Here is a 72,089-nt window from a genome sequence, read left to right as displayed (position 1 = left end):
ATCGGACCTTTCACAAGGAAATTTTGTACTGTAATTTTGAGTAAAACTTTGGTGGAATTCACCTCCGGAGTAGAATTAGCATTCAGGATTCTAGTTTGGTTTCACAAGTGCGAAAAATTTGTCATTAGCCTTATTTTTTCACTGGAATCAGCATTCAAATTACGATTTTTTTTACCGTGTGAAAGGGCAGTCTGAAAGACATCAGGGCCCGTATACTGAAGTCAGGTTGAACTTAAACTCAGGTTTAAAGTTGTAGTTTAAATATGGATAGCCAATTTTCACATAAATCACTAACAGTAGAGATATATTATTTCAGCTCATTTGGCTCTAAAATCATTCATAATTGTCTAGGAAGTATAAAAAGATGATTATCTTCACCAACTATGAATCAGGAAAGAGCACAGTAAACATAAAAACATACAACTTAATAAAAATTTTGAAAATTTTGGCTTCCCATAATTTTAGCACAGAGTTAAACCATGGTCTAAGTTAAACCTGACTTCAGAATACGGGCCCCAGGCCTTTAATGTTTATATTTTCAGGTCAAGGCCAAATTTTCCCCAGGGCATATTTCTACATTACAGCACAAATGAGGAAACATCAAAAAGGGCACAAAAATATCCAGGGCCAATTTTGTGACCTTGGTTCGAATCAACCCATGAGCCTATTGAACATAAGGGTAATGCTTTTGATATGTTGGATAATTTCTAAACACAGGAAATTCATATCAACTCTTTAAAGTGTTAATAATTCCTGTTTTTACTCGTGATTTGAATCCCACACTTGGAAGCCGTGACCTTAAATGCCCTTATAAGCTGAAGCACCTCCTGGCTAAAGAGCTCTCATCCCTTTCAACGAGTGGAATTCTTTTATTCCTCGACAATGTTCCGACCTCGTCCTCAATTTGGAAGCAGTTTAATGCAGTTTATTGTTGAATTAAAGGAGAGGAAGAGAGGGTTTTTTTAGTAGATAAAATGAAAAAAAGACTTGTTCTCAAAAGAGTGCTCGTGAATAGGGAATCAAAGCCATGATCCGTTCTACAGCTTACTCCAGGGGCCCGTTTCATAAAGGACTTGCAACTGTTGTAGCTGTGCCATAATGGCTTCTACCATGGCAACAGGGCTCGGCAGCCAATTATAATCAAGGTTTCCACGGTAGTTGCCACAATGGCAAAGTTACAACGGGGCCCGTTTCATAAAGGACTTGCAACTGTTGTAGCTGTGCCATTACGGTAAGAATGGCTTCTACCATGGCAACAGGGCTCGGCAGCCAATTATAATCAAGGTTTCCACGGTAGTTGCCACAATGGCAAAGTTACAACGGGGCCCGTTTCATAAAGGACTTGCAACTGTTGTAGCTGTGCCATAATGGCTTCTACCATGGCAACAGGGCTCGGCAGCCAATTATAATCAAGGTTTCCACGGTAGTTGCCACAATGGCAAAGTTACAACTGGGGCCCGTTTCATAAAGGACTTGCAACTGTTGTAGCTGTTCCATAATGGCTTCTACCATGGCAACAGGGCTCGGCAGCCAATTATAATCAAGGTTTCCACGGTAGTTGCCATAATGGCAAAGTTACAACTGGGGCCCGTTTCATAAAGGATTTGCAACTGTTGTAACTTTGCCATTATGACAACTACCATGGAAACCTTGATTTTGATTGGCTGCTAAGCCCTGTTACCACGGTAGTTGCCATTATGGCAAAGTTACAACAGTTGTTAGTCCTTCATGAAACGGGGCCCCTTGTTGGAAAAGGCTAGTTTGGCCTATTCCCTGTGAAATCTTCCTGCATGAAAGAAGTAGCATGTTCATATGGATATTGATACAAAACAGCATGGTCCTGGGAAGCTGGGGTGCTGCGTGTGTTATCCACCATCGGCAGAACCCCATGGAAAGGAGCTTAATGCTAAAATGTATAAATTTGACCAAAATCATCGTCATTTTGGAGCAAAAAACCTTTTTGCTTGTCAAATTTGTTTCCAAACCATCAACCCATCTTCAAAAAATATTCTGAGGTCCCTGTTTTCATATATTCTTGGGTACACAATCGTAATAAATTTAGAAATAGAATATCCAATATGCACAGCCTTTAGTATTTTAGGAAAATGCATTCACCTGGTTGACCAATCAGGGTGTCTGGATATGATGTCAGTTGTGTGGTATTGACCAATAGAAGTCCCTTTGTAGAAATATGCATTTAACAGTTGACCAATCAGGATGCCTGGATATGATGTCAATTATATGGTACTGACCAGTTGAAGTCCATCTGTTCAGTAGAAATATGTATTCACCTGTTGACCAAGCAGGATGCCTTGATATGATGTCACTCATCTGGTATTGACCAACAGAACTCCCTCTGTAGAAATATGCATTCATCAGTTGACCAATCAGAATGCTGGATGTGTTGTCAATCTGACCATTTGGAGGCTCTTGTAGAAATATGCATTCATCAGTTGACCAATCAGAATGCTGGATGTGTTGTCAATCTGACCGTTTGGAGGCTCTTGTAGAAATATGCATTCATCAGTTGACCAATCAGATTGCTAAATATGATGTCAAACTAACCAGTAGGAGGCTCTTGTAGAAATATGCATTCATCAGTTGACCAATCAGATTGCTGGATATGATGTAAATCTAACCAGTAGGAGGCACTTGTAGAAATATGCATTCATCCGTTGACCAATCAGGATGCTGGATGTTATGTCAATCATCTGGTATTGACCAATAGGAGCCACTGCAGGGCTTTCAAATATCACCTGCAATGCCCTCCCTATTGGACTGCACCAGAGATTGACGTTTGGTTGAGTAGATGATGATGTCTCATTTTCTGTCGCTTTTTTGTTGACCTCGGGCTCCAATGACCTCAATTTATCAGTTTCACTTTCCAGATCCCTGTAGTGCAGTTTTGTGATTGTTGCTCATATGAAAGAACAGTTATGGTTGGCTGCCTGTCAGTGTTTTGAACTAAAGACAGATACAATGGTGACCTTGAATGGCGATTGCCATCCCTATTTCTCATGTAGAAAATTGATTTTTCTATAGAATGTCAGATTATTTGTTTTCATTTTCGATTGAGCAGTGTTAGGAAAAAAAGTCAGTAGCCAAAATAGAAAGTTCACGTTAATAGAATTCATAGTTTATAGAACTATAGCATTTTATTTTATTTGTAATGTGAAGACATGCACGTTTTCACTAACATTTTTTTAATTCAAAGTATGTGTGTTCTCGAAGGTCAGAGATAAACGACTGAATATTTGTTCATTCTCAAATGTAGGCCTATGCCATTCTAGCGTTTGAAATATGATGATTGCAAATCAATTTGAAATATGATGATTGCAAAAATAGAACCAATTGATCATTGAATTCAATTCTAAACAATTTAATTCGCTCCCTGAGTGTATGTCTGTGTCTGTTCCCCTCTCTTTCTCATTCTCTCTTTGTCCATCCTCTTCTCTCTCTCTCTCTTCCTCTTTTTCCCACTCTCTATTCCTCTCTCTTTATATTTTGACCCAAAGAACCATTTTCAAATATCACTGTTCAGGAAGAATCAGACCAAAATAAATTGGAAAATTAATGATCCTTGCTTCCTGTGTGACACAAACAACAGAATAGCCAGCAAGGGCTATTTATTGTACTGGTACTTTACATGAAAAAGAGTCACCAATTAGCTTTTTCCCCGACTCTTACGGTAGCACACACTTTTTGCATCATTTCATTTGCCCATATGTTACAGAGCAACACCTCTGCATAGTAATTTGGGATCCATGTTTTTTTTCCTTTTAACATGGTATAGAATTTCCTACAATCCATCAAAGAACATAAGGATCTTTTCTTTGAATAAACCATGCAAATTTGTAACTGGTGCATTAAAGACACTTTTACTGTGAATATTGACAACTATGGAAACTATATTAATAATAATAATACTTAGACTTAAATATCTCGCCAAATCCACTCTGTAGAGTGCTCGAGGCGCTTTTTGGGAAATTATAAAAGAAATTAAGAAGAATTGAACAGAAATGTTTTGAGGTAATGTTTGAAAGTTTCAGAAGTCAAGCACTGTTTGATGTTTTGAGGGAGGCTATTCCATAACTCAGAGGATGAGTAAACAAATGATCTTTTACCCCAGGTTTTGGAAACAAGAGAATTGGAAAAGGAGAAATGAAGACCAATGCGACCTGCCAACCAGTACGTTTTAGGCGCGTTAAGTACATTTTTGCATCCAAATTACGGCAGTACGTTTTTTCTTACAAAATCGTTGCAACAGTTGCAAGTCCTTTATGAAACAAGCCCCTGGTTTGAAAAGGCTAGTTTGGCCTATTCCCTTCGAAATCTTCCTGCAAAATTTATTGAGAAAAATCATCTCTATATGTCTCTATTTCATAAAACGTACACAACTATGGTTATTCGATCAATGTAATTTCAGGTAACTTTGTTGTTGTTTTTTTCATCTGCAAGAGCAGTGCACATTTTAGCTTGCATGCAGCTTTTTTTCTGAAAAAAAAAGTTTTTTATCACAGCTAGAATACAGTTTTTCATTCCCAGAGGTGGGCAGGTCTGACCATATCATATGTATAAAAAAATGCATGTTTGGTGTCCCCTCTGATTTCATTTTTGGGGGCCACCTAGTCCCCCCCCCCTTTTGTTTCAAATATGGAAACATTAATTCATTTTGTTACTTTTTTCACCCCCCCCCCATAATAATTTGCATGATATCCTAAGTCCAACTGGTGACTTAAAAAACCTGGCAACCATTTTTATTACTAGCCTGCTGGTATTTTTTAATACATGTAGATGGGTTTGTCAGCGTTTTTGAAAGAAAAAGGGCCCCTCCGTCTTTCTTGAAAAAAAGGGCAGGATGCTAAACATTGTAGGGGTTTTTGGTGCCAAATTTGGTTAAAAGGCACTCATGAAGTCTGCGCTATCAATGTATGTGCAACAATTGCTGGGAGAGTTTCATAGCGCTGCAACGATGAACCCACCGGTAATGAGGTGTTTTTCAAACCGGTCATGGATGAAATATGAGGAACGATAGATTACAGTCTTCTTTTGAGATCAATGGCGGGTTTATGTCTCCCATACAACCTCCCATGGTGCATGACAAGCGATACAATGTGATATTCTTGGAAACGATATCATTCATATTTTTATATGTTTTAGCCTTGTCCTGTTTTTCACTGCACTGCATGAATAGTCGCTGTCTGTGTATAATGAAGGAAGAAAGAACAAGACCTCAAACCTATAAGTATTAAGTGCAATATTGACAGATTTTTTTTCAAGTGAGGCGAAGGTTACAAGATTTCAATCCCATGACTTTATCTTTAGAAAATACAATGGTTACAGATATATGTGTTGTAAATTAATACAGTTTTTGAATGACTTACAGTGGTAGTGTTTTGCATGGTTAATTTATGTAATCTTAAAATTGTTGTTTAGATGTGTTAATCTAAAAAAAGGGCAAGAGTGCGTGAAATATTCCTCCCCCCCCCCTCTGAAAAAGAATTATACTTATTCTAAGCCAATTACAAGTTGGAGGCATAAATGCAATTGCTCACAACCTATCAGTCACTTCTACTATAACTTGCTCATTGGTAGCGAATTTCAAAGAATAGCAATAGGCCAATTTTCTTTATGTTAAAATGCATTTGATTTAATGAATTGATGTTCATGTGTGCTTGTCGGGCGTGGTACAAGTAGTAGAATGGAGATAAAGCATTAGCAAGTATAATAAGAAGATTTTTTCCTCAGTTTTATGCACTCTTTTACAAAAGCCAACTAGCTCTGAATTTCTAAATAAATCAGTGTTTGTACCTGTGTCCTTTTCAAAGTCAAAGGGGCGTTAACTCCAACCCATCAATAACAGGTTAACGCCTTTTTAACTCCCAATGCCCGCATCGCGTGAGATAAAACTCCGAGAGGAGGAAAATTGATTGCTGAGATTCCGTCATCCAGAACATATTCCTGGCTCCAAAATTCCTTTGAACGTCACTCAACCGCATATGATTGCTGTGCTATTTGCAGGTGCAGAATCTATAGGGGATATTTGCACAAGATACCCCACTTCACTATTTGATTCCTTTATAGTGCATGGAACACTACATGGTTTGCATAGAGTAAGGCAAGACTAGCACCTAGGGTATTCAGCAGGCTGTTAGTGATTTTCATGTTTCATAGGTTCTTTTCAAAAATTGATATTTAGCCTGTCTTTAGTGGCCCAAGGTCATCCATGTGAAATTCTATTTGGAGCTTATATACTTTCCTTTCTATCAAGGTTTATGTATTTTGCTAGTAAAATTGATGACATGCAGTTCAATTGAACAGTTCTGTTGCGATGTCAGCGTGCTTGTTAGAATTATTTGTTCATCCCCAAGACATTTAGACACATGAGATGAGATAGTCATGTAGGTCTCGAAAATTATTGTCAGTTATATGAATATGTTTCAATGTGGAAAAAAATCTCAATCGTTTATGTTTGACACTTCAATAGAACTTCAGTATAGTCAAATTTCAAATATGTTGCAAGACACATTGCCTTTTTATTCACATTTATGCTGAAAATTCACTTTCCCATTTTTGATATTTCATAGAAGATTTCTCGAGGCACATTCATAAATTGCAGTTAAGCAACACTCTCTGTGTCTACACATCTATGTCTGAAGTTATTTCCTACCTCCAGATTGTTTTTTGAATGCTATGTCTATGAGTGATATGTTATGAAGCAGAGGGTGTCACAAGATGGTGTGTGTACATAATTGAGTTTCGTCAGAGGTGTATCAATCAGATACATCTGGGACCGACCTTTAATGTCACCATCTAAAAGACGTGAACAGGGCTTGAACCTCAAACCTCTGGATCAATTTGCAACTTCCCCCACATAGCTTGGACACAACGCCCAGTTAAATGTGACAAGACCTTTAGAAGGGTGCAACCTGGTGGGTGTTTTCATAAAGCTGTTTGTAAGTTAAGAGCGATTTTAAGAACGACTGGTGATCCTTTCATACGTGCTAAATAATCCTTAACATATATTGGTGAATATCATTTACCACAAGAAAGGATCATCAGTCGTTCTTGGGACTGATATATTTCATGTTTAAGGTGATTCATTCAACAATCGTGTCGCAACGGATCGTGTAGTGTGCGATGGGCTTTAGAGGGCGTCACTTGATGGTAGTATGTGAAAAGACCTAAATCTGAAGGGTAATAAGATGTTTGTAACTATAGTTTCTTTTCCCATCGTTTTGATTCCCAGAAGCAATCAGCCAAGACCTCAAGGTTATCCTAGCTATCCATGATTGAGTATCGTTTATCAAATCATCTCCAGAATCAATATGAAACGCTCTATAGCAAAAAGTAGGTAGTTCCAACTGAACAGACCTGTCAGTCAAGTGTGTAGTTTTTATCAAATGGAAGCTAGATGGTAAAGTTAATTTTTTGTGTTTAAGTGAGGTTTAACTTAGACCATGGTCTAACTCTGTGCTAAAATTATGGGAAGCCAAAGGTGTCAAAATTTGTATGAAGTTGTATGTTTTCTTATGTTTACTGTGCTCTTTCCCGATTCATTGATGATGAAGACAATTATCTATTTATACTTAATAGACAATTATGAATGATTTGAGAGCCAAATGAGCTGAAATATGATATCTCTACTGTCGGTGATTTATCCATACTTAAACCACAACTTTAAACTTGAGTTTAAGGTAAACCCAAATTCAGAATGCAGGCCGATGTGTTCAATTACTGGATTTCCCTTCTGAGAGAGTCTAGTTTGAAACTTGTTTTGAAGTGTAATGGCATTATAGTTTAAATTGGTTATCAAATAGAATTCCTCCATTCTTGCAGAAATACAGGACATCTTTACTCAAAAGCAACTTGGCATTTTTAATTTGTGAAGTATGATACTTCATTCACATTTGATCTACGGCAGCCGTAGGCAAGTCAAAATCACCCGTTTTAACATTTTTGTACCAGCTACATAAAGGTAGTTTGAATAAAAATGAATAAAAAGGCTTTTTCAACTCGCAGTATGGCCACCGTAGAGCAAATGTGACCGAGGTATAAGTCACCCAATTTTGCAGGAATACAGGGATTATCTTTTGCAGATTTAAAGTATTTTTCATAAGGGCCCTAGAAGTTAAGTTAATGGTGACTCTGCCGTCAAATAGTAACTACCTGGGCAACAATACTTATCAATCAATCAATCAGAATCAAGGATTTCATGGAGGTTGCAAACAAATGCACAATTTCTACAAGTTTACTATCAGCCAATCAGATCGAAGGATTTCAGTAGCTTTTAACTGTTGTTGCAAATTTGTTATTATAACAAGTTTTATGAAATGGATCCCTGGCATTGCAAGTCACTCCATTTGGAGAAGGGTATGCAAATTTTGAGTATGTTTGTATCCAATGTAAAAGAAATACTTTTGAAAGGCGTAATGCAGATTTGATTCACCTTTGAAGCAAATGAGAGATTGAGTCAATCCAGACTTGTAGATTTAAAGGGAAAGTAGATTTAAATCTGACACTAAGATCTGTCTGATGTAAATTTCACTCCATTGAGGAAACGATTAATCACATTCAAATCTGCTTTGAAGCAAATAAGAATTTAGTTGACGAACCTATTACTCCAACTTTGCATAGTTAAATATGAATGTGCTTTCAAAAAAGTGTTCTGAAGGCAGGCATTAAATGGAGAAATTCACCCTGACAAAAAGTTTGTCATAAAATACTCGAAAATAATGAAAAAAAATATTGGTAAAGGTTTGAAGAAAATCCCATCAAAGATAAAGAAAGTTTTTAGAAATTGACATTTTTATATTTTTCAGGATTTACTTCCCCTTTAAGTGTCACGCAAAGTTGTTTGGATTGATTCAGCCCTCTTGATAATCAAGTCATCATTGAGTATATCAATAAAATATACTTGTATGTTCCACCCAGATAAAATCAAACAAATCATCTTTTCAGGTACTACTTCAAGGCTAAAGAGATTAAATCAATATTATCCTTGATCATGAAATGAAATAAACCTTATGGGAGATGTCCTTGGCTTGGTGTAGATGTACGGGTTGCAACCGCCCGAAATGAAAAGGAATTATTCAAAGAAAATCAGATCAGAATAAACCAATAGAAAGAGTTGTGCATGGGAATTTGGTTCCTTTATTATCCAGGTATAGTTTCCAATTCATGGATGGACTGATGCTGCTTCGAACCCCCACTAAGAATTTCCCTTTTAGTGAACCCAGGACCCCCCCCCCCCCCACTCCGTCTATTATCAGATGGTCTTATATTCTCAGTTCATCTGACGCAATCATGGCTAAACCCACTTGGTCTACTGTCTGGTCTAATTCTCAGGTCGTCTATTAAACACCATCATGGCTTAACCCACTTGGTTTACTATTAGATGGTCTAATATTCTTAGTTCATCTTACAGAATCATGGATAAGCCCACTTGGTGTACTATCTGGTCTAATTCTCAGATGGTCTAACACCATCATGGCTAAACCCACTTGGTCTACTATCTGATATAATTCTTAGATGGTCTAACACCATTATGGCTAAACCCACTTGATCTACTATCTGGTCTAATTCCCAGATGGTCTAACACCATCATGGCTAAACCCACTTGGTCTACTATCTGATATAATTCTTAGATGGTCTAACACCATCATGGCTAAACCCACTTGATCTACTATCTGGTCTAATTCCCAGATGGTCTAACACCATCATGGCTAAACCCACTTGGTATACTATCAGATGGTCTAATATTCTAGTTCATCTGATGCAATCATGGCTAAACCCACTTGGTCTACTATCTGGTCTAATTCTCAGATCGTCTAACACCATCATGGCTAAACCCACATGGTCTACTATCTGGTCTAATTCTCAGATCGTCTAACACCATCATGGCTAAACCCACTTGGTCTACTATCAGATGATCTAATATTCTTAGTTCATCTGATGCAATCATGGCTAAACCCACTTGGTATACTATCTGGTCTAATTCTCAGATCGTCTAACACTATCATGGCTAAACCCACATGTCTACTATCTGGTCTAATTCTCAGATCGTCTAACACCATCATGGCTAAACCCACTTGGTCTACTATCAGATGATCTAATATTCTTAGTTCATCTGATGCAATCATGGCTAAACCCATTTGGTCTACTATCTGGTCTAATTCTCAGATCGTCTAACACTATCATGGCTAAACCCACATGTCTACTATCTGGTATAATTCTCAGATCGTCTAACACCATCATGGCTAAACCCACTTGGTCTACTATCAGATGGTCTAAATCACTTCACATCCGCTCCTGAAAGAAATGAATATTTAGTCATCATGGACCTTTAAAACAAACATTTATAAAAATGTGTTTGATATTACATAAGATTTGGGGCAGCGAATGAAAAACTGAAAATTCTAATAACTTTCTTTTAATCATTGGTGGATTTTTCTCAAACCTTCACCAATGTTAAATTAGGCCTATTATTTTTTTTCTATTTTTACAAGATACCTTTCCTCAGGGGGGTGATATTCCCCTTTAATGTGCATGCATTACTCGATGTTGATAGTGTATTTTGAGAGATAAAGAGATGATATTTTATGGGGGGGTCAGCCTTGAGCTTACATGTATCTGATAATAAGGGTATCCAGGCATGCTATAAGTTACCCATCACTCAGTCTATGGTACATGTATATATCTCTCTCTCTCTCTCTTAAATAGGTCCATTTTAGCGCCAATTGTCGATATGATATTGTGTGTTTTACCCCCTGTAGCCTATCAGACTATCAATCGATTTGCTTGACTGTAAGCCGTAGAGTTACCCGCCATTTTGCCTTGCAGTCAATTCTCTATTGTAATTAGATTCAATGGCCCGTATTCTGAAGTCAGGTTTAACTTAGACCATGGTCTAACTCTGTGCTAAAATTATGGGGTGCCAAAAATGTCAAATTTTTATTAAGTTGTATGTTTTATTTATGTTAACTTTGCTCTTTCCTGATTCTTCAGTGGTGAAGATGATCATTTATTGATACTTCCTAGACAATTATGAATGATTTGGGGCCAAATGAGCTGAAATAAGATATCTCTATACTGATAGTGATTTATGTAACAACTGGCTATCCATAGTTAAACCACAACTGTAAACCTGAGTTTAAGTTAAACCCGACTTAAGAATACGGCCCAATGAATTTATCATGGTATGATATGATGATAGATCATACTCTATATGGTTAGTATTCTCGTCGTCGTATAACCCTAAAGTGCTTGCTGTTATGGTATTTTCTGAGAACATACTGTTCTAATTCTGTGTCAAAATATTTTTTTAAGTTGATTTTAATGAAGTACCAATCAGAATTAAAATATAACTAAATAAAGCAAGACCTTTCATACAAGTAAAGGTATTTCAACTGTCAATTGTAAATCTTGTAATGTTACCAAAAATAAAGAGAAATAAGTGTCAACTTTATTATTGAATCATCAACAAAAGCAACAAGAAGGAAAGTGATGTTAAATTTGTGCAATTGATACTTTTGGTGGATTGATATGATACTACATGAAATAATTACTAGATATGAATAGAAAAGTGAAATTGCTACGAATGCATTTGTAATTCAGCTATCAGAAATTTCTTTTTTTTTAGATGCAATGTTACGAATCACAAAAACTGCACTTTCATATTTCTTCTATTGTTATCTTGTGATGTGTGATGCATCAAAAAAATGATAATTCATATAATTCATGGTGCATGTCTTTGAAATGATACTCGCTATGAGAATAGTATAACTGCTTTTAAGTTTTAATATTCATATTAGTCTCTTTCTAAAAAAAATATTTTTAACCACAAACAGATAATATTCAATTTTCCCTAGTTGCAGAAAGAGTTTATTGTTGCCCTGAATCCTTGTCAGGGCAATTCATGTGGATGCCGTCCATTCTTCAATAGAAGTGACCCCTACCTCAGGCAATTTCCAGTTCCCATAACCTCTCCCTTAAAAAAAAATAATAGTGCTCTGCAAGTTGAAAAACTTAATGTTTCTTGGTATTATGGGAAGGTTGATATAAACTTGGCAACAGCAAAGAACTTGTTTTTAATTAGCTTAAGATTAGCTGTACAATAAATTTATTTTAAAAAAGAAATGCTATACATACATTTAGGAATCATTGGAAAAATGCCTAACTTAAATGTACAACAGGAATATGAGATATACATTCTTTTGTAAATCATCATTTTTCAATTACATGTAGGTTTGAAATAGCTTTGCAATAAATTGATGGACAAGTAAGCTATACTTCAGAATCATTTAAAATGCATTGTGGATATGTACAAGAGGAATATGAATTCAAAATCTATTTTTTACAATTTCATTATTTTTCAATTTTATAACTAGCTGTCCAATATATTGATAAATGCTTAATACTATTAGTAAAAATCATTAAAGAAATCATAATTAATAAACAACAGGGATATTACACACACGGTTTTCTATAAATACAGTGAATATTATTTCATAAAAGACTTGAATGAGGGTCAGATTTCCAAGTTTGTTGTAGATAAATTCGGTCAAGAATAAAAGTAACAACTTCAATACTTGTTAAAAAAAATTGAAATCACCTTCATCATTATCTAACATTTTTTAATGAATTACCTTAAACAGAAAGCATAACAATATTGAAAACCAAAAGTTTTAATCAATTGAGCATCACAGATTTGTGTGTTTGAACTTAAATTGATGAGAATATATTTCAATAGATTTTGAAACTGAAATGACCTTTTCAGTGGAAATTCTGAACAATATCACTCATAAGAAAACCCTGTTTCCAATGAAACAATTACATTATTATGATTCTTCTTTAAGGCTGAGGTTTGATTCTTTCACTGGTTCCATGACATTTGCTCCGGCGACAATTGCTCGGCTGTAAATTTCACAAACTAGTGGAATGGCAAACTTCAACCCTTGATTTAACACTATACCCTATCCTAAACCTAAACCTAACATAAAACCTTATTGGAACCCTAACCTTATTAACTCTATATCTTAATAGACAAAATGAATTGTTGCCGGAGCAAGTGTCATGTCTCCCCCTTTTACTATGTTTAATTAGCAATTAAGTTTTTCATACTTACCAAACCTGTTTCTCTAGATTCTCAACTTGAAAATAAAGTTTAATTATTTAGTTTTTTTAGTTTTAGTAAATAAATTGCAAATCGACGATGCAGCGCTCCGTCATTCATACCTATCAATTGTGCGAATGAAGCCAGCCAGTGGAGTACCTGTAACATTCAACCTATAGAACGTCAAATGAACCGATGAAAAGAGCGAAATCTGAACACATTCCTCTTCTCATAGTGCATGCATATTGATGGATCATCTCTCTCCAGTTCACATTTGTAGAATGGCCGCCGATCGATTTAGGGGTACAGTTTTAAAACTTTTTTGCACCAAGTGAGAAGCCAAAAATTTGTTAGGGTATCCTGAAAAGACCTATTCATGTGTGAAAGGCTTTTGATTTCATATCTCTCCTATTGTGGTGCTTCTACTGAATTTGTGGTTTGATGGAAATAATGGGAATAATTTGGATTTAAAGGTTATCTCTTGTCGCTAATAAGTTAGAAGTAGATAATTTAACAGATTGTGTACTGTGAAAAGTAGTTGTAATTTGAGGAATTTGATCAATTTTCTCACAGTAAACATACGTCTTTGTTATCAGGGGCGTGTTTCCTTATGATTTGTAAGATGGGAATTTCGGCCAATTTTTTATTTTATTGTATCTGTTTGCATGATTTTCTGAGTAACAAATCACATAAAATCAATATAACTTTGGGATCGTAGATGTAAATTATGTGGTGCAATGTTGTAGCAAATCTTTCCCAGCAACTATAAGCATTTGTTTAGTTTAATGGGTTTTCATGATTTTCTAATAATAAATGACAGATATTCAATATAACTTAGGAAAATTTGATCAATCTAGATATAAACTATTTGGTACAGTGTTTTAGCAACTCTCTCACAGCAATCCTAAGCATCATTGTCTTCTTTCTTGTACTGCATGTATGTCTTTGTAGTTACAGTTTTAGCTGCTTTCCACAATTTGTGTAGATAAAACAAATCCCTGAATATTTTATGGAAATCAGATACGAGTTAACAAAGCCATGGAATATCAAATAATTGCTTCATCCATATAATGCAGTTTACTTCATCAGTATTGTGCAATTTAAATTGAAAGTTGTAACAGCTTGGCTTTTCCTATTTTCATACAAATTTTGAATGTTTTGCTTCTTAAAGGTCAAGTCCACCCCAACAAAAAGCTGATTTGAATAAAAAGAGAAAAATCCAACAAGCAGAACGCTGAAAATTTCATCAAAATCGGATGTGAAATTAAGTAAAACTTTAAAATGTCATAACTTTCTTATTATATCCGATTTTTATGAAATTTTCAGTGTTATGTTTGTTTGATTTTTCTCTTATTATTCAAATCAACTTTGTGTTGGGGTGGACTTGTCCTTTAAAGTTTTAGTCCATCCATTGAATGAAATTGAATGATGAAGCATCCCTTTAAGCACCCCATTCCATGGATAATAATTGGTATAGCATCTTGGTGATGTAAAGGATCAAGAGGGGGGCGATTTGACCCCTCTTTTCATCCCATCCTTGGATGAGATTCATCTATTTTGCTCCTCGATGGCATTCTTTTCATTCAAATCAATGGACTTTTTACTTTGTGCAGTGATCTATTGAAATACATGTATCCCAGTCAGACTGACCTGAGGTAATGGTCAATTTGTCGCTTTGTGTACATTCCGTTTGGTCTCATCCGATATAGACTAATCCTAGTTTGGCTTCAACAAGTGATATTTAAAGGTCAAGTCCACCACAGGAAAATGTTGATTTGAATAAATAGAGAAAAATCAAACGAGCATAACACTGAAAATTTCATCAAAATCGGATGTAAAATAAGAAAGTGATGGCACTTTAAAGATTCGCTTATTTTTCATAAGACAGTGATATGCACAACTTTAATAGGGGCATGCAAATGAGAGAGTTGATGATGTCCTGCAAATTCCCCATTCCTGTTTTTGCAGGATTTGGCACTGAAGTCGAGAAACCCGACCGATTTGTAAGGGTTGATTGTAACAGGAAAGGGTACCCACTTTGGGGACAGAGGTATTTAAGCAAAAAGTTATAAGTTTCACAAGGAGACGTGTTTGAGGATTTTCCATTAAAAATTGTGATTGGAGCAATATTCCCTATACAGGATGACATAGCATTAACTGAATATCAATATTCTCTCCTATCTTATCTAATATTTCTAGCAAATGTTAGGATTTCAAAACACCACCCCCAGGCCTATCACAGTGGACATCACTGTGGTATTTCAACGGGTTTGAATTGTTCTGTACTTTTCTGATAAGAGACTGAAATGGAGACTATTCAATTTTAGCACTTGTCTAGCCCCCATTTATTTAATTATGATGGCAGTATGTGTGACTTTTACAGAGAAAGAACTACATATATGCTATATGTACATGTATGATGCATGCACTCCAGCATGTAAATGTATCAGTGGTACCTGTAACCATACAATTTAAAGTTATGGGGTTTTTTTGTATTATTTTATCTTTTTTGGAGGGGGGGTTAATTTTGCCCTCAAGCTTGTCAATCTGTTTAAAACAATTCGTTAGTACTAAATTATTCATCTACTATTGAAATGACCTATTTCTATTTTGTTTTTTTAAACACTCCTTTAGTTTTTAATAGCTTTCTTTCATGTGGGGCAAGTATGGTACCTGTTCAGGGCTCTGTTTTAAAGTGATATTTGAGACAAAATGGCCTCTTTAGACTTTAATACGTATGTCCCCAAAATCATAATTTGTACTATATTGCTTCTTTCTCGAAATCTCATTTATTTCTTTCTTTCTTTCTTTTTTTTTTGGGGGGGGGCAATGTCCCTCTTGAGCCTCGATCTAATTTGATTTGTAAGTACTATAAATTATTATCTAGTAGGTCTATTTATTGATAGAATTTTAAATGACCCATTTTTTGTTAATAAACTCCTTCAGCCTTTTTTCATTTTGGGCAAGTGTATTACACTCTACATGTTCAGTACCCATGGCCTCGCTGGGCTTACACGTTCCAGAAATCATAATGTCTGCTAAACTCCCAAAATCTCATCACTTCTTTTCAATCGAATCCTGTGTGTCATGGTCATATCACATATATAATAGACCCTGCATAGCAATAGAATTTTCCAATCTCATCACATCAATAGAGTCTCTCACCCTATTGTGTTGGGAATATGTTTTTCAACAAGCTACCCTTTGCATCAAGTATAGGGTGTATCATAAAAATCATTTTTTTTTATACAAAGAGTATGTAATACGAGCAAAGAATTTTCCAATCTCTGCTCATCAATATGAATCACTCACTTTATTGTGTTGGGTATATGTTTTTCAACAAGCCATTGTCATCTCAAGTATAGGGTGAATCATTAAAATCATCAAATTTTTCATAGTAAAGCTTAGTGCATTACATGTAATGTGAGCAAAGAATTTTCCAATCTGTACACATCAATGGAATCTCTCACGCTATTGTGTTGGGAATGTGTTTTACAACAAGCTTAAACATGACATCAAGTATAAGGCGTATCATGAAAATTGTATTTTTTGTATTCAAGTGCATTAAATTTTACATGTATGTAGCGTGCATCAAGTAGGGTTTATCATAAAAATTGTCAATTTTTATCTAAAGAACAGTATTAAATTTTACATAATGTGAGTACCATAGATGTATGAAATATTTTCATGATTTTTTTCTTCACCCTCTCAAATTCATTTAAAATGAATTTCCATCATTTCATAAGTTTATTTGAATGAGTGTTAACTCTTGGTGCCACCTGCAGCTATCCATAGTTACCATTGACTTGAATCAGTAGAAATTCTTGTTGCCTCCAGTAGCTTTCCATAGTTAGAATTGAAATTCTTAGAGACACCCAAGACAGCTTCCAATAATTATACTTTATTTGAATCAGTAGAAACTCTTTTTGCCACCTGCAGCTATCCATCGTTATAATTGACTTGAATCAGTCGACACTCTTGGTGCCTCCAGTAGCTATCCATAGTTACAATTGACTCCAATCAGTAGAAACTCTTGGGCCCGAATTCACTAAGGTGGTTTTTAAAATCCATGGGTTAAACCCATGGTCTATGCAGATTTCCTTTATAAATTATGCTTATAATTACCGCATATAAATGTCCATTGCTGATGTGTGTTTTTGTCACGTTAGTCCAAAAACGTAATGATTAACGAAACTGATTTCGTTTTCGGATTAACGAACATTCGGAACAACGAAGCTTATTTCGTTTTCAAATTTCAAATTATTGAACCTTCGGAATAATGCCACAAATGTTCGGATTAACAAACCCTTTTACGTTTTCATATTAACGAACATCGAGGTATAGGGGAATGGGCATTGAAATCCTGGTTACACTTCGGAATTCCCAAGGTTAGTAATTCCGAAACACGTAAATTGCCTATACCTCTATGTTTGTTAATCCGAAAACGTAAAAGGGTTCATTAATCCGAACATTTGTGGCGTTATTCCGAAGGTTCGATAATCCGGAAACGAAAAAAGGTTCGATGTTCCGAAGGTTTGTTAGTCCGAAAACGAAATAAGGTTCGTTGTTCCGAAGGTTCGTGAATCCGAAAACAAAATAAGGTTTGTTGTTCCGAAGGTTCGTTAGTCCGAATACGAAATAGGGTTTGTTAATCATTACGTTTTTGGAATAACGAACCTTCGAAATTACGAACCTCATTTCGTTTTTAGATTAACGAACCTTTGGAATTACGAACCTCACTTTGTTTTCGAACTAACAAATCTTCAGAATTGCGAACCTCATTTCGTTTTCAGACTTATGAACCTTCGGAATTACGAACCTTCGGATATACGAACATTCGAAATATCCGAACCTTGGGAATAACGAAGCTTCGGAATTACGAATGTATCGTATTTATGTATATATATATATATATTTGTTGCTTGTTGAATTTACATCAGCACTCCCAGTCAAAAAATCATTCCCAGGGCCCTAGTATTATCTACACTGTATGATTGCACTACACTCTCCAACCCAAAGAATATAAAGAAGAGTTTCAATTGAATGCCGGTCCACCCCTCTGATTAGTTTATCCCACACAAATAAATCTAATCAATACCCAAAAATATACAAAAGAAAAAAAAAGAAAATGTTAGTTTAAGCTGAGTTCGATTGCCACGTCAAAATTATGTGCTCCAGATTTTTTTCAGGCTGGCTGGCTATAAAAGTGCAAGTTAACCTACTAGCTGAATGCTGACCCCTAGGGCGCAATGGACTGTAACCAAATTACTATTGCTGTAATACAATAGTGGACTAGTCCATTGCTCCATGCGGGGGGAATCAGTTAGTTTTAACGGGGTAGTTATTATTTCAGTGATTATTTTGAAATTACAAGAGGCATTTTCAATAGATAAATCTGTGTAATCGACTGAAATTGACAGAGTATCTAGCCAAAATTTGGTATGGTAGTAATTCAAGATTCAGGATAATTTATTGTCATGCATAAGAATACACAAAATTCGCTTTTGGGCATAAAGTAACAAACATGAATACAATAAACAATGGCATAAATAATACATTTGACAAACAATCACAACTGTTAATGTATTGCACAACTGTACGAGAAGAAAAGAGAGAGAAGGAAAGGGGAAGAATGAGATCATAGAGGATAGAAGAGAAAAAATAGAAGATAAGAAAAGAAGAGCAGTCAGAGAGAAATAGGACAATACAATTGTACCATCATGTACATAAAAATCTACAAAATAGTACTCATAAATTATACTTGTTTGGGAAATATTTATTTTCTGCTTCTTGCTTTAGTAACTATACATTACATTTCAAGTTTTCAACCACATTTTTTATTTATATTCTAAATATTAAACTTGGTATCGTACTAGCCATGATCTTTACCAGTGTAATAATATTAATAAACATGAACTTTGTATGTTTTAGACAAAAGTCAAGGCACTGTCACTTATGACACTTAACATACCACCCCCCCCCCCCCACCCCCTATATGCACAGATTTGGGTTGAAATGATTTAAAGGTCGAGTCCACCCCAGAAAATGTTGATTTGAATAAAAGAGAAAAATCAAACTAGAACAAGACTGAAAATTTCATCAAAATTGGATCTGTAATTCAATTCAATTGATTTCCTTTTTAAAAAGCAACAATATACAGTGTATACAAATCAGTACAATGTGCAATATATCTCAATATTTGTATAGTGGGGGGTCACAAAAAACACAAATGATGGGGCTTATTAAAAATTAAAGTTAAACACTTTAACATTTTGCTTATTTTTCGCAAAACAGTGATATGCACAAATCAAACATGCAAAAGAGACAGACGATGATATCCCTCACTACTAGTATATATTTTGTTTTTTATTGTTTGATACTTTGAATAATATAATATTTCATTTTAAATTACAGATTTGACAATAAGGACCAACTTGACTGAACCATATGGTTTCAAAAAATGCTAACTCACATGTTCAGGGAGGGATTAATCATTGTTTCACTTGACAATGACGAGAAAATTAGAATATTTCATATAATGAAATACAAAGAAATAGTGAGTGTGTGTTGTTATCAATCTCCTCATTTACAGATCGACCAGGGCGTGCATATAACTGTTTTGTAAAATTAAGCAAAAATTTAAAATGTAATAAGTTTCTTTCTTTACATCTGACTTTGATGAAATTTACAGTGTTATGCTTTTGGGATTTTTCTCTTTTTATTAAAATCAACTTTTGTTTCGGGGGGGGGGGGACTTGTCCTTTAAATGAGGCAATTCATGCACTGGCAAAACAGATTGCATATAATGTGTGCATTGTATGTATCATTGTACTAAAAAAATATGTATTTGGCATGTTTAAACAAACAAGATGATGGTGTTTACCCTTATTACACTCACTGGTCTGTATTCTGAAGTAGGATATAACTTATACCCCTTTCATAAACCCAATTACAATGAAATAGGCAGCTAATAGCAGCATAATTTGGTCGTAAAATTGGAGGAGGACAAGAGTTATCCGCATTACTCTGATGCTGCTATTATCCGCATAATAGCAGCATCGGGACAATATTTTGAGTTTATGAACGCATTTCCAAATAATGCGGATAATTGCCATGGTGCGGTCACAAGGTCACCCCTTTCCAACAGAACCGCATCGGAGGGGGCGTGTCCAGTTGTCATGGCGATTATCCGCCTTTTTCAGGACGGGCGCTCGTAAAAATAATGCGGCTTATTTTCGGAGTTTATGAACGCAATTTTTATTGAATTATCCGCATTACTCTTAGGCGGCTAATTGGGGGATAGGTTTATGAAAAGGGTATTAGACCAGTCTCAGTCTGTGCTAAAATTATGGGGAACCTAAAATTAAAAAATTCTTTTTACACTGTATTTTTCTTATGTCTACTATTTTGCTTCATTTTGCCTTCATAATGAAGAAAATTACTTCAGTTAACTGATCATTTCCAGAACAATTTGAGTGTCAAATGAGTAAATAAAGTAGATTTGTACTGTTAGGGATCTGTGCCCCAATTGGCTATCCATAGTTAAACCAGAACCTTAAACCAGTGTTTAACTTTAACCTGAATTCAGAAATATGGGCCAATTAGTTTGTTAATTTAAGTCTGCATTGCAGTTGGAACAAACACGATGGATGGCATATGTTTCAAAGTCTGATTTGATTTCTAGATAATAGACGACTGTGTTTTTCTGTAGATTTGAAACCTCTTCGTCATTTTTTATGACTCATCTGGCAGGGATTTGAGAGCTTTTATTTCCACAAGTAGTGGATAGAGGAGAATGGGGGGTGGCCGTTGGCGGAATCAATAATATTTTGATAAAAAAATTGAATCTGATCCAGTATTCACTGATATATTGTGCATTTGTCCATAATCTACCTGTGGAAGCGCCTAGGTGTAGCAGTTCTGACTCTCGCCTTGTAATCAGAGGGTCGTGTGTTCGAATCCCACCATGGCCTAGCGCCCTTTGGCAAGGCGTTAATCCACACTTTGCCACTCTCCACCCAGGTGTTAAATGGGTACCCGGTAGGATGTGAAAGCCTATATGTAGTATGCCTAGCAATTGAGTCTTGGAACTCTTGTTGGAATGCTCCCCAGGGAGTGGAGAAGGTGCATAGATTGTATGCGGGCATGCAAGGATCCGATGACCGGGGTAATAATATGTCTGTAAAGTGCTTTTTAGAGACGTTTCCGGTGTATTAAGCGCTATATAAATGCAGAATATTATTATAATTACCTGGAAATTGATCTTGTTAGGCAGTATGACACATCTTCAGTGGATTGGGGTGCCTCTCAAATAATTTTCAGGTTATTATTTTCAATCACAACTCAATTGAAATCATTATCAGGACAGGACGAGGCTTTTGTTCAATCTAAAATTAAAAAAATGTTTGCAACATGCAAAAAATATATATTTTTAGGTACTACTTTTCACAAATTTATGCCTAAATCTACAACACTGGATAGGGTTTAAAGCCTAATGGTCAAGTCCGCCCCAGAAAAATATTGATTTGAATAAATAAAGTAAAATCAAACTAGCATAACGCTGAAAATTTCATCAAAATCAGAATTAAAATAAGAAAGTTGACATTTTTAAGTTTTCATTTATTTTTCACAAAACAGTGATATATATGCGTAACTCGCTGACATGCAAATGAGTCAGTAGATGATGTCCATAACTCACTATTTCTTTTGTTTTTATTGTTTAAATTATGATATATTTCATTTTTACAGATTTGACAATAAGGACCAACTTGACTGAACCATATAGTATTAAACAATGCTCATTCCACATGTTCAGAGATGAATTGTTGTTTCACTTGACAATGAGGAGAAAATTAGAATATTTCACATTTCATATAATAAAATACGAAAGAAATTGTGAGTGGATGATGTCATCAGTCCCCTCATTTGCATACCGATGAGGATGTGCATATAACTGTTTGATGAATATAAGCAAAAACTTTAAAATGCCATAACTTTCTTATCTTTCATCCAGATTTTGGTGAAATTTTCAGTGTTATGCTTGTTTGATTTTCCTCTTTTTATATTCAAATCAAATTTTTGTGGGGGTGGACTTGTCCTTTAACATTGGGATGAATGGGGATTTCCAAAGTTAGATTTTTTTAGTTTCCAGGGCTATTTGGAGCATTATGAGGGCTGAATCCCCACCCCACCTCCACGTAATATTTCCCTTTTCGCAAATCACTTTTATCCTTCATTCATGTAAAAAAAATCATCAAAATTTTCACCCAGCATAAACACTTTATATATTCCTAGAAATTATCTTCAAACTTTATATGACCTCACAGTTACTTTAAAAAGAAGCACTTTTATAATGTGATTCTTAAAGCTTTTATATTGTACCAAGGTCAAATTTATAACTGAGGAGACAAAATCACGGATTGAGTTTAAAGGGAAAGTTCACCCTGAAGAAAAATTTGTTGTAAAAATAGCAGAAAAAATAATAATAAATATTGGTGAAGGTTTGAGGAAAATCCATTAAAGAGTAAGAAAGTTATTAGAGTTAAAAATTTTGGATTTGTGACGTCATAAACGAGCAGCTGCCCCATGTGTTATGTAATATAAAATGTATGAATTTCAAATTTTGTATGGTTCCTGATGACTTAATTTTGTTTTCTTTTCATGATCTGGTGTGAAATCATTTGTCTATTGATATACAAAAGTTACAGTGAAAACCATTTTCAATTTTCTGAGAAAATGACATTTCATTGATTTTTTACCATTCGCTATGTAGGAATGCTGCTCGCATATGACGTCACAAATCAAATAATTGAAATTCTAATAACTTTTTAATTATTTAGTGACTTTTTCTCAAACCTTCGGCAATATTTTTTATTATTTTTTCTGCTATTTTTACAATAAACTTTATGTCAGGGGGAACTTCCCCTTTAACTCAACAGGGTGTTTATTTGATTTTGGTTAATTAGATTCAATGGTTGTCTGTGTTAAGAGTTGTTGTGATGCATTCCTCTCCCTCTTTGCTTAGGTGACCATGTGGGAAGCTATTTCCCCACCCACAATGAAGTGCACCGGTCCGTGGTAGATGCCTTTGTCCCGTGTCAAGGATAGCTGTGGGTGGAAGGTTCCATTAGACAATACGGGGGTCATGGTTGAGGGGTTATGGATAGCAAGTTATCTGATGGGGCTTTTTTTATTTTGTTATCAACTTGGGCGAAATAAAAATTACTGCTTTATTTAATTGTTAGCAGTGCATGAAGGCGGAAATATATTAGCCTACATGTTGCTTCATGTCTTCATGAAGCCACTGCTCCCAAAAACACCACAAGTTTGGATCTGACACAAAATGTTTTTATTAATACATGCACATGGTAAAAAAAATGAGCCAGTGGTACAAAGAGACTCACTTCTGTAATATAATGATATCTTTTTTATTGATAATGAATATATGGAATATATAATGGAAACATTTAAAATGTGTTTGCTTCATAATTGACATGACACAAAATCGTAATTAGAGGAGATATACCCCTGGGGGCCATTTCACGACAGGTGAACCTTTCTTACGCTCTTAACCATTGCCAAAGAACATATACCATTTTCCACAAGAGAGGATCACCAATCGTTCTTAAAGTTGTTCTTACGAACAGCTTTATGAAACACCCACCAGTTTCGAAGCATAAAAATCCAAATCACTCCAGCCAGTTATTTAAGTATCTAAACATGAAAAAAATTAACATCAATGGATTTCTATACAATATGCCTTTGAAAACTTTATGCAATACAATGATTTCATTCCAAAGGGTCTACTACAGGCAGAGCTGCTCTTACGTAATATCACAGCTGCTGTTCGTCCAACCCTGTCTCAATGCTCAAGGCTTGCCTGATGAGGCGATTATCGGGCGATACAGGGTTGATAGTGCTTGTCAATGAAATATCTTGGATCCTCTAACGTGGCTTTTTGAAATAGGTATTATATCGCAGTTCAGATCGGAGCAGTGTTCGTCTCCCAACCGAGGGTTTGACCTAATGACAACCATGCAGGCATCAAGTAACTAATTTATTTTAATCATCTATGTCTGAAATATCTTATTTTCAATGACTGCAGGCGTATACCCGCCAACACGATGTAAGCTAAAACTTTGAAAATAGGGTTCATTTCAAGCTAGGAGATCTATTGGCATTTCTTTCAATTTCATATATTTTCAATTAGAAATGCTCAAATTTAGTTAGGGATTAAACTTCTTACAGTGTATCTTGACTTTGAAAAAATATAATTATTTTTGGTACCATTCAGCTTGCACCCTAGGAAAGTTTTATTGAACTTCTATCAATCCCATTTCATGACGTCTTTGAAATCTGTGACTGTTCAGAGCTCATTAGGATTTGAGTCACACTTCCTAAATTACAACTAGAGAGGGAGACATTTCATTAAATTCTTTTGGGCCTTTGAGTTTTCCTTGTAATTACAAATAATTAGTACACATGCACAATGAGTGTTGTAAAAAGATATTTTCAGCTTCCTATGTATACAAATGTGTGTACATTTTTATGTGTCTGTCAAATTCAATTAAATATTTCTAGAACCTATAGCTACAGATTGTAGTCAAACTAGAACTGTTTGATAGCTATAGACCTACTGTGTAGTACTTGAACAGATTGAGACTTTTATAAAAAAAAAAAAAAAAAAAAAAAAGACAGGTGTGAGTTTTGACTTGTTCTTGATTCTCAAGCATTACAAGTTTACTATGCAAGATGTGTGGATTGAGACTCATTATTTTGCATGGAAATCCTCTACAGATGAGTTTCTGCACTGTCACCACTCCCTTGGGAACATTCCAACAAAAGTTCCAAGACTCAATTGCTAGGCATACAATATACATGTACACAATTATAGGCTCTCACATCCAACCAAGTACCCATTTAACACCTGGGTGGAGAGTGGCAAAGTGTGGATTAACACTTTGCCAATGGACGCTTTTGAGAGAGAAAGCGCTGTAGAGAGTAAAAAAAATGATTATTTAGTTCCTTATTCATTGGCACCCAATAGCTCTCAACTCCAGGTCCCTTTCACATAAAACTCTTGCCAGACTTGATTTTTGCCATAGCAAAAGTCTGGTGAAAACCATCTTTATTTGTTAGAGTTTCAAACTCAGTCAAAATGTCATTGCAAATTGGAAAACTCCAGCAGTTTTTTCATGCAGTAGTTTCCTAATTTTTGCTGTAAAAAACGCAGGCCTGCACCAGTTTTGTGCAACAGGGTCCAGCTGTTTAAAGTTGATTGGTGCATTTTTAGAATAGCACTGGATATCAATTCACCTTAACTGGTTGGATTCATACATGTATAATATCAATGTTCTTTGTCCTGTTTCCCTTATTACAGAAAGAGAAGTACCACACTCATCTAGCCGTGCTGTACTTGGACCAGGTCCTGAAGATGAAGGCTAGTCCAGACACAGTTCCTCGATTAGACCTGGACCTGGCTCGGTCCAAGCTGCGGCATTTACTCCAGGACTCTTCCATCTATCGGGTCCAGCTTATCCTGGGAAAGGTCAAGGAGACGGATATGTACGCTGAATGTGCAATACTCTATGGAAAGGTAAATACAAATAATACACGTCATCAAGGGCAGAAGTAACAAAGCACTATGTATAATGTTTATTGTCCAATATTCTATAGGTATGTACCATATGATATAAATATTACTCGTCAAGAACTTTATACCATGGTCACATTTACTCTACGGCGAGTCGAAAACAGCCGCTTTATTCATTTTTATACAACCACCTCTATGTAGCTCGTACATAAAATGTGAAAACGGCTGTTTTCGACTCGCCGTACAGCCACCATAGAGCAAATGTGACCAAGGTATTAGTAAGAATTATGCACACTATGTATACAGAATGTGCAATTCTGGTACTCGATGGAAAGGTATTTTATACAAATATTACACATCTTATCATGAAGCAGGTCCCAAATCATAATGATCATGATAGTAATCATGTTTTCACTATGATCATTACTATCATCACAATGTGTTTATTGTTATTATGCTCGTCTTTTCTGATCGTTCAGCTCGAGGAGCACGACAAAGCTCTTCGGATCCTGGTCCACAAACTCCAGGACTACGGAGCGGCAGAGAACTACTGCGTGGTTAATTCCAAGGACCAGGACCAGGCCTACAGGAGAAGACTGTTCCAGCTCCTACTCACTGTGTACCTGGACCCAATGGAAGGGTGAGTACTGGTAGCATCACCAAGGGCCTAATCCAAAGGCCTCATTTTCTGTTTTCTAGAACGCAGATTCTGTATTCTTCAGTGACATTTTCTACACAAAAGTGGGAGAAGAATGAAAATGCAAGTGTTTACATGTACATGCAGAAGTATACAGAGAGCTTAATATGTATGTAATATTTTGTGGCACAGTCAAAATATATGACAAAGCAATTGCATATGTAAATTGTAAAAGTCTTTTTTAAATTGTAAATAGTTTTATTTAACACACATAAGTATAACTTATTTATTATCCAGTGACACGTTTCAAACATATGATAGAGCAATCGTGAATGATGAAAATCTGCATTAAAAAATGTATGTTTAAATTTACACACACAAACTGTATACAACACAGAGCTTATATAGTTTTCTGTGACATGTTGATGTCAAATGATAAAGCATTGGTGTGAAATATTTTTTAAAAATAAATAGTCCTCCTGCATCACTCCTTTCCTTTAGCAAGTCACCTATCTCAATTTCCACACACTCCCCCCAGGTGTAGTAAATGGGTAACTGGTAGGAAGCAATTCCTGGCATGCTTGAGCACCTATTCAGGGTAGCTGTGGTAAAAACAGCTTGATACTGTAGTATGCAGCACTTAGAAGCATTGTATTCAGCAATTTATAAATGTTGTATATTATTGTTATCATGATTTTATCATTATTTTAACCGGTGTGTTGGCTGAGTTGGAGAGTATCCGTCACACAAACCGGGAGGTGAGGAGTTCATGCCCCGGTTGCATCCGACCAATAGGCATTAAAAGATGGGAGCTGCTGCTACCCTGTTTGGTGTTCAACACTGAAGGGATATAGGTGCTGCTTAGTGACCGTTGGGCCCATGATCTATTGCGCTGAAAATGAATTTTCTGAGTACTTCTATTTCAGATTTCTATTTCAAGCAATAAAATTTTCCATTTTATTTCTTTTCATTAATGCAGTAAAAAGGATTCTCTTCTGGCTCCTGCTATGAGTCTACTTAACAGTCCAGACGCAGATTTTGACACGGTCAGGGTAAGTTCACTCTTCATGATGATTTATATAGAGTTTTGGGAAATGCTTTAACCCTAACCAGGCCAGGGCTTTCTTGGCTGTTAGAAAACCGGGGGAGGGTTGAATCAACACCCCCTTGAGATCTTGGCTGCCAATCGCGTGAACGTCGTGAAAATTGACATGATGATAGTGTGAGATGTAATCTAGAAGGTTGTTTGGTTAATTTTTCCAAGGGACAAATAGTTCTTGCTAATTTTTGCCTAAAATCGTAGGGGAAGGCAGGGTAAGTGAGCATAGGAGCAAGTTGAGCCACCAGCCCCAGGCCAATAATGAATGAGTCAGACATAGTGGTGGTGTCATGTATTGATGACTTTCATAGCATAACCCCTAACCCCACCATATTGTTTTCAACTTTGAAACAAAAAGTAGTTTTTTAGAGGGAAAAATATGAATTTCAGCCAAAAAAGTAAAAAAGAGTGTGAAATAGATAACTGCTTTATACACACACACGTCTTTAAATATAGTAAAGACATGATAACAACATTGTTAGTCCAGGTATGGATCTTCATCCTTGTTATAGTGTTTTATATGATGGATGCATAATAAATGTGTGGATACAAAATTATCGCATTAAGTTCGGACTGGGGTAAGTTGAGCCAAACAGCATGGGGCAAGTTGAGCCATGGTAATTCTTATGGTAATGTAATTTAAAAAACAAACAAACCATAAAAATCGATTGAAATGCAGGCTGAAAGGAGCGAATTTACATGACTGCTCTTTTCCTTTTAAAGGACGTTAGTATTTATAGAGAATTAGCAATTGAAAAGACTTTAAACAAAAACTTGACATGCTGGTTTTCCCCCCATACATTTTGTACATATTTTTTGTGGCTCAACTTACCCCAGACGGTGGCACAACTTACCCCATATATGGGGCAAGTTGAGCCATTTGACATCGGTTTTTTTAAAGGTCACGATGACTTTCATTGTGGGGGTAGAAAGTTATATGTAGGTGAAAAACATTTCCCAAGGATCAAATTTAAAGGCAAGGTACTTGTTTCTACAATGGTACTAGTCATATCAATTCTAAAATGCAAAAAGTGTCACAACTTACCCCGCCTTCCCCTACTTATTGCTCTAATTCACTAAAAAACCTCCTAGAATGCTAATTTTTGGTTTGTTCTTTATATCATTGCTAACAATTACTATGTAAAAAAAATCCTGGTTTGAAAAGAAATTTCTTATGTATTTTATTGTTTTATGAATTTCTTATTTTATTTCTTTGTTTTTTTACCTTTTGTTTTTCATTATTTTGAGGCAAAATTTATAGCAGAACTTTTGAAGCATAATTATGCTAAAATCAATATCAGCTTAGAGGGCTTTGGGAAATGCTTTCAAAGCTTTATAGAACCTGTAGTTGCAGCGAACATTGATATTATGCGAAAGTCTTTCAATTAAATATGAACCAGGAGCCACCTTGAATCCTCATCAGATACTCACATCGTGGAGCTATTCCATAAAGCTGTTTGTAAGTTACGAGCAATTGTTGATCCTTTCTTTTAGTAAATGATGTTCACCATTCATTGGTGATTATGAAGTGCGGTTACAGAAAGGATCACAAGTCATTCTTAGAATTGTTACTTAAGGGGGGGCCATAATGTTACTTAACTTACCAACAGCTTTATGAAACTCCAACCTGGCCAGTATCCTAACCCATAATGCATCATTCAAAGCAGTGTAGTCTTGTCATATAAACTCAAATGGTAACACAATAAATCACTACCCATTACATTCATGCTGCAATAATTACGTTAGCAAGTACCTATAAACATGGACTTTTCTTGTCAAATACATTGACGAGATCCTGAGTTATTCATTGCATGATTTCCTCTGATTATATGTTAATATTTAACCCTAAAACTCCCGGGGTATTTTGATTCTTGTCATTCCCGGGGGGGGGCCATTATGGCCCCCCCTTAAGATCTCGGCCGCCGATTGCGCGAGCGACGCACGCTGCTAGTGTGCGATGTAATCTACAAGGCTGTATGGTAAAATTTTCCAAAATAATGAGATTTTATTTTATACGAATTAATTATGCTAATTTATGCATAAATCATACTTTTTGCTCTAATTCACTAAATAAAGCTCCTAGAATGCTAATTTTTGGTAAAAATTTTCTTTGTAGCATTCTTAACAATCGTAATTCAAAAAAACTTTGGTTTGGAAATAAATTTCTTATGTATTTTATTGTTTTATGAATTTCTTATGTATTTCTTTGTTTTTTTTACTTTTTGTTTTTTATTGTTTTTTCAATGGAAATTGTTCCAGGCATAATTCTGATCATAAACAAGGCAAAATTAATTAAGTTTAATCAGTAAAAGTAGAAATAATGATACACTTATGAATTTTGGCTAAATACACAATTGGCATTGGATTTGTACATGAAATCACGTTTATGAGCATTTTTGGGTTTGACATGCACTTGCATAATGTTGCGTAATGTCGTAACCGCGTACCCGGGCGTCACAACTTTGGTCTCAAAATTTGCGCGAGACTTGAATGTAAAAAGTCAGTGAGCTGCAAGGTGAAAAAATTTCTCGCAGCAGATATATCGCGAAAATTGTTGAGGAGGGGGCCATTATGGCCCCCCCGGAGAATTAGGGTTAAAGAGAGCACAATGCCCTTGTTGCAATTACCAAAATTTTTAGATTTTTGATTGTATGAAAACTTTTAAATTTTCTTAATATTGATTTCAGGTTCTTCAACTCTTACCCGAGACCTGGTCCGTTGGCCTCATCTCGCGCTTCCTCTCTGAGGCGATTCGCTCCAGCACGCACGGCAGCCGAATGTCTCGTGTGGAGCACACCCTGACCCGGAGCGAGAACCTACACCTACGAAGCGAGATCGTCCACAACAGCCGCTGCCTCATCCCGATGAACGAGGATCGGACGTGTCAAGTCTGCCAGAGGCCGTTCAGCGAGCCAACGTTTGTGCGGTATCCGAACGGGGTCATCACGCATACGCAGTGCGCGAGGAATAAAGCGGTGTGTCCGGTGACGGGAAGGCTGTTCAGTACGCGCAAGGAGTCGACGTGATGAAGGTTGACCCGATACAAGTGCTCTTTGAGACTGTGAACTCTGAATGTTCCTCTTTTAGGATAGATGGATTTTTTATTTACACAAATGGTTACTGAAAACTGTTTAAAGCTTTTGAATTTTCTGCATCTTATTCAGGGTTCCCATAGTCGTGGTAAATCCTGGAAAAATTTGTGGTCAGGGAATTCAGAAAATATGGGAAAGTCATGGAAATGTCATGGAATTGCATTTACCTCTTGGCTATGGCGGCTTTCTAGTTTGTTGTGTCTCGCAACTCTTATACACTGCTATTATAATTGGTGTTCATGATTTCCATTTTTCCAAGTTTGGTGACATCCCAAATTAGACATAATTCCCGGAATGTCACAGGCAGTCATGGAAAGCAGCAATTTAGTCGTGGAAAAGTCATGGAATTTTGTTTTCAAATTTCTGTGGGAACCCTGTTATTGACTCATATCAGAACCAATTTGTCAGTGAAAATTGCTGACAAAATGCTTGGGTCAGCAGATACTATTCAACACCTGGGCCCTGTTGTACAAAGAGTTACGATTGATCCGATTAATCACAACTATGGACGGCCAGCAGCGTCAACATCTATTATGCATGTTTGGTCAAAATATTTCTAGCTGTGATGTATATTCATGCATTCATTGTTTTCTTGAAAATTCCCTGCGCTTCTCTTTGCATAAAAAGGACATTGTGCAAAATTTTCGTAGAAAAAATTATGACACTGATGGATTTCCATAGAGTTACGATTGATCGGATCAATCGTAACTCTTTGTACAACAGGGCCCAGAGCTCAACACAAACTGCCAAAAGTACTGTACATCATCAACAACCGAAATGTCCTTTCTTAGCTCTATGTATAAATATGAATATTGGTATAGACTTATAGATAAAATTTACAAATTCAGATTCAGATATTTTTATTGTCCAATTGCAATCAAGTACAAATGGAAATTCAATTTGTTCGCACAAAATAATTTAGAATATTACATGATACACACAGAAGATTACACGATACATATATTAAACATTATACAAATTAACAAGCAAAGATAAGAGAAAGTAAGATAAAGCAGGGGTAACATAATTTCAAGTATTGCTATTAAATGCACGAATTGACACTGGAACAAAAGAATTTACGAAGCGTGAGGTTCTGCCTGGAAGGGATCTCAGACGTTTGCCTGACCTCATCAAATTATAATATTTATGAAGGGCATGTTTCTCATTGGTAAGGATCTCTTTGGCTTTTTCAAGGACTCTACCTTCATTCTCGTCTACAAAGCACCCCTTTTCTTTCAATGTTATATACATAGATAATTGTCATTGTAGATGACCAGGGGCCCCCTAACACAAAGCTTAGCAGTGATCGTAGAATGTTCTTTCTATGATTGATTGCATAGATTACAATGTACAATCAATCGTGAGAATGAAGCGTACGAGTAATTGCTAACATTTGTGTTCCGGGACCAAGATGTAAGTTTCTTTATGTAATTATAAATGGTAATCATATCTAAGTGCAATTGATACGTGCATTGTGTGTATTTACAAGTTTCTTGACCAGACTATTTTCATAGATTATAAAACATGTCTTAGTTGTAAAAAAGTATATACTCAAATGTGCTCTCAAGAATAACCAATAACCTTTGACTTGTGTTTCTGTTTGTGGTAACTCCCGTAGGAACTCGGCAGGACAGCATTTTGCTGGTAAACGCCAAGCTGGTATAAAACCAATTACCTATGAAACATTTTACGTCTAGGTTAATCAGTCATAGTGGCTGACGTTATAGACGACAGATATCACTCTCGGGCCTTTTTATCAAAGTGGAGACAATGGCAGAGTTGGGATTCGAACTCACAACCTTGCGATTATGAGTCCTATGCTCTAACCACTGGACCACACGACCTTTGACTTGAAAGTCAAAGTCTAATAATTTGGTGGATTCACAATACGGTGCGCCACTTGTCGGTTGTAAGGGACAGGACAATATTTGCAATGCATCATGGGAAAAGTCAAAATCGGTTGAGCGCGCTAGTATAGTGCATGCATGTGATAATGCTATGCTGTCCGACGTGGCTTGGCTGGCTTGCATAAAACTTTGCTGCTTTATCAGGATCTAGGAGATGGGAGCGAAAAGTCCAAATCTGTTGAGCGCGCTAGTATATTGCATGCATGTGATAATGCTATGCTGTCCGACGTGGCTTGGCTGGCTTGCATAAAACTTTGCTGCTTTATCAGGATCTAGGAGATGGGAGCGAAAAGTCCAAATCTGTTGAGCGCGCTAGTATATTGCATGCATGTGATAATGCTATGCTGTCCGACGTGGCTTGGCTGGCTTGCATAAAACTTTGCTGCTTTATCAGGATCTAGGAGATGGGAGCGAAAAGTCCAAATCTGTTGAGCGCGCTAGTATATTGCATGCATGTGATAATGCTATGCTGTCCGACGTGGCTTGGCTGGCTTGCATAAAATTATGCTGCTTTATCAGGATCTAGGAGATGGGAGCGAAAAGTCCAAATCTGTTGAGCGCGCTAGTAAAGTGCATGCATGTGATGCTATGCTGTCCGACGTGGCTTGGCTGGCTTGCATAAAATTATGCTGCTTTATCAGGATCTACGAGATGGGAGCGAAATTTGCCACATACTCTAGACCATTTTCGATGAATACTCCCTCCGCTGTTGCCATATGGTTTTCGTTTTTGAAGCATCGCAGTCACATTACAGTACACTAGCACTGTGCGCTGCCTCCACCTGCACGCGATGTTGACCCCATATTTAGAAATTGGCCTATCCGTTGCAACCAATAGATGGCGCATCATCGGGCCTGATGATGGGAAATCATATGATTCAATATGGACTATAAATATAGTCAATGATTTTAACTGGCTGTTGGTATAAGCTACCAACATTGTTGCAGATCTAAATGCTCAGAGCAATTTTTTTTTCTCTCATTGAAAAATGAATGACATTGTTCCATGAAACACTTGACAGATTTCTGTGTATTTTGAAATACATAAGATATTTTTTGTTTTTTTGTCAAATTAGTAAAAAAAGAACCATTGAGCCATGTAAAGTATTTTTATGATTCTTTATACAACCATTGTTTATTTTAACCTCTTTTCCTCTTAACCCTTTGAATACTGGCTTCAAGTCATGTGATTAAAAAAGCAAGGGTCTTAGATATCAGGTGACCTTTTAGAAATGATCAGTCAATAACTTTAGTTTGTGATTTCATCAATGATTGGCTTTCATTTGTAAGGTTTTAGCAAGAAAAATGACCCAAATATACTACCCTACAAAGGAGGCCCATGCGATTATGCATGGCAGGTCGTATACTGACTATGCGTATAAGCTATTGATGAATTTTACTTCTGTCAAACCGGTGATTTTGAGATAAAATTTGAGATAATCGTTTGTATGATAAGGTACACAACATCAGCCGGGCCAGGCCTGGTACCGGTACCAGCAGAGGAAGGTGCCACTTGCATGACTGGGCTTGAATCATGAGAACAGGAGATCATTTAATTAAAATGTCATGTATTTCTTGATTTGCCGATAATTATGATATCTGCAAATGATTCAGGGTGAGGGTCACGACCTTCCTAAATAATTCAGGGTTCAAAGGGTTAATAAATATATATACAACTGGAATAGGAAAGAAATATATTGGAGGATTAAAAAGATGTACTTAATGAATGAGAAAGTGGCATAGATTACCAACTTATTCATGTTTACCGTATATTGATATTTTTATCTAAGACCCAAATTCACAAAAGATGTTTAAACGGCTACATAGTTGTTTATAAGTGTGTATAGATACTGATAATGATCCAATAACGCAGGATCTCTAGGTACACTCTTGGGGATCCTGCACATCAGTAGTATGCTTGAAAATGAAATGGGTTTTGTATAAGTTCAACCTCTTTTGTTAATTTGGGTCCCAAATTTTTTTGTTTAATTTATTTTCGATGCAACTCATACATAGAAATGTATCTTATGTTTTGATGTTAATACATATATTTATACTTCTTGGGAACATGGGGTTCTTTACATATTAATGTAAAGGAGAGCTTCGTTTAAAAAATGATGTCTAAATAAATAACAAAGACTATACATGTATGTATTTTTTTTCAGGTGTCTGCATTTTTATTGCATCTCTTTCAAATGTCATTTTCAGATTAGCAATAAGCATATTTCTGCCGTATGATTTATCATCCCATAGAAATATGCTGTAAAGAAATCATTGAGCCTTGTCCATTGAAGAGTTGCTATTAATCTGAAAAATTTATCTTTACCTTCGGGAGCAAAGCTAAATCCAGCGTAATTTAGTAGTGGTTTCACAGGCCTAATTCATTCCCCATAGACTCATGTGTTAAATTGGCACTTTAAAAAATTCATAAAAAATAAGGATGAAATTCGGGGGTCGAATGTTTACTACCAGTGGATAGGATATATATCTGGCAATCCATATCTGACCAGAAAAGGGTCCCTCGACCGGCTCATTTTAAAAATAAATTGGCGTGTTTGAAGACACCTTCGGGGGGAGCAGATTCATCACCTCAAACAGCAAAATAGCCCTAATCCTTCCGCCAGTCAAAATATAGTCCAAAATTGGTGATATTTCTTCCCAATTTGGGAAAAGGAAGTTCAGTAATTACCAGAAATAGAATCAGTGTTAGATGGACAATCATATGCATCCACTTTGTCAATCAGCCATATCAAAATAAAAAAAATAGCAATGGGTTGGCTCGAATGAATATTTCTTGCTTTCCAGACGTGATTAGGCCCGTGAAACCTAGTGTGCCTCTGAATTTCTAGATAGATGGCGCTATTTAAATGCCGCCTATATAGAGGGTGATATCTTAACATACAAACACCCTTAGGAAAATTCTGTGACATAACCTGTCACCGGAACTTTCTCATAGTTTGTCTGATTTTATCAAAATTTTCCATTTGTCTGTTTTTTCGTCAGATATTTTTTTTATTTGGGTTGGATTCCCCTTTAAGGATGACACCTACCATACATACACTCTCTCTGAGGAAAATACCATGAAATAACCTTTTTTACACCTGGCCCGCATTTTTCTTTGACTTCATGATATTAATGGCCATGATAAATTGGAAGTATCGCAACTATTCATAAGAACCACAAAACAAGCAACACATCTTTTCAGGAACAGCAGTGGCGTAACTACGGGGGGCATGGGGGGGCACGTGCCCCCCCCCCCCAATCGGCTGGCCCCCAAAAAAAAAAACGGGGAAAAGGAGAAAAAGGAAGAGAAACGTATTGGGGAAAGAAGAAATTATTGTTCATTAAAATGTTATATTATATTGTGTTATGTTATATTACGTAAGAAGCATTTTTTTTCTTAACGTTATGAAACATTATTTGCTCAGGGCCTATGTCTTCATTTTTCCTGGTGCTCGCATAGAATGTTTAACGGGATGTATGATCCTGTTGTACTAAAACCTCCCGTTTTCGAATCAATATACACCAAATATATTTCCTCGCAATTCGAGTTCTTTATGTTTTATGTAGTGATATTTGCTTCTTTTCATGACTACTTAAAGTGATTGCCTATTTTAAGGTCTTAATATGAAAAACATTTCCTGTCCGTGCTTATGCTCGCATTAGTGGATTGGTGAGATGTCTACTCATGAATTCCTAAAATCTGTCCTTAAAATGTCCATTTTTCTGATCTGAATATCAAAAATTTTCAGCTCGCGCTTCGCGCTCGCATTATTTGGTTAGTGAAATACGTAAGGTATTAGTGAATTCCTACAAAACAAGCCTTAGAATGCCCCTCTTCAGGTGTGAATTTAAAAAAATTTTCAGCTAGCGCTTCACGCTTGCAGTATTTGATTAGTGAGATGCGTATGATAATCATGATTACAATGACTACAAAGTGCTTCATGTGTTAAGATGTAATTCTAAGAAAATCAGCAAAGGATGGCACTAGCATTAGATGACTATGCTGAGATATTTGTACTCTAAATGGTTTCCTAAAATATAGTCCTTAAAATGTCCCTGTTTGGGTCAGTAAATACAAAAATTTCAGCTCGCGCTTCGCGCTCGCATTGTTTAGCGAGACAGATCATGATTACAAAAATTTGCTTATGTCTTTTTTTAGGTTTGAATATCAAAAATTTTCAGCTCGCGCTTCGCGCTCGCATTATTTAGTCAGTGAGATACATATCTGTTAAATGGCACTACATGTCCTTTAAATATCTCTATTAGGTCAGTATACCTGGCAACTGAGCGCGCTTCCTAAGTGACTCGAAATTTTTGCTGGTGCCCCCCCAATGCCGTGACCCACGGTACGCCACTGTTCAACAGTGTTGCTCAAGTTAGTGAACCCTACCAGAAAATGAACATATTCAATCCTTAGCGTACCCCGGACACATTTTTGTGCAATTGTATGTACTACATGTATCTGCAATTGTAATTCATTTTCTCTTTAATGATGACAGTACAATCTTTCCAAAACAACAATGCCTCTTGTGTTGTGTATGTTGATTAGTTTCCAGTCAATTACACAAGGCAAGGCTTCAACATATTTTCCTAAACTTCAAACAGAAAATTGACCTTTTTTCGATAGAAAAGTTCTGCCATATTTTAGATATTTCACTGGGAAGTCAGGTGAGTGTTGAAGTTCTGCCATATTTTAGATATTTCACTGGGAAGTCAGGTGAAAGTGTTCAAGTTCTGCCATCTTTTAGATATTTCACTGGGAAGTCAGGTGAAAGTGTTGAAGTTCTGCCATATTTTAGATATTTCACTGGGAAGTCAGGTGAAAGTGTTCAAGTTCCACCATCTTTTAGATATTTCACTGGGAAGTCAGGTGAAAGTGTTGAAGTTCTGCCATATTTTAGATATTTCACTGGGAAGTCAGGTGAAAGTGTTCAAGTTCTGCCATATTTTAGATATTTCACTGGGAAGTCAGGTGAAAGTGTTCAAGTTCTGCCATATTTTAGATATTTCACTGAAAAATCAGGTGAAAGTGTTCAAGTTCTCTGCCATATTTTAGATATTTCACTGAAAAATCAGGTGAAAATGTTCAAGTTTTCTGCCATATTTTAGATATTTCACTGGGAAGTCAGGTGAAAGTGTTCAAGTTCTGCCATATTTTAGATATTTCACTGGGAAGTCGGGTGAAAGTGTTCAAGTTCTGCCATATTTTAGATATTTCACTGTGAATTCAGGTGAGCATTGTAGTGTTGTCATCTATATTCAACACTCAGCATGAAGGAGTGCATTTTTTGGCAGGGTTCACTAACTTTGAAGCACTGACGGGGGGGGGCGACCATTTAGTCCACACACCGCAATCAATAACAAACCACGCCATAATAAAATGTTTTGATTCATATATTTTATTATCATAGCAATGAAAAGGAAGCAATTGAAGAAACTAAAGATGATAAAATATCAACGAAAATGATAGAATTATTGAAGGTAAATTAACTATTTCATGGTAATCTATTCTGTACATATACATCAATATGTTAAATGCATTCATTTGATGTGCAATTAAAAGGGCCAAGTACAAGTACATGTAAGTGTACAACAGCAAAAGTCATGAGCAAATAAAAATAAATAATTTTTTACCAACAAAATTACAAACCTCAGATAGCCTAAATACAAGGTTAATCAATACAATCTATTTCTTTCATTATATGTATATAATAACAAAATAAATGCATTTATAAGATTTTTCAGAAGTTATTTACAGCCATAATCTCTTTTTATCCAACTAATCACTGTACATAAAGTGGAAATCACCTATTTTCTGATATATATGCAAAGAGCTGATGCACCAAATGAACTGCTATACAGACTATAAATCTAATGGATATTGTGTAGATAAAATATACAATACCAATGCATCAATCTGGGTATGAAGTAAGCTAGCACATGTAAGGACATGCTTAAGTTTTTTTAAAGGCTATTTGAGAAATACATTCATGTTTGTCGTACATGCAAAAAAAAGTTAAGATGTCATTCATCATGTTCATGAGAAAACAAAAACTAAATTTGCCAAAAGGTCTAAAAACAGAATCGCATTCGCATATTATGAATGATTACAACAAAAATTTATAATTTTCTATTTCTCTAGCTGGCTAGTGAGCAGTTGTTAAAGGAAAATATAACTTTTGGAACAAGATAGCTTGTGCAAAAACAGATAAATCAAAGAAACAGATCAACGAAAGTTTGAGAAAAATTGAATAGAGAATCAGAAAGTTGAGCATTTGAAGTTCAGATCATTATTGTAATGTAGATCCGCCCATTGGCAATGTGACAAAAATGTGTGATGTCACATTGTGAACAACTTTCCCATTACTTTTCAATACATTAAGTATGCCTCTTTTACCACATCAGTAGATTCAAAGATCAGTTGATCTTACCCTTTGATTTTCTGTTCCAAAACAAGCACACTTGTTCCAAAGGTTTCATTCCCCTTTAATGAAATAGTGAGATTAGAAAGTCAATCATGTAAAAGCTCTCAATAATAAGAAAATGAAACAAACTTTTTCTTCCAAGGATAAGAGTAAAAGCAAATGATAATTATGCTGAATGTAAATCTAACGGCTCAAATTGAATAACAATAAGTGGATTCAGCTAAATATGACAAAAACTTCACGTGAAAATTTTTCTTTTTGGTCACTCCAACAAATTCATATATAAATATTTTCATTTACTTAGATACAGGTTTTACGTATGAATAATTCCCTCCTATAATTGCAACCCTAAAAAAAGCAAACTAACTAAATCTTTTTTGAAAAATAAGCTTGAAATGTCTGTCCCAATAAAAACAACGATCATATATACATAGAACATGTTTGTACTTGAAATTATTCCTCATTAAGTATTGATGCTGGTATTTTTACGAAGAATAAAAAGAATGATTTTTTATAAAAGAATTATTGAAACAAAATATAAACACTGAAATTTATGTTTAATTGCCATTATTTCGCACCATAATAATAAAAAAGCACAATAATCCAAATCTTCATGATCAGAAGTGTAAATCTAGCACATCTACTTTTTTTAAGCAAAAATCAATGGCTCATTCCAAGTCCAAACGCTAATTAAAGTGTACCTATTTCACAAAATCTGAATTGTTCAAGGTCTACATTTGATGATGATGATGCACAGCATTTGTATAGCGTCATATATCTGTCAAAGACATTTCAAAGGTGCATTGGAGGAGCCAGCCAATCTGGGTTTAAACCACCTTCATGAATTCCAACCTTCAGATTTATGCCACCTGCAACCCATACTCCGATGCCTATTCCAGGTTTTCTGCAGAAATATAAACTATTCTCGGAACCTAACCAAAACTTCGTGCCATGGCTAAGTACAATAGTCTTAATTATATGAAATATCACAATATGCCTTCAACAAACTCACGATTTTATGATCGATGTACCGATTGATGATTAGTACTTAAGAAATAAGACACCTGTTATAAGACTGTATTCACACACAATAATTAATCATGCATACAATATTCATTCAAAGGCAAATTTAATGAGGATATATATCATATTGAGAGAGCAAGAAATGTGACTTGCACAGAAAATATGCACAGTTGATTGATGGGCGGGGATTTTTTTTTTTACCTGATTGCTAAAGACCACCGCGCACCTTACGACTGTTCGCGATACGATTTTGGAACAAATCGCACTTTGCTCATTTTCTGAAGATGTGAATGGAACACATTTTATTTGAGGTTGAAATTAATTGAAAGAATATTATAACCATTTTGAAAGTTTTCACGCCTTTATTTTGGAGTACAGGCCAAATTAGTTTTAAATCGTAGCCAATCGTATGACTGCTATGACGTCATTACGACTACCTTAAGTTAGATATTAAATTCGCTTTTATTCTAAGAAGGGTGATACCATAGTCACAGATTTGATCATAGGTATTTGTACGATTATTTAGAACATTACACAGTAAGATATTCCAAGTCTCAATATTAGCATCAAGTTTTACTACATTTTATTCTAAAATTGGGTCACAGACCAGTCGTAAGGTTTGCTGTCGCCTTAAGAAAGCATCAATGATTGAAAGGAAGCAACCAGAGGACCGACGGCTTAAGGTCCTCTCCGAAGGACCTGGTAATGAGGATTAATGCCTAACCAAAGCGCACTAGCCCACCAAGTGGGAATCGAACCCGGGTCACCGGAATACGAATCCCCCCTCTACCGACTGAGCTATCGCGCCTCCACAGCCGATTTGTTAAGTCTGTCGTAAGTCACACTGTCATAAATACATGCAGGCATTGTATCTGCACAATCTTTCGTTTCAGGAAGGGTTAAAAATCTTGAGGGCCCTGACAAAAAGACCAATCATAAATTTGAAGCCCTGTGTTTAGAAGCCAGCGAAATGTATAACTAATCACATGCCAATTGATGTGGGAGAACTACACCACACGATACCCCTCAATGCAAATCTGAAATCATACGTTCACATAGATAGGGCGCCCTCTCCCTCTGAAAGTAGATAATGGGGGCAATAGTACTTACTATGCCACAGGAATGTAACATCCCCCAAATATCTTCTCATCTATGAGAGGGACTACATAAATGTCATAGCAGTCAGATTTCATAAACTTACGTGTACATCCATTCTTCACAGATTACATGTATACAAGGAGTAATTCAGAGGACATGACTTAAATTTTTTGCAATATTCATATTTTACAAATTCTAATTTGTGACTGACTTTAATCCGTTTGATACCATGAGAGTACGATATCCAGGGAAATGAATAAAACCAATGTTACAAGATTGTAGACATTCAACAGTGTAGTTCAAATACCAAAAAGATATTTTTTTTCTACTCAGTATCTTTGGACACATCATGAAGACTGTGTTTGATGCAATGCCTTTTTCGACACAAAATGTGATGGCCTTTCAGGTAATTAGCATATCCGCACATTACATACATGTATTAAAATTAATAACAAAAATAATAGTCAGTTCTTGTATAGCACATAACACATTATGTAGAAAGTCTCTATGTGCTTCCAAAGGACTTAGATATTGTTACCCTGGCTGTAGCTCAAGCAGCTTTTACGCACTCAACATTTTAAGGAATAAAGTCCTGCCAGGTACCCATTCACCTCACCTAGGTTAAGTGCAGCACAACGTGGATTAATTTCATTCCAGTACCATTGTTTTCTTCTCTTTATTTCTTTTGGATATATAATAATTTCTTAATGCACCATCAATATAAACTCAGCATCCGTTGCAATCAAACCTCAGCATTATACTACTTTTACAATAATAGCAATTACCATGGTAATAGTGCTAAGAAGCCAATTGAATTCAAGGTTTCCATGGTAATTTCAATACCAATTGTGTCAAAGTTACCAAAAAAGTAAGCTTTGATGCATTCACTCTACTTTTTCTTTCCTTTTAAATCAAACATGAGAACACAATATATATTGGACAAGTTACATGTACATTGGATACATTTACTGCTTCAACCAAACTGATCTATCCCCATATACATGATAGAAAAAAGGTGAGTACATATCAAAGTACTGCAATTAATTATTAAGAAATTATTCAAATTATTTCATCTAACACTAACAAAGGCTGCAGGGAAGAAACAAAAAAAGGTGAAAAATAGTACTTATTCATGATCCATAGTTTGAATTTGTAGAAAAATATCTATAATTAATTATAACTTCGTATTGTCATATACAACTCTGTTTTGTAATCAAAACAATTACATGCATCGAAAAATCACACTTAATTGAACAGTTAACACACATATTTCAAGAATTTTATTTTTTTTATATAGATTTTACATCTATAGACTGTAAATATTATATTTTTCTATTGCTTAAACTGTGTTCTAAATTTCATATATATATACAGTGCAGTCTATGTCATTCTATATGACTTTACTATTGCTCGAGTACTAAAGGGTACGGGGAACTAAAAACAAAGAACTGGATTTCTGGATTTTTCACAAACACTTTTCATAAACATTCATAAGTCAAGCAAAACATAATATATAAATGCCTTGCCTTTACTCATATCTTGCTTTTTAATTTCATAGGCTAATAATATTCACCCCAAAAATGTCAAAAACTGATTAACTGTGAGAGCTCACTACCCCTATATTCTTATAATCATAAAATTCAGTAGATTGATAGAATTTTAGGCAGAGAGAATTAAAGTCTGTTGAGTAGAGGTAAGATTCCCCAAGTCATGGTAGCAAATACTACAGTAGCGCCCTCTACAGTTTCATGCAAGTTCCTAATTACAGCACATGCAAACAACATGCGATCACCTGTGGCGGCAAACACAAACACGAATAGTTTTTTATGCAGATTTGTAGATACAGTACACTCTGCCTAAGTTGACCTTGGGCAATTCTAAAACTTGTATGAGTCAAAAGAAAAGAAAAGTCCCAATTTTCCCCATAGACTCATGTATTTAAGTTCAGTGTATAAGCCGACATTTTTATGTCGAAAAATCACCTAAGTCGATCAACTTACTGAACAATATACATGTAAATGGCACAGAAAGAATAACTAAAGCATACTAAAATTTCATCAAACAAAAACTAATGTGAAGGCCATCATTCCTTGAAGTAGATATGTAAACAAATGGTGCAGAAAGACTAAAGGAAACTAGAATTTCAAACAAAAATTGAGGTGGAAATTGAAAGGAATGCAGTTTTGACACATAATCATGTCTATTTCATTGTTTTTTTTTACGAGGTTTATGTACATTTCAATAGCATGCAGGGTTAAAGTTGCAGGAAACTATGGCCCACATTCTAAACTGAGTTTAATCTCAAGTCTGGTTTTCAAATTGTGGTATGACTATGGATAGCCAATTGTGAAGCATGACTATGGATAGCCAATTGTGGTATGACTATGGATAGCCAATTGTGAAGCACATCGCTGACTGTAGAGGTTAACATTATCAGCTCATCTTTCTCTCAACTCATTCTGAACTATTTCCGAAGGATGAATAGGATAGCTTCCTTCACCATTCATGAGTAAAGGTAAGAGCAAAGTAAGCATATGAAACATACAATGTAAGGAAAATGTTGACATTTTTTGGCTTTCCATAATTTCAGCACAAGAGTTAGACCATACTCAAAGTTAAATCTGACTTCAGAATACAGGCCAATGAACTAAAATACAGTACACAGACTAAGGCCAATATTTTTATCTATGTCCATTTCAACTTTATAGCCCGTGATCCAACCCAGTGCTAAAAGTATGGGAAGCCAAATGCTGTCAAGATTTTGATAACGTTTTTTACTTGTTATTCCTTTCACTGTGCTCTCTCTTCACGTTACAATGGCGAAGAAAAACTAATTCAGTAATCATTCCTACACACTTATGAATGACCCGAGTACAAGATAAGCTGACGAATCGAGCCTGTATTGTTGAAGATTTATGTCACAACTGGCTACCCATAATTCAACCACAAATTTAGGCCAGGGTTTAAATTAAACCCAAGTTCAGACCAAGTATGGGGCATTTAATTAAAGATTTTTTTCACATGAATGCTAAAGCAGCAAAGTGTAAACGCGCAACAAGAAAAGCGTGAAAAGATTTGCAAGGCTGATGATCCAGTATTAAATAATATAATAGAAATCACCTCGTAACCAAGTAAAATGCATGTAAAAGAGAAGGGAGCTACAAGTACACCTTTCATAGATAAAACCTAACAAATGTCATCAAAAGGTTTTGACCCCTAGTCTAGTCATTTATACAAAGCTCTACATAATAAAACTAAATAGATGTGTATATCTGACATCTCCTTTGAATAAAATACGCTGTAAAATAGTTCTCAACTATAATATATAATTCACAACAAGTAACATATGCTTTTAAGTACTGTGATATTGTGTATGATATGTACTAGTTGTAATCTGAATATGATGTACTGGGCCCCATTTCATGAAACAATTTGCAATAACAGTTAAAAGCTACTGAAATCCTTCAATCTGATTGGCTGATGGTAAATTTGTTGTAGAAATTCTGCGATTGTTACCACAAAAAGTCTTTATGAAATGGGACCCTGGTTTTCTGACAAAAGAGGGCGCTTTTTATCAAAGGGAAATGTTCATTATCAACTAGAGTATAGCAAATCCTGGGGATGGTTTCATCAATATTTTCATCCGACAAGTTGTCAGATCTGACATCTTTCCATGATTTTGATTGGCTGAGAGGCACTGTTCCTTTGGTAACTGTCGGATAAAATGGGACTTGTCGGATAAAACGTCCGACAAGTCCTTTCATGAAACGCCCCCCTGGATCTGTTGACCTCTGTAACATTGATTGTTTGTCATCTGGGTGCCTAAGGAGAATGAAGTGTTGCAATCAATTGCAGCTTGTTCTTCAACCAATCAAATGACTTGGCTTTCACATCAGGTGACCAGGGATGATCATGTGACTTAATTTTCACATCAGGTGACCATGGATGATCACTTGGCTTAGTTCCTATATCAGATGACTACATGACTTGCTATTCACATCAGATGAACTGGAATGAAATCATGACTTGATTTTCCCATCAGGTGACCATGGATTATCACATGACTTGATATTCACATCAGGTGACCTGGGATAAGTATGTGACTAGATTATCACATCAAGCATAATGAAATATGACTTGATTTTCATCAGAGGCCCTGGGATGATCATATGACTTGGCTTTCACATCAGGTGGTTTGGGATGATCACATGACTTGGTTTTCACATCAGGTGACCTGGGGTGATCACATGACTTGGCTTTCACATCAGATGAACTGGGATGATTATCACATGACTTGGGTTTCGCATCAGGTGACCTTAGCTGATCATGTGACAAAGTGATCACATGACTTATCGGGAAAAGATGCAGGCAGAGTCGGTGGTGAGCACATAGTGGATGATTGGAAGCATGAAGTTATACACCTATATATACTGTCAAGAAATCAATGAAACAAAATAAAAAGGAAAAGATAAAAGGCATACATGCTGTATGTACATTATCATAGTGAAATGTTGTATATGAATAAAATATCATACAACGTAATCTCCTAACCTCTAGTTTTAGGGGTGATTTTTGCTCTGTAGGAAAGAAACATTTCCCTTTGGAGTGTAGTATAAAACTAAACAAAAATAGGGATATGAAATTGTGAGAGAATCTGAGAATTATCAAAATATGATATATTGGTGGTACGTCAAACTAGTTTGGAGTTCTGAAAAAAAAGAACTCTTTAAAACTTAAAAATATCTGCAGAATTATTGAATAACTTCAAATATAGTGCAAGCTTTTTTCCCGCCAAAATAACTAGGCAAGCTCTCGAACATGACATTGCTTTCACAGGTAATCCCAAGTTAAGATTTATTTCATGGATTTCATATATAATATACCTCCTTCAAAATGTGTTTTTGTTTTTATAAGACAGTACCAACCATCAACAGAAACATTCAAGTCCCAGTTGAAAACTTATTTAATCTCCCATTAACAGTTTAATATTGTGTTTATTCAGGAGAATTCAAATTCTATTATTGTTTGTTTTCTATTGCTGTTGTGTTTTGTGTTTTCCTTGAAGCGCCATGAGCACCGAAAGGTGGACCTGTGCGCTATATAAGTAGCCACCATTATTATGATGATTATTATTATTATCATTGTGATATTGTCAATTATCTTTTGTGCATTTCAGCATTTTCATGATATTTCAGTAGAGCATGATGAAAAACCTTTCATTGCTTCATGATGGCCCGAGGTACAGCCAAATGATTGCACATCAGGCTTAAACAACATTTTCTCCAGTGACATTTGCTCAGGTCTTAATATCTCAGAGGGGATAGGGTTAGAATTAGGATTGTAATATAGTTTTTGGTTCAGAATAATGTAAAGATACGAATTAAGATGATCTTTGAAGGTTTCCATGGTGGAGAGAATATTGGAGGTTTTTACAGTAAACACCATGTATGTAGTCCTGAAAAGGACTGTTTGTTATTCTTTCTTGATTGTATGTTAGCTCTGAAAAGAACTGTGAAGTACCGGTAAACAGTTCTTCATCAGGGCTTCTCTGATGAAAATCATGTCATATTTTATTATGCAGTTCTTGATTTAGCTCTGGAGGTAAGGTTTTGTGTTTGAATTAACATGCAGAATTTTCATTAGAGCAACTGTCATGGAGCCACACAACAGACCCCATGGAAACCAGTGTGTACTGGGCTACTCCATAACCGTAGAACCAAGAGTGTGTGTTTCATAAAGCTGTTTGTAATACCTCAGTCACATTTCCATAACGGCGGCCATAAGGCGAGTCGAAAACAGCCATCTTATTCATTTTTATTCAAACAACCTATAATATGTAGCTGGTACAAAACCGTTAAAATAGCCGTTTTTGACTCGCTGTACGGCCGCCGTAGGGGAAATGTAACTGAAGTATAACATACAAATGACTTTATGAATGTATGTTGATCCTTTCTTTGGGTAAATTAAGCGAACCGAATTTTCGATAGTGTGGATATAACTCCTAAGAGAGGCTCACCGGTTACTTGTAAATTTGCTTGTAACTTTATACAAACAACTTATGAAACACCAACCAGGTGGGTGTTTCATACAGCTGTTCGTAATGACTTTACGCATGACTGGTGACCATTTCTTGTGCTAAATGATATTCCTACGTAAATGATTTAGTGCCTAAGAACAGGTTCCAGTCATGCGTAAAGTTGTGCGAAACTTTACCAACATCTTTATGAAAGACCACCCTGACCTAATGGCACTAATTTCAACAGGGTAAAGTAGGTACCGGTATTCATACAGCACCCTTTTGGTCGCCACGGACCAAATCCGACCAAAATATGGTAGTGGAGGTTTTTCATCATGCTCTGCCAAGATACGATGCCTAAATCGCTGAAATGCAGAAAAGGGTTTTCTTTGTGACACCAACACTTTGGTAAACCTTGGAATGCTTCAAGTACTAACCTGTTACAAAGTACAATTGAAACCACTGCAAACCAACGCCCTATAGATTATTAAACGCTGCAAATTTATCCTCCCAGTTTTTGGCCGACGCCTGCTTCTTCTTCTTCCTCCCTGCGGCCAGTATCCTTGCCTTTTCCATCGTGGAGAGCTCCAGTCCAGACTTGTTGCTATCGATGTTTAGACTAGCTTGCCTTGTAGTGGGTGGGGCGGCGGGTCTGGCTGGAGGCATAGACTCAGACTACACGGGAGAAGGGAAAAAAATTAATAAAATTATTTGAAGATAGTGTTTTCAAGTAATCAGTCGACAATATATGGTAACACCAGCACCATCATCAGTATCAGCATCATTATTATGAGTTGTAGTAGTAATAATGTTAGGAGTAGGAGCAGTTGACGTAGTAGTAGTAGTAGTAAGAGCAGTAGCAGCAGTAGTAGTAGTAGTAAAGGTAATAGTAGTAGTAGTAGAAGTGGTAGTAGTAGTAGTAGTAGTAGTAGTAGTAGTAGTAGTAGTAGTAGTAGTAGTAGTAGTAGTAGTAGTAGTAATAGTAGTAGTTGTAGCAGCAGCAGTAGTAGTAGTAGTAGTAGTAGTAGTAGTAGTAGTAGTAGTAGTAGTAGTAGTAGTAGTAGTAGTAGTAGTAGTAGTAGTAGTAGTAGTAGTAGTAGTAGTAGTAGTAATAGTAGTAATAGTAGTAGTAGTAGTAGCAGCAGCAGCAGTAGCAGTTATAGTAGAAGCAGTAGTAGCAGCAGCAGTAGTAGTAGTAGTAGTAGAAGTAGAAGTAGTAGTAGTAGTAGTAGTAGTAGTAGTAGTAGTAGTAGTAGTAGTAGTAGTAGTAGTAGTAGTAGTAGTAGTAGTAGTAGTAGTAGTAGTAGTAGTAGTAGTAGTAGTAGTAGTAGTAGTAGTAGTAGTAGTTGTAGCAGCAGCAGCAGTAGCAGTAGTAGTAGTAGTAGTAGTAGTAGCAGCAGTAGTAGTAGTAGTATAGTAGAAGTAGTAGTAGAAGTAGTAGTAGTAGTAGAAGTAGTAGTAGTAGTAGTAGTAGTAGAAGTAGTAGTAGTAGTAGTAGTAGTAGTAGTAGTAGTAGTAGTAGTAGTAGTAGTAGTAGTAGTAGTAGTAGTAGTAGTAGTAGTAGTAGTAGTAGTAGTGTTGTAGGAGTAATAATACCATTATCATTCTGTATCATTATTACCATTACTATTATCAAATTATTATTGTAATTGCTGTTCATCAATTATTCATAATACTCTGAAAATGAATCTGTACTTTCTTCGGTTAATTTGCACATTTGTCCGATATTTTGGAGCTTCTTCTTTCATCATTTGCTTTCCAGGTTGGATGGGGGGATGTTAAACTTACCTATACCTCTTCCAACCGTAGTAATAGCAAGCTCGGGGGAGAGAATTTAATCTTTTCATAAATCTTTACCCCTACCCCAAACAATCGCCACCCAAATCCACCACCAACGTTTGAACCATGAAATTTCACATAGGAATGGAGGCAGGGAGGTTTTTTTTCAGTCAACTTTGATACTGTATCTATTGATATAATTTGTGTATTTTCCACACCCAAATAAAAATAAAACGTTTCCCAGAAAATCATACCTACAGAAATATACCTCTTTCCTTCACTATGAATACACATACAGTAAAATAATGAACCAATACATTTTCTATTTAGAGCTACAGTATGAATGATATGGTATGTTGATAAAGGGGAATCATAAAATTTCCTTTTTCATATACCGCTAAGAATTCATTGAATCATGTCAACAAATGATACACAAATAAGTCTGTTGGACCAACAATGTCATACTTGCTTGTCACACGTATATGAATGAATATTGCTAAAATGTTCTGAACTAATAACCATGAAAAACAAATCATCAAAATAAATATGGAAATTTATTTGTTTCCTTGTAAATGACGCTGTGTTTACCCAATAACCAACTTTGTATCAAAATAAAAGAGCAAAAACAATAATGAAGAGACTTCATTGTAATCCTACCTCAAAACCAAACTATTAACAAATAAGACTGATTGACAGTCCTTGATCCAGTAAAACAAAGGATAGTGATTAATCGTAAGCATGATTTTCATGATTGATTGTACATTGTAGTCAATGCAATAAATCGTAAAAGAAATATTCTACGATGAATGCTATGCTTTTGTGTTATGGGCCTCCAATGGCTTATCATATGAACATCAGGTGCCCGTAACACAAAACTTCGCAATGATCGTACATGTAGAACATTTTTTTACGATTGATTCCACTAACTACAATGCTAAATCGATAGTAACATCAAGCTTACGATCAATCGCTAACCTTTGTGTTACGGGCCCCAGAAGTCAGGGCCATGAACACATACTGTACAAGTTTCATGCAGAAGTTCTGCAAGTTTTTCAAAGCTAATTCCCATTCTTATCAGAGATAAAAGATGTAGAATAGGTACAGTGTAAATGGGTACTCTGCAAATTTTTATACATGCACAGACCTTACACTTTGGTTTTAGCAATTTACATGGTGAATACTGTATAATGTAGAGTCTGAATTAGTGAGACTAGCATCATTATGGACTGTTGCACTGCATCTACACTGACAGAGTTTGGAGTCTAGTCTTCACTAGTCTGGTCTTAAAGTGTCAAATTTAAATCTGTTAATGCAGACTAGCCTCTTTTCATAGCAGCTGTCTAGTCTCCTGTGCAAACCCATCACTCGAGCTAATGGTCTGAATGTGCAACCTACTCAGTCATGCCTTGTGTGTACTGATGGCCTCTCGAATAGAAACAGCAAGTTTTGTATGTGCTAGCCTTTGCATGGAGACACACTTGTTGATTTGATTTTCAATCAGGGTCTGTGCCTGCAGACTAGCAGGTGTACCCATTATTTTGCCTATGATGATGAAAAAGAGGATCACCCATGATTCAATAATGTATCGATCATTCTAAATTGCATATATTCATGTAAATTTCAATGTTTTGTTATTTACTCTTCAATGAAATAAAATAAATACATGAGATGGTTATGGGATTCACCAAGTGAAAGACGCTCAATCAAACTTTTGGTATGGAGCCTAAAATGACAAGCATGCATACAAACAATGCATGAAATAAATCATGAATACATGAATATTGTACAGAATACAAACAAATAATGGGGATTCCAGGCAAGCAGAATCACACACATACAATGAATATATGAATGAAATGGAATTTCTCTCAATCCAAAAGTATGACGATATTTTCTGAAAGAAAACTATCCAATGTCATGTAACTGTAATCTGGTTCCATTTCTTCACTTTATCTTTTTCTGAACACATTATGCCTATGATATTGATAACAAATTTGCGATAACACTTAATCTGAAAACCCTCCATTTGATTGGCTGACAGAAATTGTCCATTTGTTATTAAAACAAGTCTTTATCATGCGGGATCACGATCATAAATGTTCATTCGTGGTGATCACCCGTAATTTCATTCGCTGCAGTGTGTTGTAGGAAATCTTTCATAAATATGATTTTTGATAACAATGAAACCAATACGATGACGGTAAGTGTGATGAAAATAGCCTTAATAACCGGTCTTCGAGTTAAGAATTTCTTCTTTTTAACAGAACAACAACACTGAGAGATGCATGCACAGTATGAATAAGGGAAAAAAAGAGTAGAGAAAAGGAGAAAAAAATATTACCTATATACTTGAAGTAAATATATACATATTAAGTAAACAATATTAAGTACACAATAAGAAATAAAAGAGCATGCATGTTGCAGTATGATTAGAGCCCTACATTGTATCTAACAAAGAAATTCAGATTTATCTGATCGATCTTAACTATGAAAATCCAGTGAACCGAAGTTACCGAAGTTACCGAACATAAAGTTGTGCAAGCCATTTGTACATTTTTCTTACATCATCTTTCACACATGTTCAGGGTGCTTCTCATTTACTTCCAATAGGACACTGTGTACATTTCATTCGCATACAGAATTATAACATCCATGAATTCCCACAGATGAGATCGATCACGGCCCTGTCTTACACAAAGAGTTGCGATTGATCTGGGCCCCGTCTTACAAAGAGTTGCAAATGATGATAATGATCTGATCAATCTCAACTATGGAAAGCAAGCAACATCACCATCTAAAGAGCATGATAGTTCAAAATGTTTTCTAGATAGTATACATTCATAAATTCATTATTTTCTTGATAATTTGGTGTGTTCGCCTTTGTTTACAAAGGACATTTTGCAAATTTCTTGTAGAAAAAATTATGACACTGATGGATTTCCTGAGAGTTACGGTTGATTGGGTCAATTGTAATTTGTAAGATGGTGCCCATCAATCAAATCTATGAATTTCAGAATCAAGATTGATCAGATCAACCGCATCTATGCAATTCCACAGTCGAGATTGATCAAATCAATTGCAATGCCTTGTTAGATGAGGCCCTTCAGTTTATCCTTTTTTCTAATCATGTATGTGTGAAAAAGGGAACCAGATTTGTCGTACAGTTATTGCAATAAGCAAGCTCAATCATAGTGATAATTATAAAGAACACAACAAGGGCAAATTATAGACGGAAATGTGTTTCGTCTTTTATCACGGACATCAAGGATTTCTGAATCACATCAAAGAAGGTAATGTCAGATATAAAGTGAAACAGAAAATGAATGTAACGTTTTATTCATAGCTCGTAGGAGAAAAGAGTGATCGAGCTATAAGGATACAAGGACCATGAATTACGAATGACAAATCAAACGCAAACACGCTGCATTGTTACTTTGGGATAGCATGATTTTTCATCAACGATGATGCTCATCAATTTCAAGGCATGCCAACATGCATCACTTCTCAGTTTGATCTAGTAGGAATAACTGGTGAACTTGGAATGCTTCCTATCCAAACCAGGGTGACCAGATTTGGAGTCGAAATAAGGACACGTCAAGTCAAATCAGTGGCATAGTGAACCAAAAATTTTCAGAGGGTTAAACATGGCATAAGTGGCAACATTTCTATACAGCTGCAAGCAAACGAAGGGTGCGGCTATAAAATATTGACCTATTTTTTAGACAAAAATTTTAGACTTTGACATGATAGTCGATGTCATATTTCACCTTTTTTCCTACTATGCATATTATGAGAAAAAAGATCTAATGCTTGAATATTCTCACACAAATGTGTTCAAAGTCCTGAAATATGGGACTAAACGGCACCCCGGGCAGGGTCATACGGTAGGGGGGACAAATTACTGAAATACGGGGCTGTCCCTTGAAATCCTGGAAGTCTGGTCACCCGATCCAAACTCCAACTTGAAGCAGCTCAATATGAAGTGATTTCATGGAATTATGAGAATAAAAGCTTAATGACTGATCATAAAGCTAAGGGCCCGTATTCTGAAGTCAGGTTTAACTTAAACTCGGGTTTAAAGTTGTGGTCTAAGTATGGGAAGCCAAAAGTATCAAAATTTTTATTAAGTTGCATGTTATGTTTACTGTGCTCTTTCCTGATTCATCAATGGTGAAGACAATCATCTATTTATACTTCCTACTCAATTATGAATGATTTGATAGCCAAATAAGCTGAAGTATGATATCTCTACTGTAAGTGAATAATGTAACAATCGGCTCTCCATACTTAAACCACAACTTTAAACCTGAGTTTAAGTTAAACCCGACTTCAGAATACGGGCCAATGTCTATGATTGATACACAATCACACAATCAATTCAGCACTAGGATCAATCGCTAAAGTTGATGTTACAGGGCCCTGTTGCATAAAAGTTACCAGTTTATTTTCAAATGGTCTACTGCCAATTCGTCAGATTTAAAACTTGTCCACTATCATCTGGTCTACCATCAGTTCGTCCACTATCCAGATGCTTTACTTTCCATTTCGTCCACTCACCATTTCGTCTGCGAATCAGTTGGTCCAATAGCCATTACCATTTGGTCTAATTTGACTAAGTGTTACTTGGGCGTAATGAATGAAAATAAAATGAATATTAGACCAACTGGTTACGAGACGAAGTGGTCATAGACGAACTGGTGATTAGATGAAGTGATGATTGGACCAAATGGTTGTTAGACGAAGTGTTGATGGACGGAATGGCATTAGACTAAATGATGGTAGCCCATGTGGGGAGTGGACGAGTTGGCAGTAGACGTATTTACCAAAGTTACCATTACGGTAACTTTGCCATCCATAGGTATCTTTCATGGAATCCTTAAAGATAAATTCCAGTTTTGGTAACGATCTCAAAATGACTTTTTACAGAATCTAATATAATGACCACCCAAGTGTCTGTTTGTATGTATAAAAAATATGTGCCAAAGGATTCTGGCAGAAATTGTGTAATTGCTGAGAAATAAGCAAAATAAGCGCGGATTCGGTCACTTCCGTCGGGTCTTCATTCCAGCAATAATAATACACTGTCCCACGTGTGCCTATCTGTGTTGGTGATCTTCAGTGTGAACATTTTTCAGCGTAGATTTCAAGATTTCACAAAGTTCAGTTGATGTAACTGTACCAGATCTAGATCCTCGATGATATACTGACAATTAAGCCTGGGTTTTACAGACTTTCTCATGAAATCAGTGTTTACTGCGACTACTGGCATTTCTCTTTAATTTTAATTGGCAGATGAGCCATGTTACCATGGTAGTTACCATTGGATGGCAAAGTTACCATGATTATAGTAACTTTTATGCAACAGGGGCCGATTGCACGAAAGGGTCTTTGCAAGGACAGTCTTTCGTGTCGCCCATCTTTTATGATGCGCCATGTGAAACGTATTTTAAATAAATCATCTGCAAACATATTTCATTCGTCCGTTAAAATAAACAAAATATTTCTTTATAAAATGATGTGATATATCATGAAATTGTATAAAATTTGATTTAAACGCAAGCTACCGAATCTTATTCTTTATCATAAATTTCAGAAACACCCCGCTTATAGCGTATCATAAAAGATGGGCGACACGAAAGACGGTCCTTGGAAAGACCCTTTTGTGCAATCGGCCCCAGTGTCCTTGATGGTGAATATTACTGAATAACATGCAGGTGAAATGTCCTTTAACTGGAAAACTATGGATGCATCTACCTGTACTGCAGCCAAGGTGGCATCCTGTGTTGACCCTTGGACCTAAGGGAGATGGACATTCATCGGTTAGTCAAAGGTCAAGTCCATCCCAAAAAATATTGATTTGAATGAATAGAGAAAAATCAAACGAGCATAATGCTGAAAATTTCATCAAAATTGGATGTAAAATAAGAAAGTTATGACTTTTTAAAGTTTTGCTTGGTTTCACAAAACAGGGAATGCACAACTCAGTGACATACATGCAAACGAGCCAGTCGATGATGTCCATCACTCACTATTTCTTTTGTTTTTAATTGGTTGAATTATACAATTTTTCAATGTTTGCAGATTTAAAAATTAGGACTAACTTGACTGAACCATATAGTATTAACAATGCTGGCTACACAAGTTCAGGGAGGAAATAATCATTGTTTCACTTGACAATGATAACATTTGAAAATTTCATATAATAAAATACAAAAGAAATAGTGAGTGGATGATGTCATTATTCTCCTCATTTGCATACTGACCAGGATGTGAATAAACTGTTTTGTTGAATTAAGCGAAACCTTAAAATGTCATGATTTTCTTATTTCACATCCGATTTCGAGGATTTTTTTAGTGTTACTATTTTTGGATTTTTGTCTTTTTATTAAAATCAACTATTCGTTGGGGTGGACTTGTCCTTTGATGTAATCACTAGCATGCAACTGACATTGTCCTCTGAATAATATTCTCTTCATATTCAGCTACTTTGTTCCTTGTGAGGTCCGCCGTCAAATAAGCCATGTGTTGAAAGAAGCAGTTCATGTTTTACTTCACAAACTCTATGTGCAGAAGATGATAAATCTCTTAAATCCCTGAAAACCAATGTGCATTCCTGGCTTTGTACCTTTGAAAAGTTTTTTTATTTGGGGAAAATGTAGGCATATTTCCAGATAGAGGCAATATTCTGATTGATTGTTAATTATTAACAGAACCATAGAATCTTCCAGGAAATGATAAATAGATCAACTTCAGACATTGCTCTTGATTTCAGCAAACATAAAAATACAAACCAGAGAATGAATACATACCCTCGTAGGTTGATGAGAAGGCTTGGGCTCTGGTTCCGGTGTCGGCTCTCGGACAGGTTCCGGTGTCGGCTCTCGGACAGGCTCCGGCGTTGGCTCTCGGACCGGTTCCGGAGTTGGCTCTCGAACAGGCTCAGGCGTTGGCTCTCGAACAGGCTCTGGCGTCGGCTCTCGAACTGGTTCCGGCGATGGCTCTCTAACCGGTTCCGGTGTCGGTTGGCGCTCTGGCTCCTCAATGAAAGCAGGAGTGTCCGTCTCATCATCTATGGGTGGGGCTGATTCCACATCAGGAACGGTGGCTGCTTCTAAGATTGGTTCAGGTTCTGGCTCAGGAATGTTGACTTCTGGCTCTTCATCTCGATCCATGGGTGGAACCTGATCACCAAGGTCATACGAAATTCATTGACAATAAAACTTATTTCTCTTGACACTTTCAAGTTGAAATGCATGTGGTCCGACTCCAAACCCCAGATGCGACATTAATTTTTCTGATAGCAACATTGCATTTGACCAAAGGGTGAAGCAACATTCGCTCCTGCAACAAATGCTCCGGGTTTAATTTCATCTAAGATGTACATGTAGGATTAGGGTTAGGGTTGCAAAAGAGTTTTATGTTAGGTTTAGGTTAGGTTAGAGTCGGGTATAGTGATAAACCCACGGATGAAGTTGGTAATTAGATAAGCGCATGGAATTTAGACTGGAGCAATTGTAGCAAACATCATGGCATCAACAAAAGTGCAGTAGATGCATTCCTGGCAAGAATATCAATTCCCTACAGTGCTTGCACACCCGAGTGGCAACATGGCAATTATGAATAGATATGAGCCATAAAAAATTTCATGACTTTCGCCTGACAAAATATTGTGACCAACATCAGATGAGAACACAGAATCTGAAGTGTAAAGTTGTTGGCTTATAGGGGCAAATTCCTTGCGTGAAAGCTTGCACACATTCCCATGACCTAGAAACAAAAATAACAAGGCCTAAATTCAGGCTTTGGCACAAAAATACATTATGACTTTCCTCAGATTGCAAAGAAAATCTAAGGTGCACAAAAATATCCTTGTGGAACCCCATTTATACTATAATCTACTTACTGGAATGCTTTCTTCCACATTGACTTCTTCTGCCTGGACTACTTCATCCTCTACTTCTCTCCTCTCTTCATCTTCTACTTCTGCTGACTGCTCCTCTACGACCTCCTCTTCCTCCTCCCGTCTTTGAATCTCAGAATACTGATGCTCCTCCTCTATCTCCGTTTGTCTATCTGGTGCCGATTCCTCCTGCGCTTCCACATTCACCTCAATGACATCATGGTCACCCATCATATCCTTGGCATCCCCATTCATAATGTGCACCTCCCCTTGAACTTCTAGGTGGTCACCGTTTAACCGCGGCGACTCCTGCTCGCCCCTTTCCGCCATACTCTCTTTTATCGTGATTCCATTTCGTCTGCAGTATGCATCGAGTTCTCTATCTACGACGAGTAGACTGGTGGAGCCGCCGCCGGCCTTGATGCGGGCGACGACCTGTGTGTGTGTTTCGCGTTCGATGTTGGTGCCATCTACTTCGATGACTCTGTCTCCAGTTCGCAGGCCGGCTAGTTCGGCTGGTGATCCTGAAGGAGAGAAGATAGAAACAAAGATATATATTGGAAAGAAGGTGATCATGAGTGTAGAATGTGATTGTGGCTGGGTTCAGACAAGATACATAGAAAACCCAAGACAGACAGACAAACAAACGGACAGAGATAGAGGAACAGGGCTCAAATTATTACAGGATTCAAAGGGGCAAGGCTACTTTTTCAAAAAGGCCACTTTTAATATATAACAAAGATATATTAGAAAGAAAGTAAATATCATGAGTGTAGAATGTGATTTTGCTTGGTTTCAGATAAGATCCATAAAAAACACGAGACAGACAAACGGATAGAGAAAGAGCAACAGGGCTCAAATTATTACAGGATTCAAAGGGGCAAGGCTACTTTTTCAAAAAGGCCACTTTTAATATTAAAAGGGAAAGGGAAGGTGGTGCTTGCTTTAGGGGTTATCAAAAGCCATTAAAAGAGAGCATCCATGGTAAAATGAACTTCCAATGAGACACATGTACTGGATTACCATGTGACACCAAGGCCTCATGCAAAAAAGGGCACCTGATTTGGCCTTAGATATAAAAATATTTGAAAGGGCAGCAGGGTTGTTTCTGAGGGCATGGCTTAGGATGGCCGTGGATAATTTTTAGGCCTGGGGTCAGTTTCATAAAACTTGTTACAATAACAAATTTACAATAAGAGTTATAAGCTATTGAAATCCTTCAATCTGATTGGCTGACAGTAAATTTGTAATACAAATTTTGCATTCACAAGTCTTCATGAAACAGGACCCTGGAGAGAGACAGAGAGAGAGAGGACAAGATCAAGGGAGATGATAACTGATTTCTGTGGGTCCCAATTCATCTCATATTCAATTTCAATTAGAATTTCAGCGTCATGCTGGTGATGAGATTTATCTCTAGTTTTGTATCCCTTTGTAACTAGAGATGCTTGGCGGGTCGCGCAGCCGAGCACATATATCCCCGAACCCACCGCGTCATCCGTCATTGCGATATATAAAGCTCACACAGAAATTTGACCAAAAAAATACAATTATCATGGCCGACAATGACCCTAGCATGCAGGTCCCCCAAGTAACCATTATACCTGCCTCCCCTTTGACTAGATTCAATATAAATTGTATTATGACAAGTTTTGGCGAGGTGTATTTCTAATTACTTGCTTTATTAGTACAATGTCAATAGGGAAATAACCAACCAAAGCTGTGTCAACACACATGGACAGAGTCTATATGTGATTTTAAAAAAATGTATGAAGTGTCTAAAAAAGGGATTTTGAAAATTGAACGTTTTGAGGAGACTGCCAGTTCATTAACAAGTAAATTATAAGTTTATTAACAAGTAAATTATAAGTTTATTAATTAGTAAATTATAAGTTTAAACCACAGCTTCAGGAATTTTATTGGAATTCCTTTGCCAAGGCTCGACATTAGCGGTGGCCCGGTGGCCCGGGGCCACCAAAAATTCATCTCGGGCAACCATTATTGAAAAAATGTTAAGTTTTGGTGGCCCGAATCGGGCAACCAATAATTTTCAAAGTAGCGCAATTTTTCTCCCGATTTTGCATGTTTTATCAACTTTCTACAGTTCAAATTGCAAGCCAATTCGTCATGCGCCTTTTTTATTAATCTACACACAAATACACACACACAAAGATTGCATAGTCATGACAGTACGTAGGCCTACCGCTAGCATACAGTAACTATTATTCAGCCGGCCACGCCGGCTGTCTGGCTGAGCTTTGTGTGCATGAAACCACTGCAGCTAGCTAGCTAGCTGTGCACGAGCAGACTATTCAGACTCAGGGAGCTGCGATACGAAATGTTACTGCTAAGAAACCTTCCCCAGAACTCTGAAAATCTACGTCAAAGTCACATTTTACACCAATGAAATGCCCTTCTACAGTCCGTATTACTGAAACCTGATTATCTGCAAGCATTAAAAGGAGGAATTATGACCTCTCTTTTGACTCAAAAAGACCGATTTCCAAATGCATTAATACACATAAAACACATAGGTGAGTACATCAGAGTCCCATATGTGCATTTGTATGTATGTTGATATTTGGTTTATTTCGAAGCTGTGTCTCTTCTAGCCAAAAATAAACAGGCAGCTTCTTTCTTTCTTGTTTACAAATGACTTCTTCAACCACTCTTAAGGAAGTAAATACTTTGGGAAGGGATTTCATTGATATGAAATGTGAATTTTTCCATCATTTTGTCAAATATAGGGAAGGAATTTTCTCACTTTTTTTTTTGCCGTTTTCTCTTTTTTTTCTCTCATTTTTTTTACAGTGATTAAACCATTTATACCCCTTCCCATTGAATATGCCTGATTAAAGAACATGTTTCTACTGAATAATAATAATTTTCCCCATTTTTTGATAATTTTGTCTTATTCATCTTTCTTACATTTTCTTTTGTTTTTTCTCAAATGTTTTTTTCCTGTTCTTTGTTTTTTCTTTCTTCATTTTTTCTTTTGTTTTATTTCACTTATTCATTTTTAAAAAATTTTGATTTCTTTTTTCAGTATACTATTCTAAAAATGATTTTTGTTTATTTCCCCCTTTTACACATTGTTCTAGTTCTGCAGCATATTTTTCTGTGATTTTCTCCTGCTATAATATGCTGGAAAAGAGAAAATAAACTGGATTTGGGGCCTGCATAATCTAGGTTTTATGATCAAAAAGGAAGAAAGGAAAAATAATTGTTTTGTAAATCTATCTGAGTTTGCTATATGCACTATTTATTTACTTTTATACCATTATGAGTGTGTGTCGATACGGAGATTAAGAGTCCACAACCTGGGAACAATACAATTCTTTTATTCTCTTTCAATCATTTCATATTTACAATGATAGAACAATTTATACCTGTAGGGACAGTGATTTTCCGTTTCAAAAAATGGCCTTTTCCGTTTCAGAAAATCTCAAATTCCGTTTCAGCACGTCAGAAAACGGAAATTCCATTTCCCCATAGACATTGTACACACGGAAAAGTGACAATTCCGTTTACACATTTAATAGCAAAATCAAAGCGCATACATTCGCACTGGCCAAAATTTGTATCTGCTACTGACTGTACCAACAACACAATAGAATCCGTTCTAATCGGATCTATGCTGATTTATTTAATGATTTTTCAAACTGATTTAGCATGCATACATCCTCACCTTTCACATAATTAGCATTATTTTACGGTGAAATTAAATTTCATCGATAATTTTGGGGGTTTTGGGACATCGTTATCATCAGTCAACGACTTTCGCCAATCCGCCATCTTGGATTTTAAGACCACGATATCGTGCTGTTACATCTTCAAACGTAGAGGGCAGCAACACACGACCGTGCAGTTGAGCGATCTGAAGCGATGTGAAGCTCAACCCGGCCGGCCGGGTACGATCGCGGGGTACTATCGAGTGTGCTGATGTCAAGAGCAATCACGATGTGTGAATTGTCATGATTGTAGCGAAGTGAGATCGTGTTTTCTGGGGTTTTGTGGCCATTTAATATTCTCATTTTGTTGTTATTTTGGAGTAATTTCTGTTGCTATTCTGTGTATTTTGAGGGAAAATACGTTTTCCGTGATTTTCCGTTTGAAATGCCACTTTCCGTTTCAAAAGGCCTTTTCCGTGAATTCCGTCCGTTTTCCGCGATCGCGGAAAATCACTGTCCCTATACCTGTATATTACCACAAAATAAGCAAAGTAAAATAACAGCAAGCACGATTTACATACAAGATGTACAAAGAATAGTGGTACGTGTTAGTGACTGCAGAATATTTCAATTTGTTTTATTCATTTTAAATTAATGTTTTCCTTAATATTTTTCGGGCCACCAAACTTTACTAATGGGCCACCAAAAAAAATTATTTGAAGGTTTTGGTGGCCCAAACGGGCCACCACCAAAAAAAGTTAATGTGGAGCCTTGCCTTTGCAATCATTGCCAATAATTAATTTCCAGAATATACTCCATGTTTGAACAGTATGCTTGGATAGTCTGTCCTTCTAGAGAGTAGGGATTCTTTCAATGTTATCCATACACACTGTAATCATAATATCTCGACTTATCTTCTATAAACTATTCTATCTCCTGTGTTTTTGCATTGTGTGATGATGTGTGAAAGTGTGTGTATGTGTGTGTGTATTTGTTTATAACCCTTTTTATCAGTTATGTTATTTGTATATTTGTAGGGCCCCCGGCTATAAAGCAGTCTTGCTTCTTAGAGGTCCTGACCATTAAGAAACTTGTAACCTGTTTTTTTTAATATTTTGAATTTGTTGTATGATGTTATTTTTGTAAATATTTTTGATGTATTTTTAATGGTCAATGAATTGAATTGAAATTGAAATTGAATTTAAATATATAAATAGGTCTCCATAAATCCACATCTACATACAAATATGCAGTATGTCGGTAATGTTCTGAAGGTGAAAACCTAAACTACAGTATGTAGGCCGAGGTCGACATACTCTACATGTACTGTACAACATACAGGTAGTGTTTCATGTGTGCCAATGTGCACATTTGAGTACAGGTGTGTACACTCAAATCCATTCGCAGATCTTTAGAGCGTCTTTTGTGCCATTATTAGTGCTGGAATACATTATCAGTACCTGCAGTAAATGTCAATCTACCGAATTATCAAAGGCTTCAAATGTTCCATTAATGTAGCAGGGTAAACTTCTCATGACTACACAGTAATTTTTGTACAAAATAAACATGCACATGTAATATATAATCGATGGCAAATGTTTGTTTGATGTACAAGTAACTACGTGTGGCAACAAAGTACAAGTAACTACGTGTGGCAACAAAAATAATTGATTATCGAACTTATTGGCAAGTGCATAATTTATTTTCCAATTAATATCTAAAAACAGGTTTTAGGAAAATTTGGAAATTGAATTATCATTTAAAACTTTTTTCCCCTGCTACTAATATTAACTTGGTGTCAGTGCGAACTTCCTCTTTGATCATCATTTGCACTTGCACAAGTAGGTCAAGGGATGGATTTCTCTTCATAACAATGCAGTATTGTATTTAAGCCCGAAAGTGAGAACACAGCCCCTCCAGCAAGTAATGAATACTGTTTGACTAGGATCTCATTGCACTGACTCGTGTAATGAATACCAAGCTCACAATGACCTTGTTCATACTGCATAGTGTAAATAATTACCACACTGTACAGAAATGGGGACTACATTGAACAAGCACTGCCATGTAGACGGAGGGAAAGGGAGGGGGAGCATTGGACCCCTAACCCCCCCCCCAAAAAAAAAAAGTTCCATGATTAAAGACAAAACACAAAATGGAAGTCATGAGAAAGAGAAAGAAGATGAGAATAAAGGTGAAATACATGTATGATGTAAATTTATAATTTTATGAATATTAATAAATTATTTAACAAGATTATATATTTTTAATACAATGTCAAAATATGTGTATTTTGCTAGCTTGCAAATTTTAGAAATTTTGCCTCTATATGGCAGCTAGGTTGTGCCCTCATTTCTTATTCATTCATTTTATCAGGTTTAATGGAGGGGTCTCCCTTACAAGTAAAGTTACAGTAAGCAACCTTGCACAGCCTACAACTATTGAATGCATACTATTCATATTTCATGAACATTGTGATTTGAACAAACAAAACATAATTGTAATCTTTCCAAAACAATTGCCTTGTTCTAACAAACAATCCATCCACTCTGTAATGTTCATCACCCTTGTAATTTACCACACAGTCCCACTGTACATGTATGAAAACAAAGTGCTTTCTCTATAAAGGATTACAAACTAATAGGCTTTTTTACAATGTAGGCCCTATGTGGTGATAGTCGTTTATTTGATATTCTGCTAAAAATAAACAAATAAAACCAAACATACCCTTCAACCCTCATCCTACTATTGAGATTGTAAACAGGATAGGCCCACTTTGTATACTGTACCAGTACTAAATAATTTGAAGGTCAAAAAACAAATGATGTGTTGGTTTAAAGAGAAATACCAGTAGTTGCTGTAAGCACTGATTTCATGAGAAAGTCTGTAAAACCAGGCTTAATTGTCAGTATATCATCGAGGATCTAGATCTGGTACAGTTACATAAACTGAAATTTGTGAAATCTTGAAATCTACGCTGAAAAACGTTCACACTGAAGATCACCAACAGATACATGTAGGCACACGTGGGACAGTGTATTATTATTGCAGGAATAAAGACCCGACGGAAGTGACCGAATCCGCGCTTATTTTGCTTATTTCTCAGCAATTACACCATTTCTCCCAGAATCCTTTGGCACATATTATTTATTCATACAAACAGACACTTCGGTGGTCATTATATTAGATTCTGTAAAAAGTCATTTCAAGATCATTACCAAAACTGGAATTTATCTTTAAGGGAAATGTAGTATGTACATTACATGTATTGATTTATGAATGATAGGTAAACTTTCTTTTAATTTTAAACAAGTGTAAAATATGGACTATAATGACTGGGGGAGTTTCAGTATGATGTACTGGTATCTCCGATTCTCTGCCGATTACACATCAATTGGTGAAACGTCATTTTCATTTTAAGAATCACGGAATCGTGGTGTAAGAGCATAATGTGTATTATTTTTTTTTAAGTTTAGCATGTTCCATTCAAAGAACTACACTGTAGCCTGACCACACATTGACCTCCTTCTGCATACTATACACCCTTGTTCTCTTGGGATGTGTTCAATGTTGGTTTCAAAATATATACAGCAACATGAATCATGATTCAAAACGTGGTTATGAAACATGGATATAAAGAAACAAAGGGTGTGTTCAAAGTCCTTATTCCCAGTCGTAACAGTAAAGGTCTTTCAAATCACTATTCAGAGGAAAATTTAGACGTCTGAAAAGATGCGTTTGTAAACGTGATCAACTCAAATTTGACGGTCTTGAGCATCGCGAATGCGACATTGAACACAATTGAGTTTTGAAACGTGTTTAAATTTAATCTCACAGAGGAAGCCTACACGAACGGACCTATATTGTGATGGGTCAAGCTGCGCTATTAAACCAAAGCGGGAAATTTAAAGACAATCAGCATATAAACGGCTTTATAGTTTCGACACTGAACAGTGCACCACTGATCGTATTTGTGTTCTATGTTTCATAATTGACTTTTCAATCATGATCCATGTTTCCGTTTAAATTTGGAAACCGACACACCCTGGCTCACTCAAGCCCTCATTGGAATGTTCTTACAATACCAATCAAATGATCACTACAAATCAATCATTGGCAAATATGTTTATGTAGACATTCACATTGCATTGTCGTCTCTTCGCTTTTAATCATACATGGTTAATCACTCACAATAGAGGTCTAAATTTCAAGTCAAAGAACAAATACATAATGGTACCTTTACACACCTCTGATTCAACAAGGCAAGGTCAAAGTTCGAAGATGATTCTAACTTGCTAATCACTTGGCAATTGTTTAGGCTCAACAAGTTAGTTTATCTTCATGGAGTAGTGGGATCCATGATCTACATGTAGATGTTCACTCTAAATTCCAAAGATCTAAAATAAATCCAGATCGGCTTGAATAGTTACCAGGTGAATATTAATGTTGATTTAGAATTAAAACACGTTGATTTAAAAATATCTCTAAAAGATTTTAATTTATATCTTTTGAGATTTAAACGTTAATCCTAAGATTTAAAATAAATTCAATATTCGGCTGGTCACTATTCACAACCGATCTGGATTTATAATAATTCCTTGGAATTTAGAGTGTAAGAAAAATCAAAAGTATGGGCCGAGGGCCTACTCTGGATTTGGCTTTATCACTCTGCGTATTTTGGGGGAAAAAGCACTTAAAAGTGCAGTACAAACGCTGTGACTTTGTTGAAACATGGACCTAATGGTTGAACTTTCATTCAATATTAAGATTGAAAGTAGCTCTCTCAGTAGAAACACAACCTTCGCAACTTGTAGGTCTGAAGCAATAAAATATCCACAACTATTTTCAATCACAGGGTTTTTAAAAACTTTATAAGCATCCTTATCCCTGAAGTAAATTACCTACAGAAACACTTAATTGTAAAAACACTGTTAAAAATAGCAAGCACATTATCTAAGCCTGTATCTATAACATTTATTGTTTAAAGTTTTAAACAAGTCATTAAATAAGTTTACAATAAAAAAGGATCAAAACATAGTTTAAAAGTTAGAACGTTTTGTTAAACTTGAATCAGGCTTTACAACATGCTATTTTCTCAATGTGTGCTACATGTACATACATGTACACAGTAAACTGTATCTTTCCCTTATACCATTCTCCATTTTAATATGCTTGCACTACCATAAAACCAATATTATTGTTTGGCAACATTTCCCCCTTTGAATGGATGCATGCAGATCTCTCAGTATTCATGATAATATGATTAATTGGCCTCCATAATCCTCCTCCATTAGGAGTTTTGAAAGGTCAATAAAAGTTTTGAAGCAGAATGTCTCTGCATGCAGTGCAATTTACAGTCATTACGACCCTTGGCGTGATACTAATCGAACGAAACGCAGTCGGCCCTTTGGATTACGAGGCATATATTAGGACAAATATAGCACATTGTAAATGTATATATGTACAGTACTTGTACATGTATGTTGCCCCGCAGGTCTAAAGTTATGGTTTAACTATATTGTGACACAAACCTTCAACAGTACAAGTTTATGGTATCAGCTCATAATGATCATTCATACATTACTTGTCTAGGAACAATAATTTGAATATTGTTCTTTGCCATTATAAAATGTGTGTGTCTGTTTTTCTGCCATATAACTGTATTGTACATGTAAACAGTGTATGTAGCCCAGGGTGACCAGACGTCTCGTATTTCCCGGGATTGTCCCGTACTTTGCTCCTGTGTCCCGGCGTCCCGACAAACCCTTCCCGGGACGCCTATTTGTCCCGTATTTCAGAATATTGAACAAAATGTAGTTTTAAAAGTGACGAATTTTCATTAAATAACCAACAGCTGACGAAGCAGGGACAACAATTAAATCGATAACTGTAAACTTTTACAAATTCTGCGGTGATTTCTTGCTAACCCAATACATTGCAAACGAACTGGCCTCCAGCCTGTGTGTGGCAGGCTACTAGCTAGGCATGTAGGATCAAAGCAAATTCTCAATGGTGCAAACAATCTCACATGATAAACAGTTTTTCCACCACTAATAATCACAAAATCGGCAGGACTATGGATTCTCAGATTAATGATTTGGAGATGTAATCGGAGGAACAAGTTATTGACTTTTCATAGATCTAGTTTTTCAGCTTTCGTTTTGGGTCTTGGTGTATACGATGCCATGTTTCACCTGTAAATTTTTAAGTTTGACAATATGTTTCACTTTGAAATTTTATTAATTTCTAAAACATTTTTTCAAGAATACATTTAAAAAAACACCAAATAAAATTATGATTTTATTAGATGATTGGATTTTTTATTTACTTGAAGTTTGAACTTTATTCCCTTTTCTTTCTTTTATATACATGTATACCTTATCTTTTCTGCTTGCCCTTTTTGTTCCATCTATCTTTATTTCCTCTCTTTCTTTCCTAGACATTTTCTTTTCTCTCTCTCTGTTCATTTTTCTTTCTTTCCTTCTCTCTCTTACTTTCCTTCTTTATCAAATATCCTTTTTTATTTCCTTCATTCTTTCTTTCCTTATAATTACCTTGGCTTCCTTCTCTCTTCTTCTCCTGATTCTTTTCGTTCTTTTTCTCCTCCCATTATTTTCTCTTTTTTTACGTTCTCTCCTCCCTTCATTCTTCCCCTCCGCTCTTTCTTCCTTTCTTTATTTTTTCCCCTTATTATTTTTTTCCTTTATTCTTTCTTTCTTTTCTTTCTTTGTTTCTATCTTTCTATCTTTCTTTCCCTTCCTTTCTTCCTTCCTCCTGTTTTCTTCTCTCTTTCTTTCTTTCTTTCTTTCGAAGAAAGAAGGAAACATGTTTATTTCCTTCATTATTTCTTTCCTCCTTCTTTTTCTTACCTTTCCCCCTTTAATTCTCTCCTTTATTTTGTCTTTCAGACTTTCATACCGTGTTTACACAGGGACACGGCTCGGGGGTTCAACACGCGAGCCGTGTCGAACACGGCAATTTTATGCTGTGTAAACGCGATCAGTGTGATCCGCGAGCCGTGTCGAACACGGCTTTTTTGATCCGCCAAAATCGTAGGTTTCAACCCGCGAGCCGAGTCAGATTCGGCATTTTTTTCGTGTGTAAACAGAAAGCCGTGTCGAACCCTCTTGACCTAGGTCACTGCGCGCGCTTTCACTTTTGGCATTGTTGTTGTTCGCACGGACAAGATTCGATTCCAGCGGTGAATTTCCCGCCTTTAATTTGCGACGTCATTATTCTTCTTCCGTTCGAGATCCGCGAGCCGTGTTGAACTCGCCTTTTTATATGTACGTATAAACGCGATCACAGCATGCCCTCTTCGCAGCGTTCGACCCTGCTTGAGGATTCAACACTCGAGCCGAGTCATGTGTAAACACGGTATTATTCATCTTCCCTTCCTTTCTTTCTTTTTCTTTCTCCCTTTTTTTCTTTCTTTTTTCTTTCTTTCTATATTAATTTCATAGAATGACGGAAACCTTATATTTTATCTCTTTTATTATTTCTTTCATTCTTCTTTTATTCTAACTTTCTGTTATTTTTTTCTGTTTTCCTTTATTTTCTTTCCTTCTCAATCATCTCTTTTCTTTCTCCTTTATTCTTTCGTTCACTTTCTCTTCCAATTCTTTATATTTTTCACAAGTCTAATACTTGTGTGGGCTTCTTTGTTTATCTTCGTTGGTCAAATGTCCCGTATTTCATTTTGTGAAATCTGGTCACCCTGATGTAGCCCTATAAGTATAATGACTCATAATTACAAAATATTCAAAATTCAAAGTTTTCTATTTATTTGGATGAGGACAATTTGTCTTTTACATATTGTTTCCTATGCTAGACCATGGAAAGGCTATGATTGTCTCTGATCTAAAAAAATAAGAATCCGAAAAGACCTATAATCTTAACATCAAGACCCCAATGATTTCCGATGCATAGTGCATTCATTCACATTGAATGAGCCATAACGCCACCATAATATGCCAACTTTAACTAGGAGGCCGTTCTCATACTTTCTACTGGAAACCGATTCAGGAAACCACTTTGGAAGATCGCTTTGCTAGCGTTCCCACTTGATCACACGAAAGTGGTTTTCAAAATCACTTCACATAAAGCGCTCTTGTTGCTTTATGGAAACATTCTCAGTGGGGTGACACGTTTCACGCGAAATTCGAAACCACAGCATAGGCATTCTACACCTGTCATGTGGAGTAGCGCGCTCAAAATGTGCGAAGATCGCTTCCCGAAGAACGGTTGTGTCCTCACTCACGCTAAAACCAGTTTAACGAGGCAAAGCGATCTTGAAAACTACATCGCGAGGTGGTTTCCCAAACTGGTTTGGAAGATTGCTTCCAAGACTGCTTTGACTGTTCTCACTACGCGTTAAACTAGTTTCCACTATTAAAACTACATGTACCTCCATGCTTGCATGAAGGCACATGCTGTGGGGAGAATTTCAGGAGAAGTTTTGTCAGCACTGTCCAATTTGACTCTCTGCCATTCAGATGCAAGGATTTCAGTAGCTTGTAACATTTTGTTGTTTTGTGAACCTTGTTGATCTGTAACTCACTTTTTTTAGCAATATGAATGACCCTTAGACTTAGAGGCTGTGCTACGTTCCTAAAACTAGTTTATTGGAAACTACAGGTGCATGTGTGTATATATCACAAGCCAGGTGGGTGTTGCTGCTGTTCATAAAGTTACGAACGACTTTATACGCACAACTGGAACATGTTCTTGCATGTAGGTCATGACTCAATTACATAGGGATGTCACATAGCACAAGGATCAACAGTCGGGCGTAAAGTCAGTCGTATCTTAGGGTGCGTTTATTCGACACTTTTTTACCCTAGAATCATGATTAGAATCATGATTCAAATCACGATTCTGCAGAATCACGATTGCGTTTAGTCGAAATTGAATATAATCATGATTAGAATCACAAACATGAAACACGAAAAAAGGGGCGTTTGGAAAGACGTTTCTGTAGAATCACGAACGAAAAAGGTCGTATGAACGATATCGTGATTTGAATCATGATTCTATGACGTCATTGTGTCGTGCTTCTTCCGGGTTCGACTCAAAGGCGCGCGCTGTGTTTCGTGCAGGTTAATTTTCGTGTAGCAGTATTGCCAGCATTTAGGAATTATCATTCTGTGTATTGTACCCCCGGGGTTGTACTGTAGCGTCATTTGCATATTTCATTGTTTTCATCCATCATTTCTTCAAGTTCCAAAGGCACAAATTGGACTGACGATGAACTCAGGGCTCTGCTTGTGCTTTGGGCTCAGCCTGAAGCACAAGCATCCCTTACCGGGATTCACAGTAATAAGACGATCCCTTTCAGTGGCGCTTGCGAGGGAGGGATTTCAACGGAGATGTGGCACCGCCTGTCGAGACAAAATTAACAGAATTCGTGCCCAGTACAGGACCATCATAGACAAGAAAAATCGATCGGGAGGTGGGAGGGAGGATGATGACCCCTTCTGGTTCCCCATCAAAAACAATACGAGGTACAATTAATACACGGAATTCTGGAAGTGAAAGATTTATTTTTCGGAAGCCGAGTAAGCGTTGCACTTGCACAAACGATCTCGCGTTAGCTCCGGCGGCAGCAAAAAGCTAGCAGCCGACGTGAAGTTAGAAACACGTGCGAAAATGTTGACCTATACTTCCTGGGTCAAACTGCGCACTGTGATGCGCACTGGATCGGCCCGAATTCAGGGAGAAACAGCGTTAGAAAGATGGTCGTATAAACGCTGATTCTGTCGGATCGTGATTCATGCTGCTGTTTTGAATCATAATTCAAATGGTGATTCAAATCATGATTCTGGGTCGAGGTCGCTTAAACGCAGCCTTACAAACAGCTATATGAAACACCCCCAGGAGTTATCGATGTGCCTTTACTCAGACTATCAAAAACACAAATTTAGCTATGAAGGCAGCTATTGTGGTCCACACCAAAACAAACAATTACCACCTCCACAGTCCACATGCTCTTGTACAGGTACATGCCTACATGAAATGACAATTAGATCACTATTGTACTTTTTTTGTGTGTTAAAAATGCCTTTATTACTATAACAAGTGGAATGCCTCTGGCCGTCTCACCTGCATCACGCGGTTCAATATAGCAGCAGTGCTGACTTTGAATATTACTCTAACTCGCACAAGATGTTCAGTGATACATGGTTACTCTTATGTCCACTTTTTATGAACTAGACCAATAAACTTACAGAGATATGATGGTTATTCAACAGATACACCCAATTCGGCCAAAGTTCATTGACCTTTGACCTTGGTCATGTGACCTGAAATGCGCACAGGATGTTCAGTGATACTTGATTACTCTAATGTCCAAGTTTAACGAACTAGACCAATAAACTTTCAAAGTTATGATGGTAATTCAACAGATACCCCCGATTCGGCCAAAGTTCATTGACCCTAAATGACCTTTGACCTTGATCACGTGACCTGAAACTCGAACAGGATGTTCAGTGATACTTGATTACTCTTATGTACAAGTTTCATGAATCAGATCCATAAACTTTCAAAGTTATGATGGTAATTCAACAGATACCCCCGATTCGGCCAAAGTTCATTGACCCTAAATGACCTTTGACCTTAATCATGAGACCTGAAACTTGCACAAAATTTTCAGTGATGCTTGATTACTATTATGTCTAAGTTTCATGAATCAGATTCATAAACTTTCAAAGTTATGATGGGAATTCAACAGATATCCCCAATTCGGCCAAAGTTCATTGACCCTAAATGACCTTTGACCTTGGTCATGTGACGTGAAACTCATGCAGGATGTTCAGTGATACTTGATTAACCTTATGTCCAAGTTTCATGAACTAGGTCCATATATTTTCTAAGTTATGATGACATTTCAAAAACTTAACCTCGGGTTAAGATTTCGATGTTGAATCCTCCAACATGGTCTAAGTTCATTGACCCTAAATGACCTTTGACCTTGGTCATGTGACATGAAACTTTAATAGGATGTTCAGTAATACTTGATTAACCTTATGGCCAAGTTTTATTAACTAGGTCCATATACTTTATAAGTTATGACGTCATTTCAAAAACTTAACCTCAGGTTAAGATTTGATGTTGACGCCGCCGCCGCCGCCACCGCCGCCGTCGCCGTCGGAAAAGCGGCGCCTATAGTCTCACTTTGCTTCGCAGGTGAGACAAAAATGACATTTCTCCATGTATGTTGACTATGAGGCCGTTCTCATTACGCTTTCTAAAACTAGTTTACTGGAAACCGATTCAGGAAACCACTTTGGAAGATCGCTTTGCTAGCGTTCTCACTTGATCACACAAAAGTGGTTTTCAATTTCACTTCACGTAAAGCGCTCTTGTTGCTATGGAAACGCTCTCAGTGGGGTGAGACGTTTCGCGCGAAATTCGAAACCGCAGCATAGGCATTCTACACCTGTCGTGTGGAGTAGCGCGCTCAAAATGTGCGAAGATCGCTTCCCGAAGAACGGCTGTGTCCTCACTTACGCTAAAACCAGTTTAACGAGGCAAAGCGATCTTGAAAACTACATCGCAAGGTGGTTTTCCAAACTGGTTTGGAAGATCGCTTCCAAGACCGCTTTGACCGTTCTCACTACGCGTTAAACTAGTTTCCACTAAACTAGTTTCCAGTAAACTAGTTTTAGGAACGTAGTGAGAACAGCCTCTATGTTCCCTTGTTTTTTACCCCCTCCCTCCCTTTCCATCCTTCCTT

General features: G+C 36.4%; 2 protein-coding genes across 3 annotated transcripts; one reads left to right on the top strand and one right to left on the bottom strand.

The window, feature by feature from the left end:
• Positions 1 to 25,448: 25,448 nt before the first annotated feature.
• LOC121416542 (transforming growth factor-beta receptor-associated protein 1-like) lies at positions 25,449 to 31,061 on the top strand. Its single transcript, XM_041610035.1, has 4 exons — positions 25,449 to 25,709; positions 26,186 to 26,346; positions 27,323 to 27,395; positions 30,130 to 31,061. The coding sequence occupies exons 1-4, from the start codon at positions 25,464 to 25,466 to the stop codon at positions 30,466 to 30,468; spliced, it is 819 nt and encodes a 272-aa protein (XP_041465969.1). The 5' UTR covers positions 25,449 to 25,463; the 3' UTR covers positions 30,469 to 31,061.
• Positions 31,062 to 41,940: 10,879 nt separating this feature from the next.
• On the bottom strand, positions 41,941 to 57,275 carry LOC121417102 (protein TsetseEP-like). Of its 2 annotated transcripts, XM_041610678.1 has the most exons (5): positions 56,688 to 57,275; positions 55,594 to 55,965; positions 54,539 to 54,580; positions 47,443 to 47,680; positions 41,941 to 45,419 (listed from the first exon to the last, which is right to left on the bottom strand). In XM_041610678.1, exons 1-4 carry the CDS (start codon positions 57,258 to 57,260, stop codon positions 47,483 to 47,485), a joined length of 1,185 nt encoding a protein of 394 aa, XP_041466612.1. In that variant the 5' UTR covers positions 57,261 to 57,275; the 3' UTR covers positions 41,941 to 45,419; positions 47,443 to 47,482. The 2 variants fall into 2 exon arrangements, with proteins under 2 accessions (XP_041466612.1, XP_041466613.1); XM_041610679.1 differs by lacking the exon at positions 54,539 to 54,580.
• Positions 57,276 to 72,089: the final 14,814 nt, after the last annotated feature.

The sequence above is a fragment of the Lytechinus variegatus genome, chromosome 6 (genome assembly GCF_018143015.1).
Source record: "Lytechinus variegatus isolate NC3 chromosome 6, Lvar_3.0, whole genome shotgun sequence".
In the NCBI taxonomy this organism is placed as follows: Eukaryota; Metazoa; Echinodermata; class Echinoidea; order Temnopleuroida; family Toxopneustidae; genus Lytechinus; species Lytechinus variegatus.
This window is presented reverse-complemented; position numbering and strand designations above follow the sequence as displayed.

Coding starts and splice junctions, on each gene's coding strand:
- LOC121416542 (XM_041610035.1), top strand. CDS start 25,464: ATGTTCTTTGTCCTGTTTCCCTTATTACAGAAAGAGAAGTACCACACT. Junction 25,710..26,185: donor GTGCAATACTCTATGGAAAG/GTAAATACAAAT, acceptor CTGATCGTTCAG/CTCGAGGAGCACGACAAAGC. Junction 26,347..27,322: donor TACCTGGACCCAATGGAAGG/GTGAGTACTGGT, acceptor TCATTAATGCAG/TAAAAAGGATTCTCTTCTGG.
- LOC121417102 (XM_041610678.1), bottom strand. CDS start 57,260: ATGATCACCTTCTTTCCAATATATATCTTTGTTTCTATCTTCTCTCCT. Junction 54,581..55,593: donor CTTCTCATCAACCTACGAGG/GTATGTATTCAT, acceptor CATCTCCCTTAG/GTCCAAGGGTCAACACAGGA. Junction 47,681..54,538: donor CCACCTTGGCTGCAGTACAG/GTAGATGCATCC, acceptor TCTCCCGTGTAG/TCTGAGTCTATGCCTCCAGC.